At 31.3% G+C, this 72,089-nt stretch overlaps 2 protein-coding genes and 1 long non-coding RNA gene across 5 annotated transcripts in view; all 3 read left to right on the top strand.

Moving 5' to 3' along the window:
- Tsf1 (Transferrin 1) overlaps nucleotides 1-3,262 on the top strand; it is a 16,319-nt gene extending 13,057 nt beyond the window's left edge. The window contains exons 10-12 of the mRNA XM_076394214.1: nucleotides 2,685-2,815; nucleotides 2,875-3,018; nucleotides 3,083-3,262. Of these exons, the coding sequence (XP_076250329.1) occupies nucleotides 2,685-2,815; nucleotides 2,875-3,018; nucleotides 3,083-3,175 (368 nt within the window). The 3' untranslated portion in view covers nucleotides 3,176-3,262. The remainder of the gene's footprint in view (nucleotides 1-2,684; nucleotides 2,816-2,874; nucleotides 3,019-3,082) is intronic.
- A 259-nt stretch (nucleotides 3,263-3,521) lies between these two features.
- On the top strand, nucleotides 3,522-5,138 carry LOC143191548 (uncharacterized). Of its 2 annotated transcripts, none has more exons than XR_013004540.1 (3): nucleotides 3,522-4,625; nucleotides 4,704-4,966; nucleotides 5,059-5,138. It is a non-coding gene; the product is annotated as an uncharacterized LOC143191548 (long non-coding RNA). The 2 variants fall into 2 exon arrangements; XR_013004541.1 differs by having other exon boundaries at nucleotides 4,678-4,966.
- Nucleotides 5,139-15,853: 10,715 nt separating this feature from the next.
- LOC143190108 (somatostatin receptor type 5) lies at nucleotides 15,854-71,217 on the top strand. Of its 2 annotated transcripts, XM_076394210.1 has the most exons (4): nucleotides 15,854-16,099; nucleotides 49,786-50,031; nucleotides 67,641-67,797; nucleotides 70,239-71,217. In XM_076394210.1, exons 2-4 carry the CDS (start codon nucleotides 49,829-49,831, stop codon nucleotides 71,175-71,177), a joined length of 1,299 nt encoding a protein of 432 aa, XP_076250325.1. In that variant the 5' UTR covers nucleotides 15,854-16,099; nucleotides 49,786-49,828; the 3' UTR covers nucleotides 71,178-71,217. The 2 variants fall into 2 exon arrangements, with proteins under 2 accessions (XP_076250325.1, XP_076250326.1); XM_076394211.1 differs by lacking the exon at nucleotides 49,786-50,031 and having other exon boundaries at nucleotides 15,962-16,099.
- Nucleotides 71,218-72,089: the final 872 nt, after the last annotated feature.

Below are 72,089 nucleotides of genomic sequence, written 5' to 3'. Positions count from 1 at the left end.
CAAGCAGATAAAACGTATTTATGCATGATCATACCAGAAATTGCTTATTTTGCTTGCTTATTTTTATATAAATAATAGAATTTTCCAACATATTCCTTGATTTAATCTGATAAAATCAGTGATGAAGTATATACAAAGCGGGGTGATTTTTTAAATCGACAATTGTTTAAGGTTAAAATTAGATCATAATTTTGTAAACAATCTGAAATGAACAAATGTTATGTGTAATCGTTAATTTTTACTAGGTGTTATAATTGTTCAATAACATTCATTCGGCAATCTGAATTATAAACAACATGTTATTCATTTAAGATATTATGCTCTGGAAATGGAAATGTGTAGACGTTTTTTGCATAATATGATAATTTTCTTCTACATCTGCATATTATTTGCTTGTTTAAGATATTGTTATATTTAGAAATATTTTTCGAAAGTTAAATTCGTTTTAGCTTTTAATATATTTCACCTTTAATTTTGGTTGTAATTTGAAAATTTTGTAAGGTATATTTCCCTTAAGTTTTGTATTAGAAATGGTTATCCTTTATTGATTCTTATAAATATTCATGGATTTTCTCAAAAGATGTAGAACATATTTAGGATTAAACCTATGACATTGTCTTAATTCATGTTATACCCACTGAAAATTTTCAGTAAATTTAAAAAATGAGGTAGATAATAGATTCTATATTCATTATATATTCCTGAAATGATTATTGAACTCATCTTTCCTTTAGAATCTAGTATATTTGAATCACTCCTAATCTGATGCTGGCGAGCTCAAAAGGTTTTCTGGTTTGGCACATGTATTTAAAAGAAATAACGTCAAAAGGGTAAATATTAAAGCTTAGTAAATTTTAAATATGAATACGATAAGTGTGTCATCAGATAAAAAAAATCTATCAAATAAATATTTAAAATCACATTAGTCATTGATAACTGAATTATTATTGAATTTGAGTAATTATTGATAGATTTGGAGTTCCAGAAATTTTTTTCAGCTGGGTTATAGAATATGATGGCGGATATTATATAAAAAACGAAGAAAATTAGATTATCGTATTAATTATTTATAAATAAAAGGGGACGTTGAAAATCATGAAAATTTACCTCAGCAATAATGTAATGGAAATTGGAAATATAAAATTTCATGTGGAAATAAACAAGATTATTTATTATCAAAAAAAAAAGGTTTAAGAGCTTATTTCTAGGATAAAGGTAGACTGTTAAATAAAAACATATTAAAATATTCTGGAATAATTATTTTAAAAGTGTTTTAAAATTTTAAAATTGACCCTGATTAAAATCTAAAACGCCGAATTAGAATGAAATGTTTATGTTCATAAGATGGATTAAAAATCCGTCGTTAAAATGTCTGCCGATATTTTAAAATATTTCCGAGGTCTTTGGGAACCGGTCTTGGAAGATTAATATAATTATACTCAATATATAAATTCATTCTTTTGCAAACATATTAAATTGGACTTTTCCGTGGTTTATGGAAATATAAAATATAGTTTAATCAAAGAAATTAATATAATAAAAACTTTGAAAAATTAATTGTTATAAGAATATATTGTAACATAAAATATAATTATAAGAATTACTGACGTTGATGGTTTGTCCATTCCTCAGCTTTTGTGGTAAGCAGTAAATTAAAATTAAAAGACGCCTTTAACTGTCACTGTGCTAACTCGTAGGTGAGCTAATGCATGCTCTTGCTAAGCTCTTTAGACATGCGTCTACTGCTTATAAATCATCTTCTAATGATTTTGATAATTCTTCTATGTCCAATACAAAATTGTCATTATTTTTGAAATTTGAAAAACTAAGTATTTGACTTGTTGTGGCCAATTGGAGCACTATTAGTTTATATAAAAAATGTTAATACCATTAAATTTAATAGTTTTTTGTTTGATTACATTCATATTTAGCATTTTCTTCAATAGATATCATTGATCAAGGTACATGCAAGCATCTGGTATATATATTAATCACCATAATTTTATTCAAAATATATTTCAATTTAATTATTACCTAAACGTTTATGCAAGATAGCAATATTTATTTAGAAAATAATACAAATAGGAATATGGTTTATCTGTAACCTAAATCCTAGTAAGGTCAAAAGGGCAAATTAAAACTAACTTTATATACGAGGATGGATATTTCATGGTAATCGATTTTGTTTATTTTAAATATGGTACTCGAAATCTCTGGATGCTCATTTTACCTATTTACATTTCATAATTTCCATGCTTTTTACTTGTTGTTATAAACTGCTTTTACTACCTATCTTCAAATTCAATTTATTAGTCTCAATTTTCTCTTAAACCCTTGATATTTATTTAATTACTATTATATATAAGTATTTTAAGACAAAGGTATTTTTGATATTGATTACGATTGACTTCCTTAAGACATTCATTTAGAAAGTTATTTTTTGATATATTTGATGTACATCATGATGTAGGATAAATATTTTGAAATGTATCAATTTTTGTGGATATTGACGATAAAACAGCTCACTAATAAATGTTTATAAGAAATAGTTCAGAGGAAAGAAATTGCGATTCACAATAAAGTTACCGCAAAACAATATACACAAAAGGTTCGTCGGTTAGAGATAACTGGTACTTAACCAAAAATTAATAAAGCGAAAACCATAAAATCTGTTTTTTTTTCAGAGGGTAAAAACCCAGAAGCCTGGGCTAAAGACTTGAAATCGTCAGACTATGAACTTCTTTGCCCCAGTGGAGGCAGAGCCCCAGTAACTGATTTTGCAACTTGTCATTTAGCGCATGCCCCACCTCATATGGTACCCAAAATATCCCAATATAATTTCCGAAAATAATATTTTAAATTTGATTTAAATAGGTTGTTACCGCTAATTCCAAAACTGATGCCGATGTCGATGAGATCAAAAACGCTCTTCTGATGCTTAGTGAGGAATACACAGACAGACCTGATTATTTCAAACTGTTTGGATCATTCAATGGCAAGAAAGACTTGCTATTTAAGGTGATTATAATTATTGAGTATATTTTTCTTTTAATTAATTTGTCCATATTATCCTTGGTTTTAGGATTCTGCGACCGGTCTTATTTCGGTATCAGGAATATCCGAAATACAGAAGAAATACTCGCAAGTGCTATCTGTTGTAAACGCTTGTGCTTAAATTTTATTTTACTTATTTTTCCATCAATATAATATATTGTTTTACTGTAAAATTATTTTTAAACAATAAAATATTGTTTTAATCTTAGTTTTTTTTATCATTTCCTTGAAGATTAAATTCGTACCTCTCTTTCTTGCAAACATAAGGTCTGGATAAAATGAAACCATTAGGAAATCGGACTTAAAAATTAAAAATGACTTGATGTCTAAGAATGATAGAAATATCGAAAAATTGAGACTCTTAAGAGTTTTAGATATTGTTAGGGATATAGGAATTGTTAAGGAATATATATTTTAATTTTATTTTCATATTAGCGTTGTGATTGATGAAATGCGTAGATGTAAGTTTGGTTCAGAAAGGCAGATCTTCTATCCTATATTGTATATTCAAAACAGCAGTAAACTCACGTCAAAGCTATTTGACCAGTTCGAACATGTAACCGAATAAGCCTGCAAAAGTCGCCCGTTTGTTAATCGTCTGCAAAATTCTTCAAAATATTATAATTACGGGTTATAAACCGACAAATGGTGTTTTAATGCTTTGTTTTAATAAATTTCAAATCATTGCGGTTTCTATTGAAAATATTTTTAGCGTGTTGCAGCTGCACTGAATATTAGTACGGGCACGGCGACTAAAATATTTCAAAAAATAAAAACATTATAACTTTAAATTCTCCAAAAAGTAACGTTAAAGGAAAAGAAAAGTATTTATGAGAAACGGGTGACGAATCAAGATCAGGTTGATATTAGCTGAATCAGAGATCAAATATACGAAATGTATAAAAACAGTAAGTAGTTTGTGTTGATCAAAACATAACTTAATACAAGTATTTCAGAGAGAATTATTAGTCTGTAAAGTATCCATAAAAGTTGAAAGATATGCAGCTCTTTGAGGGATGTAGAAAATCCCTTCATACACCGTGGAAAAAAGTTAAATGTAAATATAATAAAACAATTATAACCTATCAATTATTGTGGCTGTATAATTAATTATAGTTTTAAGCGATCTTCGATAATATATGCATTAGATGTATTATAATGTTAAAATAAATTATATTAGATAGCGTCGTTATTTTATGAAGATTAGATTAGAATCATAGAATAAAGAAATTTAGTGAAAGTTATGTGGAAAAATCGGGTCCCACGTTTAAGCTTTTCGGAAACCCCGTTACGCAATCAAATGTAAATGAAAAATGCAACAGCTTTATGTGTGTTTCTCTCTCGTTCGGCTTCGGTATTAATAATTCTAACCTAAGCAGTTAACAACCATTTTTAGGTGATATAATTTGTATTGTTTATTTCATTGAAATAATTAAGCAATGTTTATTGAGATTTTTTACCTTTGCTACAAGACAAGGAAAATATGCCCCCAATGGCAATATTACAATCACATACGTGTTTTGAGGCTGAGAGATATATAGGAGATTCTTCTACCCCAACAAGACCCATAAGTAAGTATATAATAAGAAACTTATGGTTATTATTAGAGAATGGAGATTTTAGCTTGAAATATTTATATTCATGTACAGATAACTCAGCCTGTCCAATCAGCTTCGTTTCAGGATGAATGAAAAACTAATGGCTTTATCCTTATTGAAATGCAGGCAGAGGATATAAACTGTTATCGAAGATATTCTGCTTTCCTTCTAGAAGAACATTATATATAAGATGCTGAATAAGGTTCCTTTTTGCTGCTGGAGTAGTAACCTCTAATGTTGGTCGTTAGTTCAGAAACTTGACTGTATACACTGAACTGCAGTTGTCATATTTGATGAAATGTATCCCAATTTAGGTAGGTTGTTAATTTAGTTAATTCTAAAAAATAAAACAACGTAACCATTAATAGTTATATTATCTTATTTTAATGTTTGTTTTAAATATTAGAGAGAAGATAATATCAATGAATTACCTGTTTTGGGTAGTGGAGATATATCTGTGATTACATCAATGTCTTTATGGTCAACGAAAATTAATGTAATTGTAATATATCAATAAAATATATTTAAATATATTAATTTTTTTATTTTCCCAGTAAAATTAAAAGATTTTTTTTATTTCCCGCTATAATTTTTACTATACATTTTAAAATTTCCCGCTCAAGTTTTTAAAATTCCCGCTAAATATTTTTAAATTTCCTGCCGTAACTAACTGTCATACGGCGCATGCGTAAGCGCCCTTACACGGGGATTCCGAGCTTAACTTAGAACCAATTTTAACACAGGAGATGCGCTTCTAAATGTATTTATTCCATGATTAGAGTATTGTTATGTGTCAAAGTCAAAATGTACTAAAACTCAGATTTGATGCGGCAACATTTGGACGTTTTGAGTAGGGGTGTGCAACTCCAATGGTAAGTAGTGGTAAGTTTTGCTTAGTTCAATAATTGGCGGCGCTGACAGCGTGAATTTGATTGGTTAATTTAAAATAGTTATGTAGAAACCTGTAAGTAAAATACTTTGCTTTAATTGGTCTGCCATTTCGCCTGATTATTTTGTGACGTCACATTTATTGGCCAATAGTATTTAAATTAAAATCAAATTTAATTTTAAAATTAATTTATTAAAATAAAATCCTATACAAATATACATAAGTGTAAATAATATAAATATATATAAACAAAAAGCAAAAAAAAACAATTATGAACTCTATTCTAGGCAAGATTAAAATATCTCTAATTCTTCTATAATGCCTTCCCATATTTGTTTAGTGCCATCAATTTTATGGGATCTATTAGAGTTCTAACTTATCTTGATATATTGAAGGTAAACTTTAAATTCTTCCCTGTTGATATTGCCTTAACTTCATTAAACCAAAAATACAATCACACCTCATAATAACTTTTAAAATTTAGTCTTGAAAATATTATGGACAGTTAAAACAATAAAAATATATGTATTTTTTTAGAGATATTTAGACTTTATAGTATTTAATCTGTGGAACTACTTAATGTAGAATGTAGACAAATATTACATGTTGTCTCTTTTTCAGAAGTTTTGTCAAATAGGCTGAAATAAGACAAAAATACAATATTAGACTCTAGTTTTTCTCAGAGCAAAGTTCTCTGGAACTGAAGATATAGACTCAACTATTGATTTAATAACCTGAAGTGGTACTAGATCTCCCGTTAAAAAAGAATATAAGTTACATAACATCTTTTTTACAATTTTCTCCGGGAAAATGATGTGAAAAAATTGAAGCCATGATGTGCCCTTTTAAAGATTTCTCGAACATACTAGGTGAAGGATGCTGTTTCTACCTCCATGACCTCTAATAGATCCAACAAAATCCTTTAAGCAATCTTGATTAAGATTTATTAAACAAATGTAGATAATTGTAAATTTAGACAAAATAGATTTCTTTAAGGTAATAAATTCCCTAAAAGTAGCAATTAAATGTTTAATTGATGGCACCGTAACAAATATTTTCTTAACAAGGCAATCAAATTTAAATATACAATACCTACTATAAAATTATTGAACAGTGATTGTTCTAAAAAGTTAAAGTATTACCAATATTTTAGGGAGATTTTACAATTAAAAGTAGTATTTATTACTACTAATTATCCAGTTATATTAATTATTACCTTCTTGTAAGACTTTTTTATGTAGAGATATCACACTGACAGCATACGAACAACTTGGTAGATTAATTGAATTTTATTACTAGTAACATCTTCATAAGTAGGTTTTGGTTTTCTGTAAACAAACAATATATAAACAGACATGTAGTAGATAGATAATTTTATATGTACCTGATAAAAACAATGTTGGATATGCATTTACCCTAATACCTGCTCGTGAAGGAAGGGTAATTCTAAATTTTTCACTAAAATGTCCGTGTAGTTCAGTTCCAACCTTCGTAGGGTGAAGACGTATTTTCAATACGGTCCAAGCTATAAAAAGATACCTTTCTTTAAAAAAAAAACCCAGTATTTTATTACGGTTATTTAAGTGAGTGTTAAAAACGCATAACAGATGCGGCTATCCGTCTCTCAGTGGACCTAAAGTGTAGTGAATACGTGTTTACGTGACCAGACAAAAGGACTGCATCTCATTTTTATTAGTGTTTTAAAATTATTTCATCTTATTTTACAACAGTCCTTTTGAAATTCATTTATAGTATTTTTGGTCAAAAACTAGTGCTAAAATAACGTAAGTGAAAAATGAAGTGCGTGAAATAAACAATGTATTTATTTTATTTTTTTATCCTCTGGAAGTAAATTAAATAAAATAATAAAAATAAAAAATGGCAAACCATAGCGATTCAGCCAAATCACCTGCACACTTTGATATAAGATTAGAACAAACAGCAATAACGCAAACTCCACCATCAGAATGGACTACAGTCATTAACAAAAAACGACCGAGAAGTCCAGAAGAAGAAATCGCAAGGAAACAAACAAGAATCAGTGACTATTGGTTACAGAAACCGATAGAGACAAAAAACAGTTTTAGCAACCTGTCGGAAGAAATTGAAGAGAACATACAACCAAGCCCTGAAAAAGTTGTTCCCAAACCACCACCAATAACAGTCTATAAGGTAGGAATAATAAAAAACATCCATGACTTATTGAAAACCATTACTACGAACTACACAATTAAAACAGTGAGCTATGAAACAATTAAAATCCAATTGTTCGAAGCGGATCACTTTAAAGTTCTTATAAAAGAATTAGATGAAAGAAACACCCAATACCATACATTCAGGCCAAAATCCGAGAGAACATTTAAATTCGTGTTAAAAGGATTACATCACGGGACAGACTTTAACACCATCAAGGTAGCACTAGCTGAAAAAGGTCACGAGGTCGTAAATATTCACAATATACGACATCACACGACAAAAAAACCTCTGCCTATGTTTTATATAGATATAAAACCTAATGGAAATAATAAGGCGGTGTATGAAATCACCAAATTGGAAAATAATATTATTAAATGCGAACCACCACATATAAAAAGAATTGTACCACAATGCACAAGGTGTCAAGCGCACGGGCACACAAAGACTTACTGTCGCAAATCATATAGATGCGTAAAATGTGCAGGAGAACATAAGACAGGAGATTGTACTCGTAAAGTTCGCGATGAAAAAGTGAAATGTGCTAACTGTAACGGAAATCATCCAGCGAACTACAAGGGTTGCGCAGTTCACAAGCAACTACAGTACAAACTCTATCCTACCTTAAGGGAAAAAAGGCATCAACAAAAACAATCCACCACTACCAATCTACCACTACCAACCAGAACAAGTAAACCAGGCATAACTTATGCCCAAATAGTTGAAAATGGTTCAGCACAAAAACGAGAGACAATATCTCAACCTACTGAAACTAGCAACATCTCAAGATTAGAAAATATGATGGCCAAACTAATGGATCAAATGAGTACGATGCTTGGTCTACTCACAACCGTCGTAAGCAAACTTGCCTAATGCCTGAAACCAATAGCTACAAAATCGCCGTCTGGAATGCCAATGGGCTCCAATAACACGCCAGAGAACTAAAAATGTTCGTAATTGAACAAAATATTGACGTTATGATGGTTTCCGAAACACACTTTACGGACAAAAATTATTTGAAAGTTCCTAAATATAAGCTTTATCATACAAATCACCCTGATGATAAAGCACATGGAGGTACAGCCATAATAATTCGAGATGATATAAAGCATTTCGAAAAAGAAAAATTCCGCAAAGACTACCTGCAAGCCACCAGTATAACCATAGAGGAAGCCCATGGACCATTAACATTTTCTGCGATTTATTGCCCACCCAAACATAACAACAAGGCAGAACAATTTCAAGAATTCTTCAGTACGCTAGGTAATAGATTTATAGCAGGAGGAGATTATAATGAAAAACATTTAATGTGGGGTTCAAGAATAATAACCTCAAAAGGTAGAGAACTGCTCAAAGCCATAAGGATAGATAACTTACAACATATCTCTACTGGTGAACCAACATATTGGCCTTCAGACAGAAATAAAAAACCAGATACAATAGATTTCTGTATTATAAAAAATATTGATCCAAAAAAGTGTCAGGCAGAATCATGTTTCGACCTGTCTTCTGATGATTCACCATAAATAGTAACAATTTCTTCAAAAATTACCATCAAAGATAAACCACCTTCTCTGTGCAATAATAGAACTAACTGGCCCTCAGAGAAAACTTAGACCAAAATATCTCTCTAAACTTACCGTTACAAACTGAAATGGATATAGAAATAGCAGCAATAAATCTTACAAAAAATATACAGGAGGCAGTATATTCCGCGACTCCCAACACATTTCACATTTCCAAGAAAAAATACACATATATCATGTACAATACAGAAAAAGATAGCAGAAAAAAGAAAGTTACGACGAAATTGGCAACAGCAAAGGACTGAAGAGAATAAAAGAAAATTTAATAGGGCCATAAAAGAGCTGAGAGATCTAATCCAAATTGAACAAAACCAAGGCATTCAAGAATACCTAGAAAACTTGACATCAACTGAGGCTACAGACTATTCGTTGTGGAAAGCAACAAAAAAGCTTAGGAGAACCCAGCAGCATAACCCACCTATTAAAACAAGCGAAAATAATTGGGCGAGAAGCAATAAAGAGAAGGCCGACATTTTCTCAAAACACTTAAAAAATGTTTTTAAACCTTTCCAGTCTCAGCTACATAAAGATGACGAAAATAAAATTACTAGCTTTCTAGATTCGCCATTTCAAATGGATTTACCGCACGAGAAATTAACGGTCAAAAAAGTTAAACATACAATAATGAGAGAGACTAATATTAAAAAAGCTCCTGGTTATGACTTAATTACTGGCAAAATTTTAAAAGAACTATCAGAAAAGGCTATAAAACTATTAACATATATATTTAATGTTATGCTACGAATTAATTACTTCCCTAGTATCTGGAAAGTAGCTAAAATATTAATGATACTTAAACCAGGAAAAATACCAGAAGATGTGACCTCCTACCGACCTATAAGTTTATTACCAATAATCTCGAAAGTTTTCGAGAAATTATACATAAAAAAACTAAACTATATAATAGAAAAAAGAAAAATTATTCCAGAACATCAGTTTGGCTTTCGCAATAAGCATGGGACTATAGAACAAGTGCATAGACTTGTAAACCAAATAAACGCTGACCTAAATGCCAAAAGATATTGTTCGGCTGCTTTCCTAGACATATCTCAGGCTTTTGACAAAGTATGGCATACGGGCTTGCAGGTTAAACTAAAGAAACTTCTCCCTCATCCGGAGTATCAGCTACTAAAATCGTATCTCACTGACAGACATTTTATTGTAAATCAAGGCGATGAACATACCGAATGAAATCCCATATATTCAGGAGTTCCGTAAGGTAGTGTACTGGGTCCAGTACTGTATCTTCTGTAAACGGCTGATCTGCCCACCACAAAAATAACTACTGTGGCAACATATGCAGACGATACAGCAATTTTAGCATCCCATGAAGATCCAGTCACAGCATCAATAAACCTACAAACCCACCTGGAGCAAATACAATTATGGTTGAAGACATGGCGCATTAAATCCAATGAATCAAAATCCATGCATATAACGTTTACCCTGCGTAGAAGAACATGTCCACCAGTAAATATCAATCATCGTCAACTCCCCCAAGCAGAGCATGTTAAATATCTTGGTATGCATTTAGATCGACGCCTAACCTGGAAGAAGCACATACTCTCTAAACGGAAACAACTAGGACTAAAATTATATCAAATGTATTGGCTCATTGGGCGCAAATCCAAGTTATCATCAGATAACAAGGTATTGCTGTATGAGTCTATACTCAAGCCCATTTGGACATATCGAATTCAACTATGGGGTACCGCTAGCAAATCTAATATATCCATCATTCAACGGTTCCAAAATAAAGTGTTGCGTGCCATTGTTGATGCTCCGTACTATATTTCAAATAAAGTGATACAACGCGATATTCCTCTAGAACCTATAACGAGTATAATCCAACGTGTTTGTGTGAAGTACTTCGAAAGAGTGTCAGTGCATCCCAATGTACTCGCTAATCAGCTAAATATGCGACGTGATAGTGAAGTGCGTAGACTAAAACGTTTAACACCACCTGATCTGATTACTGGACATATGTAGAGTTTAGAATAAGCATTAGAATAAGACTAATTAATTAAGATAATATTTTATACAGAAGATTGCTTAATGAAGTGATTTTCTACATGCCATGTATAGATAATATAAACAGAAGAAATACTTATTGCCAATAGGGCAGATTGTGGACTCACGAAGAGTAATAAAAAAAAAAAATGTCGGTGACAGACACCATGACGTTGATATATTTGCATTGTTGTTTATCGAGATAACTTACTACTATTTACTTGATCAACCCATTTTTGGAAAGGAGCGAGATCATTCTTTAGGAAATGATGCCTAATTTCCGTAGTTGATTTTTACCCCGGTACACTACATCTTTTACTACACGGACGCTTTTACTCCATAATAATTAATGTAAAACAGAAAATATGCACAACGTAAAATGAAAATTTCTGGATCTAAACAAAAACCAAAACCTACAAACAACAAACTTAAAAATGGACGCCCATAAAAATGCTGACTTCACACAATTTGATCGACCAATCACGTTTCATGTTAGTGGCGGCACCAGGAATTTAAACTAGCCAATCACAATTTGCGATCGCAGCGCTACCGTTGATTGGATTAAACAAAACATTTCCCCAAGGTCGCCTATACCCTGAAATTTCTATTTTTTCTATGGTTTTGACGTCAGAAATTCAGATCATGTGGATTCACTGCTGTTTTCCGGATACTTCTACTATTTGATGAGTTAAAATAATTCTACGAAAATATAAAAAAACGAAAGAACGAATGAATCAAAACGTATCTTTCTCCAAATATATTCCCAAAGAGAGACGAACAAGGTAGGCGAATAGATAAAAATTATATATTAGTTAATAAATAATAGCAAAATAATGAGCTAAATGAAACATTATAGGTTTATAACTCCCAAATAGCTGAAGGGATTATTTAAGTGTTCAGGATATATTGTAGTTGATACTGAATTGTTTAAATATCTTATACATGAACAACATATGTTATAATAAAAAGAAACAAAGGATAAAATATGTTTCTCTCGACATGAGATACGAGTGCGACAATCACTAATCATGAGTCTGTTGAGAATTACTTGCTTTGACCTGCGGGGGATCATATGATGGTGGTAAAGAAGTTTTGCTTGACACACATTTTATTGTCGTTCTAAATAAAATCCCACTCTAATTAGATCAGGTTATTTATTTTATATTTTTAATGGAAAACAGGTACATAATGTATGATAAGCAAGAAAGAGTTCTACTATCTGATATGGCTTCTTTAGACAAATGTCTAAAGTCCGGGGACATAACCGTGGTTTCGTGTGTAGTGCATACTGGCATAGTACAGGTTATCCACCAAAGTGGTCTAGTTGAGTAATAGCGATGACTAGTTGAACGCGACAAAAGAAACAAGTAGCAGCCGTAGTCATTTTTGACATTAATTATGTATTTATAACTTTGTAATATAATTCCGTAATCAAGTCCTTTAATTTTGTTGTATACAACTTTTATGATATTTACACATATACATATTTCTTTTTACTTTTACGCCCATTCTTTTTTTTCGGTTCAATGGTGTTTTCATATGAGGGATTGGTTAAAAATGATTCGATGAAACTTGGTAAATGTATTAGAGGTGATGTTTTGACCACCGAATTAGAAAGAAAATAGTCTGGAACATTTACGTTTCTTTCAGAAATGTCAAATACTTATGCTATTTCTGAGGATATGGCTTGGAGAATAATGGTAGCTTACTTGATAATTCTCACTTGATAGATTATATCTTTCAGGAAGTTATACATAAAATGACATATGTTTCCTTCAGTGCCATGGGAGTGAAGTTGAGAAGCGATCAGGGGTTCATAAACCACGTCGAGGGCCCTATCTATGTCCAGGAATGCTAAAACTGTGTAGTTGCTCTAGTTGAAGGCTTTGGTGGTATTGTTTCCTAGGTTTATCAAGTGTTCTACAGTGGATTTTCCGGGGAATAAGTCACATTGATGTTGGGATATTCGTTCGGGTATAATTCTATATGTCAAGATTTAAGGAGCTGAAGGGTCTATTGATTAGGAAAACATTTCTTCCTTTAATATTGAGCGTTGAGGTTTGATATTCGAAGCCGGACATCAGATAATATCCAAGCATCAAAAGTATATAAGAATCGGTTTTAGGAAAACGCAACAACGAATACCGAAAATTTATATTCTGATTGATGAATCCTAGAACATATCTGAAATTTGATTATTTAAATTAAGGGTGGTTCCAACTGAGGGGTTAAGGTGTTTAAATCTCTTTGTTTTGCTTATTCTCGATTAACCAGCTCCTCAATCATTAATTAGTATATTTTTATAATCACTCCTTCTTTTTCAAATCACTTTTCCTTCTCCTTTTTTTATATGCTATTCTTTTGGTTCTTTATAGAATGTTTAGATTTTTTCCAGTTTCTTCCTGTTTGAGTCTTTCAGTGCTTGCTAAGAATTCAGCCTGCTAATGTTAATAGCAAATATAAAATAAGCCTAAAAAACACAAAAATGCTAATAAAATTTTGTGACATACACAAAAATTAAATTATTTACAAAACAAATCTACATTAATATAACTGTTTGGGTTCGGCATCGACTTTAAAGTAACTAGTCAGTTGGTAGTAGTTCAAATAATATTGTAAATAGATAAATAGGTGAGGTTTAAGCCAAATTGTGTGTATATAGTGTAGTAGTTGTGTGAAATACGTATAGTAGATAGGTTAAATAGGGGTTTGCTTGTTTTTATTTAGTTATTACAACCATTGTTATGTGCATATATTATTTTAAAATGCTTTTTTTGTATTAAAAATTTAAGATTGATTACTTTTTAATTTTTAGTGAGTTCCTTATTTATTTTTTGAAGTCGGTTAAATTTTTTGTTAAAAATATTTTATTGAAATTGGTCTCCTAGACGATAAGTTCATCTAACGATAAGTTGCACAGAACTGCAGCTTCCAATCTCCTGGGTTTTCATGGAGGTGTAGCCACACTTTGTGTTTTCCACGAATATTTTCATTTCTTCATTGACCGTATCGTATGGCTTCTGTGATTGATTGATATTGGGATTGTCATAGGCAAAAATATATTGGTCCCTAAAGATATCATTTTATTAAAATTGAGTTTACATTAATTTTGATAAGAAGAAATGCGCTACTTAAGCCCATCAAACACTTAGTAATTTATGGTAGTGGCAGCTTTGTCATATCCCACGATATGGATATATAATTTTTTGCGAAATCATCGCCTGCATATATTCTAGTAATTTTTTCAATTTAAAAAGGCATTTAGTGAACAAAATTGATAGAATCTATATTTATAAAAATATTTTTCATTATTTTCTACAGTTATTTTTCTGATAATAAGGTGGTACCGTGTAGAAATAATGATGTTAGGTTGGCAACGAGTCAGTCGAGCAATGCTGCATGGTTCTAAATAAATGGTAGTCAGAAGGTGTCACTCAGCATACTCAGTGCGGCAGAATTTCCCATTCAAGTAGCAACACTTGCAACGTGTGACCAAGCGTTGTCAAGTAATAGGATAATTTTGCGTCTAATAACCGTTTTTGTTAGTCTTTTTTACAACAATACGTCGTTTAATTTGTTCGACTGATAGCACTAGTATTTAAAGATATAGGACTACATCCTAGTTGTACTACGTACGTACGTCATGAATATTAAGACTAAGACTTTCTGTACTTGGAATTTTCTTGGTATATTAATTATTTACCGTTAGTTATGATAGGTTAAGAGAATTATGTTCTTTACCTGACATGTAATGAAACCGCGAAAGAGTTTAATAGGCTTCGGCAGCAAAAAACTTTAACTCAAATAATAGAGTATGTAAGTTTGAGCACGTACTAGGCGAGGATAACTGCTGACTGCACGAGAGCAGCTAGAAACCTATTTAGGTTTTTTCATTTAATTTTTATTATCTCATTCATATTTTTAAGTCTTTTAACTATTTTTTTAATTAACACTTTAATATACTTAAATATATACTTTAAATTAAAATTTATTTTTTTCCGCAATTTAATTAATTGATAATGAAAAATCTATTAAATTTAGAACAGATACTGGCCTTCTGAAAATAACCTGTTAACCTATAATACTGGTACTTACATAACATACTGGTGCTATTCATTTATTTATGTATAATTAATTCACAGTTTACAATAGGTATAAACGGATCTTTAATAAAAATATTTGTTCTTTAAAGAATTCCCAATTTTTTTTTTAAGTTTTAATACTTAATATTACTGAATATCAAACTTTTGTAATAATATTAGTTTAGAGTAGCTAGTTTATTCGTATTATATGTTCAAATAAAATAACGTTATGATGTTATTTTAAAGTACTTTAAAGTCTTATATTATGCTTTATAAAGGAATCATCGAAATAATGATTTTTTTGCTATAAATGTAATTCAATCTTGTTTTAATTGTATATTTTTGCTAAAGTTGCAAGAGCGCAACTCTTTCCCCTAACACCAGCAGTTTCCCTTCCATGCTACCAGGTCGACGTTAACTCCGTTCAAATATTCGTGGCTCAGTCATCCAGTGCGAATCTGGTCATGTAGAGGTTTTGTTAGCGCTAGCGGTAGTAGGGAAACAGAAAACTGCGCGCTGAAATCTATCGCTAAACCACGCGAAAGTTTTCGTTTCTTTAGCGACGTTCGTTTGTTCATGATTTGTATCGTTCTGCTTTCGATTTTTTTTTCATTCTGAGCTGATTATGTCATTTTCGAGCGGAACATTTTGAATTGTTTGCAGTATATGGACCGAACCAGTTTAAATGTAAGTAAAAGGCAACGTTCGTACTGTTTAAGCTATAAAGTAATGATTGATTTTTTGGGTTGTACGTTATAGTATTGATAAATCCCAATTCATAAAATAATTTCTATCGATTTGTACTATTTTTGATTAAACTTTTTAATGTTTGGTAAGTTCTGCACATAAGTTATAAAACAATTATTCCTTATTTTCCATAGATCGTAATTAATTTTGATATTAGATATATTAGATATACTTTAATACACAATTTTTAGTTAATTAAATATCTGTTATTGAAGAAAAAATAAATTATTGGATTGTCTTATTGATTTGGCCGAAATACAGGCATGCTGCCATGTTTGTTCGCAGCCAAATCAAAACACCTTATAAAATAAAAAATCTCACGATTTGATATCTTCCTTTTGAAGAAAATTATACTTTGTTGAGAAACCTTAGATTGCCTTTGGTGGTCATATACTCTGAGTAAGCTCGGAGTTATTGTCATTTCAACATCTTTTCTTTAAGTTGATATAATTTCTTAATAATTTGTTATATTCTCGCTAATTGTGTAATTACTGTCTCCGCATAATAATTCTACTATTAAAAAACACTTTTACTTTATTATTAGTTATTTTGTTATATTTTTTTCTGAAAGAAAAATGTGGGAAACGATACGATCGTCTTTTAATCCAAACAAAATATTTTAGCCTTTATTTATTTATCTTTACCTTTATTTTTAAAATATATTAGTAAGTATTTAGTCATATTAGAAGGCTATTCAAGCGCCAAAAATCCGTAACCCGTAAATAGAGTCCGGAACCAAAGATTGCATAACACTGTAATAATAAAATATACTCACTGTCACAAGTTACTGTTTTAAATTAATCATGACCAGAAGTCATTAGGCGAGACTAAAGTCAATTAAAATTATCAGTTAGGATATCAAGGTAATATATATTTGTTTTCAAAATGTTTATTATATGGACCACATAGTATAAAAAATTTCTAAAGGAATTTATCTTATGTAGAAATGCTCCTAAACTTCTTACATATTGAATAGAACCAAACAAACAACAACAATATACAAAGGTTTATTAATTAAAGGTTATTATGTTTTCTAAAATATGATGGAGGCGGAATTTGCAATATATTTAACAGATTAATTTCGATCATCTCATGATATCGAGCATTAACGTTCCCTTATCTCTCCGTTACATGAGGGTTTTAATTGTACATAAACATTAATATTCAGTATTATTTTTTGACAACACGACGACTACTGATATGATAACTGATATGGCTTCTTTAAACAAATGTCTAAAGTCCGGTGACATAACCGGGGTTTCGTGTGTAGTGTATACCGGCATAGTACAGGTTATCCACCAAAGTGGTCCAGTTGAGTAATAGCGATGACTAGTTGAAAGCGACAAAAGAAACAAGTAGCAGCCGTAGTCATTTTTGATATTAATAATGTATTTATAACTTTGTAATATAATTCCGTAATCAAGTCCTTTAATTTTGTTGGATACAACTTTTATGATATTTACACATATACATATTTCTTTTTACTTTTACGCCCATTCTTTTTTTTTCGGTTCAATGGTGTTTTCATGTGAGGGATTGGTCAAAAACGATTCGATGAAACTTGGTAAATGTATTAGAGGTGATGTTTTGACCACCGAATTAGAAAGAAAATAGTCTGGAACATTTACGCTTCTTTCAGAAATGTCAAATACTTATACTATTTCTGAGGATATGGCTTGGAGAATAATGGTAGCTTACTTGATAATTCTCACTTGATTGATTATATCTTTCAGGAAGTTATACATAAAATGACATATGTTTCCTTCAGTGCCATGGGAGTGAAGTTGAGAAGCGATCAGGGATTCATAAACCACGTCGAGGGCCCTATCTATGTCCAGGAATGATAAAACTGTGTAGTTGCTCTAGTTGAAGGCTTTGGTGGTATTGTTTCCTAGGTTTATCAAGTGTTCTACAGTGGATCTTCCGGGGAATAAGTCACATTGATGTTGGGATATTCGTTCGGGTATAATTCTATATGTCAAGATTTAAGGAGCTGAAGGGTCTATTGATTAGGAAAACATTTCTTCCTTTAATATTGAGCGTTGAGGTTTGATATTCGAAACCGGACGTCAGATAATATCCAAGCACCAAAAGTATATAAGAATCGGTTTTAGGAAAACGCAACAACGAATACCAAAAATTTATATTCTGATTGATGAATCCTAGAACATATCTGAAATTTGATTATTTAAATTAAGGGTGGTCCCAGGTGAGGGGTTAAGGTGTTTAAATCTCTTTGTTTTGCTTATTCTCGATTAACCAGCTCCTCAATCATTAATTAGTATATTTTTATTATCACTCTTTCCAAGCATACCTATTTTATATGCTATTCTTTTGGTTCTTTATAGAATGTTTATATTTTTTCCAGTTTCTTCCTGTTTGAGTCGTCCAGTGCTTGCTAAGAGTTCAGCCTGCTAATGTTAATTGCAAATATAAAATAAGTCCAAAAAACACAAAAATGATAATAAAATTTTGTGACATACAAAAAAATTAAATTATTTACAAAACAAATCTACATTAATATAACTGTTTGGGTTCGGCATCGACTTTAAAGTAACTAGTCAGTTGGTAGTAGTTCAAATAATATTGTAAATAGATAAATAGGTGAGGTTTAAGCCAAATTGTGTGTATATAGTGTAGTAGTTGTGTGAAATAAGTGTAGTAGATAGGTTAAATAAGGGTTTTGCTTGTTTTTATTTGGTTATTACAACGATTGTTATATGCATATATTATTTTAAAATGCTTTTTTGTGTTAAAAATTTAAGATTGATTACTTTTTAATTTTTAGTGAGTTCCTTATTTATTTTTTGAAGTCGGTTAAATTTTTTGTTAAAAATATTTTATTGAAATTGGTCTCCTAGACGATAAGTTCATCTAACGATAAGTTGCACAGAACTGCAGCTTCCAATCTCCTGGGTTTTCATGGAGGTGTAGCCACACTTTGTGTTTTCCACGAATATTTTCATTTCTCCATTGACCGTATCGTATGGCTTCTGTGATTGATTGATATTGGGATTGTCATAGGCAAAAATATATTGGTCCCTAAATATATCATTTTATTAAAATTGAGTTTACATTAATTTTGATATGAAGAAATGCGCTACTTAAGCCTATCAAACACTTAGTAATTTATGGTAGTGGTAGCTTTGTCATATCCCACGATATGGCCATGTTACCATAAAGGTGGGAAAATGATATAGAAAATGACGGAAAATAGGTTTTTTGGGTTGTACGTTATAGTATTGATAAATCTCAATTCATAAAATAATTTCTATCGATTTGTATTATTTTTGATTAAACTTTTTAATGTTTGGTAAGTTCTGCACATAAGTTATAAAACAATTATTCCTTATTTTCCATAGATCGTAATTAATTTTGATATTAGATATATTAGATATACTTTAATACACAATTTTTAGTTAATTAAATATCTGTTATTGAAGAAAAAATAAATTATTGGATTGTCTTATTGATTTGGCCGAAATACAGGCATGCTGCCATGTTTGTTCGCAGCCAAATCAAAACACCTTATAAAATAAATAATCTCACGATTTGATATCTTCCTTTTGAAGAAAATTATACTTTGTTGAGAAACCTTAGATTGCCTTTGGTGGTCGTATACTTTGAGTAAGCTCGGAGTTATTGTCATTTCAACATCTTTTCTTTAAGTTGATATAATTTCTTAATAATTTGTTATATTCTCGCTAATTGTGTAATTACTGTCTCCGCATAATAATTCTACTATTAAAAAACACTTTTACTTTATTATTAGTTATTTTGTTATATTTTTTTCTGAAAGAAAAATGTGGGAAACGATACGATCGTCTTTTAATCCAAACAAAATATTTTAGCCTTTATTTATTTATCTTTACCTTTATTTTTAAAATATATTAGTAAGTATTTAGTCATATTAGAAGGCTATTCAAGCGCCAAAAATCCGTAACCCGTAAATAGAGTCCGGAACCAAAGATTGCATAACACTGTAATAATAAAATATACTCACTGTCACAAGTTACTGTTTTAAATTAATCATGACCAGAAGTCATTAGGCGAGACTAAAGTCAATTAAAATTATCAGTTAGGATATCAAGGTAATATATATTTGTTTTCAAAATGTTTATTATATGGACCACATAGTATAAAAAATTTCTAAAGGAATTTATCTTATGTAGAAATGCTCCTAAACTTCTTACATATTGAATAGAACCAAACAAACAACAACAATATACAAAGGTTTATTAATTAAAGGTTATTATGTTTTCTAAAATATGATGGAGGCGGAATTTGCAATATATTTAACAGATTAATTTCGATCATCTCATGATATCGAGCATTAACGTTCCCTTATCTCTCCGTTACATGAGGGTTTTAATTGTACATAAACATTAATATTCAGTATTATTTTTTGACAACTCGACGACGACGATGTTTGTTAATGAAAGTAAGTATAGATATCAAATACCTATAGTTAGGAAAATATAAATTAGTTCAAAATACACAATACAAATAAAATCTATTAAAAACTATTTTATAACTATTATGCTTATCAATTAATTAGCTAAAATACATATTGACAAAAAATAAACAAGGTGCATTTTCATATATTTTACTGTATTAATTGATAAAAACCTTTATCGAAATTTAAAATAATTTATTATATTGGGTATGTGATGAATTCAAATTACGTACTATTTAATTTCTGTGTTATTTCTTCCATATAATCTATATAGAATCATTTAGCCCTTCATATTTTCCACAAAAAATATATGCAATAAAAAACAATATTAGTCTTTTGGACGAGGGAATAACTTATTCACCAATATTATTAAATCAAAATTAATTGTCTTTCCTTATTTTTTTTCATATGGGCATGAAGCGATGGGGCTTTACCACAGCATTTCTTAATAAGTAGCAATCTGAGCTGTGCCAGTGTGAGTCTACATAATGGCATACATGATACCGTCGTGTTAGAAATGAAGTAATTCGTTTAAGATTTGACAATGAGTCTACAAGTGAAAAACAATAGAGACATAGATTAAAGTGGTTTGGACATGTCTGTCGAAGGAAATCTGAACGAATATATCACAGAATTCCGCATACACAGACTCACAGGCAAACAGCACCGCGAAAGATAAGGACCAAAATCTTTGGGAGAAAATTGTACTGACTGGGAAGTAGACACTCCTCCTAAGATTCGGCTAATGTTAATGCCTCACATAGCACACGATACAGCTTGTTTAATTGCATTTTCACGTTGACTCACCGTTGTTGAAGAATCCATCAATAGACCAAATAATTTGATTACATTTTTAGTTTTTTTTTTAATTTATTGGAGTAATATACGGTCTGTTATTGTGTCTCCCTTTTATCACGGGAGCTATGGCAGTTTTGCAAAATAATGACTAGCCAATTAGCGCAAATTTTTCTAACCTGGTACTCATAACAAACGATGGCAAAGTTTAAGACTACAAATCTTATGACGAAGTTCAATAAACTACTGGAAACCTATAAAATAAGAACGTTTATTGCCTACGTTTTTTTTGCGTTATAACAAGGTAAATAGCTGAGTGTGCCAATGCAATCATTTCTGGGTAATAAACGATCGTTGCAGAATAACCATTTTTTTCTGATTATTTCGCTTTTATAACTACCATAGAATTGTCTAGTTATATATAGTTATGGTTTAACAATACACTGCGGCTAGTTGTATTATGTTTAGAATACTTATCTGTTGTCTAATTTAATTTATATTATGTTGATTTGATATTGATGATACAAATAAATTTAATGGTGTTGTCAAATGGTTGACGAATTTTTTAACATAACATATGTTATCAAATCATAACGGTTTGTTTTTCATATTGAATCATCAAATTTGCATGACACAAGCAACATAAAAATTCGTACAATATCTACAAGGAGATTACAGTTGCTAATGCCAATCTAGGTATCCATCAGAAAAAGAGGACTACCCGGAAATCTTTCAAAAGACAGCAAACCATATTGAAGGAGACTTTAATATCAATATATTGTGGTGGGCAAGTCTGAACATCACAAACTTGTATACTATGCAACTAAACAAACTAAATATGGAGGTCAGTCTACTGATGAACCAACGTAGTAGTCAACAGAGACCAATAAAATATTAGACCTAGACTATTAGACTTCTTTATACTGAAAAACATTACATCCAGTTATATTAATATTGAAGATAATTATGATCTGTCTTCAGATCACCCCTTTATTATGATGATTAAGGAGCCAATAATAAATATATTCCATTTACTAAGAAATGAATGAACATATTGCAATAGATATGAAATAAAGTACTGACAGGCATGTACAAATGAAAACATTAAAATAAATCCATATTACAAATAATGAAATATTTTTTAATTTTTTGAGAAATTAACTTAATAAATACTCGACTATTCATACATCGTATTACCCATGTAATTAAAAAAAAGTTTGAAAAAAGGAAATTTATTCAGTTATATTACTATTAGTGTTAGTAGGGAATATCGAATACAAATCAGCAAATAAATTACCTAGTCTATTCTGGCTCATTATATAAGTGTAGATATTCTATAAGTGTACCATAAGGCGTACTTTGTACCAAAAATATCTTAAAATATCAATCACATTTCTAAATGTGAAGGGGTAACAATAATAAGACTTGCCGATTATAACTTGCTACATACATTTGAAATAGCTTTAAACTGATTACCAGGAATTACCAATAATATTATTGAGTGGACTAATAAATGGCGAATATAGTTCATTCTCCAGTGGGAGTATACCCACAAAACGTTAATTAAGTTTGAAATCTTTACTTATAATACAATATAAGGAAATTACACAATATTAATTATCAATAATTTGTAGATAATGAATTGTAACGTGTGTCATGTAATTTTTAAATGAAAAAAGTATAGTTAGTGGAGAGATAAGAAGTATAGTTATTTTATTTGTTTTAGCACAGTTTGTTTATTATTTATATTATTGTAACTGTTTCATGGAGAATTTAATAAATTATATTTGAAGTAGTAAGGTAAGTGATATCCAAAGAATTAGCGCCGATGACACCTCAGTTCATTACTAGATATTGCTGTAGGCATTCAAAAAAATATATTGGTTTATGTAAAGATCATTTTAAAGAGTAACTGTCGACTTAAAACGAAGACTAACGAATTTGTCCTGTTTTTATAAACAATTGAACGAAATCGGAAGGAAGTTTTATTTTGTGAAGTTCATTAATCGTCAGCGTTCCTTTCCTATATTTCTAAAATTAAAACAAATCCACTTTTTGTACGCTTAAATAATTATATATAAATTGGTGAAAAGCACAGGTTTTCAGTACTGATTTCACAACTTCAAACATTGTGGAAATATTCTATAGTATGCTTCTTAATTAGTCTAAATAGTTCTTATTTTAGTAAGTTTGCAAAATATTATTCAATATTATTATACTATATTATTCAATATATTGTACTTGATATCCCATAAAATCAATGAGATTTAATAATTAATATATTGTATTTTCCAATGAAAATACGTTATATTATATTTAGCTGTGAAACAGTAACTAATGTTATATTTCTCGTTATATGTCTATCTGATCGATGCCATATACACGCAGATGCTTTTTCTGTCATAAATGATCTCAAACACAAAACAGAGTGGAATTAGAAGTTTATCTCCCATATATAACCTGTGAACAAGTTTAGCATTAATTTGCCACCAGAAGGCGCGACCGACTATTTGAATAGCGGGAAATTTAAAATATTTTATTAATAAAAATGTAATATAAGCTTAAAAATACATTTTATTTAAATATATGTAATCATTTATATTACTATTATATTAAAGGAAAATTCTTGGAATTTTCTATGTTTAATGACAATATATTGTACTAACAATAAATTAAAACGTAATATAACAGATTTAACACAAAACTTATACTTTTAAATGTACAAAATTTAATAAACTATAGAATATGGAATATTTTATTTTATCTTAAAAATAACTCTGCCAAATATAGAGTACAGTACAATATATATGTTGAAGACTTATTGATTTTGAAATGTTTTTTTTTAAATATTTTCTTTGCCAAATATGTCTTGTAAGTATATTGTAAGTAATTGTACATCATCCATTTAAGATATGATATATTTAGATATTACGATAAAAAATGCTCTATATTTGCCTTTTGCTATTCTGTTCACTTTTCTCATCCACCAAAATAAACAACACCTAACTATTATATTTCTAATTATGTCTCGTTCAGAATGCTCAAAGCCGTTGATCGTTTTGAAAAATACAGGCGTTTGATGATTTAAGATATTGGACAGACTGCTTGTTAAGTTTTGTGCATAATCTGGGAATTCAATAAAACAGTCAAGACCATTCAGTCATGACCAAAACAGTCAAGATCATTTACCAACAAGAATGCTGGGTATTCTATTTGAAATGGTACTACATCCTGGGATGCAACACTTGAAATGTCTTAAGATTTAAATAAATCATTTTATCTAAAAAAGAACCATAAAATACAGTTAACAAAATAAGAATATTTAACACATAAGTTCATAAATTTTTTAAGTTTGCTTTGTTAGCAATGAAAGAGACGCTATATAGACCAAAATTCTCTGTATATAAATCTAATTTTTTCTATAGAAAGTATAGGATTACCAAAAAAGTCCAAAATATCCAGTAAATTCTTGATTATTTCCACCAAATATAAGCACGCACACCACGCCTTCTTATTTTTTAAAATAGGCTTCTGAAAGCAGAAAGTGTCAAATTTCAGCTTTGCTACCAAATTTATACCTCGAGCCACCTGGCGCCAAATTAAATAAGTAAAACACTGTATCGCATGCGCACATTCTAAATTCTCAACATTTTGTGATTTACATTGAAATTTACAACACGAACAGTATCCAAATATATTTATAGAAAACGTATTTGAGTGTTTACGTTTGGCCATTAAATATTGTTTTTGTTACTATTCAGCAGGACCAGACTCGAATAACGATTATATTAATTTGATAATAAAGAAAACTGGTTCTATTTGCATAGCATATCGGATTCCTAGATATCTTTTTAATTCCTAGAAAATGTATAGACTATTACATTTAATATTTAAAATAACAATTTATATAACTAAAATTCTTGAACTGTAGCATTAAGTCAAGTCTGTAACAATAAGGGGTCATAATAATGTACTTATATTGTTATGTTGTTTTGTTAGTTATATTTTCTTTAGCTCATAAATGCTATCAAAAATGCTCAACTAAAAGAAAAATTAAAGAATTGAATAGAAAATTCAGTTGTTGGAACATAATTAACTATAAATTAATAATGTACAACATACCTTGATATTTGAATTTGAATCTAGAAATAATAAGACTTTTGAAATTGATTGGTTTATTTTATCTTTTCAATGTAATCCTTCTGGGGTATAATGCAGTTATAGCTTGATTTTTAGACTGGACTGTAAGACTTTCTTCGAAATAATTTTAATCGGAATCTATTATACTAATTCAATATACTCAATTTAGAAGACGATGAGCATGAAGTATTCAATTAAATATAAAGAGAAGCCTAACAAAGTCAGCTAAATATAATGGCTCTAAAAATATAATTGATTTATTGATAAAAAATTGAAGAAACAATGGTGCTACATAAACTAAGAAACAAATGGAATAAACATTTCTTTCCATTCCAGTACTAAATCTGAATTCAATGAGGAGCGATAGTGGTGGATATGGCTTGTAAAAGTATTAATTTTGAAAAAAAAAAACAGGAAGATATAAAACTGACCACATTTTTATCAATAAAGCTTACGTTTATAAATTGCAAAAAAACAAAATAAGTGCGTTTAATGGAAGAGTATATGTTAATTCTTAAAATGTCGACTTGGTTGGTGCAGTGGTCAAGGCGACAGGACTGTTTTTCCGCTGTCTTTATAGTGTCATGTTCGAGTTCTGCTGGGGAGTGGTTGTAAATTTATGTTTGTGTTTGTTTATAATTGAGATGGTGTTTTCTGGAATGATCTTTAAGTTGGCCACTCGCCAGACTGTAGGCTTAATGTCGAGGACGGTTCAGTCCTGGTTCGGAGTCCATGTTTAGCAGTAGGTTCAGTCCAAGTAAATTCTATAAATGTACAGGTGGCTTAAATAAAAATAAGACAAAAAACCATTGAAAATGTACTCAAGATCGCAGGTATAAATAATTTAAACAAGATTTTAGATATTTGAAAATATGTCTGTCAGTCATTATGGAAATCAGCATTTCTTCCGCTTTCTCTATAAGGATAAGCTTGTAGAAAAATCAATTTAACAGTAAAAATTTCTGGTTCAATCCTCACTCTTTACAGATCTAACATATAACCACATCATAAAAACTTCCTTAGTGTTCAAAAATAACAATAAATTAAATGGACTTTTTATATTTTTTGACCAGATAATAAGTGTTTCTGGTAAAATTAATTTAATTTAACATTAATAGTCAATAATTTTCATTAATATTATGGAATTAAATACATGTAATTTAGTTACTTTGTAAATTTTACGGATTTAAAATCTATTGAGTCATAAAAAAGTAAATTTAAATAAAAAACCTTAGGAAAGCAAATTTGTAGACCGTAACGATTTCAATTTCTTAAAAAGTTAGAAAAGGGAGCAGAAAATTAAACGGTCTACGGTTTGCGTTATGTCCCTTTAATGTCTACTATTTCAGTTTTTCTTTTTGTCACATAAATCTTCAGATAATTAATGGGTTAATTAAAGTGGGACTTCTTTCAAGGCAATATTTTTTGTGGTTATTAAGTTACAAAATTAGTAGCAGAATTATTTTTTACATTGGAAAAAACATTGTTATTTATTTTAATTGTAAATATATAAGTTTTGGTTTGTGAAAGATAAACATGCTTTTAATTTTAATATATAATTATAGTTCTAGAAGGAAATGAATATTATTGTTAATATAATATAGGCCGAAGTATTATCTAGAGAGTTGATTTAAACTTAACCTAGAGCTAGAGGTGTTTGAACCATTTTCATTATAACCTATCAGATAATTTTTGGCTACACTTTACTCATGCTTTAAAACTACGATGTGTCTGTATTATTTCGAATAGACGAGGCGATGATTGAATCAAACAGTCATAAGCCATACTATGTTCCAAAGGCATTATGCAAATTTATAGAATATGTTTACAAATATCTAGACCCTTTCGAATGTCGCTGCTGTAATGTATTAAATGTGTTTTCGTTATAGATCCGGCGTACAAATAACCAAAGACTTGCAATACAGAAAGGAAATCATTTTGAGTTTATATATAAATGTAAATATCAGTTTTTTAAAGTACTTCTAATCAAATTAAACCAATCACTGATAACATTTTAATATTTAAATGGAACAATAAATATCAGTCCACAAAACTGGTTAGCTGGCCCTTCAACTGGAAACTTCAACAATTTATTTTATTTGAACTTCTACTCTATCCCATTTAAATTTAGTGTTAGTTAGGTGACTGATTTGTGCTGTAACATAATTATCTGCAGTATACTGCCATTTTTTTATCTAGAAGTACATAATCCTATACAAGTTTGATTTCTCCAAGCTAAAGCGAAATATGGATCCAAATATCGTATAATATAAATTTTGTAGTATAGAATTTTGATAGTTGATGAGATAAAATTATATCGCAGCTTTTGTAATAAAACATTGGAGTGGTGCCATCATGTATTTTCGTGATTTTTATAAATATCAATAAAATTTATATATTTTTATTCGTAACATTAATATATGCCTAGTGCTCGAGAACATTGGCTACTTCGCAATCAATAGGCTGCTCTTGGTATCACAAAATGTCGAATATTATTCGTTAAATCTTCCAAGGCTCCTCAAAATGAGGTCCAGTATCTACAGTCGAAAGCAGAATGAAAGTCAATAAAATCGAAAATCACGATTGGACCTAAATCCCACCTGCTCCTCTCATTTTGTTTCGATAGATCTTTAAAACTTCACTTGTATGACCTTCGTGACAATTAATTGGAGATTTATTGCATGATAGTTTTTACAGTGTTTACTATCGCATTTTCTGTATAGTATATTTTCAATTGTCTTTACAGCGGTCGTAAAACACGTTAACTATTTTATTGTCATTCACAGTTCGTAGATTGTTAACCGATCATCAAGAAATTGATGGTGGGTCATGATTGTAGCGCTGCATGAACCATTCTCTCCTTTGTTCAAGACTCTCATCGTGTGACACTATGAAGGATCCATCTCTATTTAATTTTGAGTATTTCTCGAGATCGATTGGATTTGCTTGTTTTTGATATTCTACCATCTGTAAACGTTCGTTGAATATCCAGTGCTGTGTTTTGTATCGAGCTGGGACATACTTTACTGGCACACTTAACAATTGTTTCAGCTTTTTGCTTTTCTGTTGTATCAATAGCTGTATCGTTTAGGTCTAGTGCTTGGAATGTGTTTGTAAGTGAACTTGAAACTTGTGATATTTTGGGTTCTGCAAGTAAGTCCCTAGTTGTAATTGATTGTATGCGATTTTTTATACTTTGCCGGCTGGAATAATAGTTGGAATGGAAAAGATAGTTGTCAGATACACAATCAAGAGGTCGCATCGTTAAGGATCGAATAAATCCGGTAGTTAATCAAAATATAATCCAACCCGTAATAAGCATAAGCGTAATGGCACAGTTCAATCTCGTCATGCGGAGCCTTTTCCTTGATGACTGAAATTTCGGTATATTATTATTTTTTACTCATTTTAGGTATTTTCATCAAGACCTTGGTTTCCAAATACAAGCTCACCAGCTGCCCCGGATGCGGTAGCATTTGTTTTCCTTTCAGAAAACTTTTTTATTCTCATCAATGGGTAAATTGCCTAGTTTTCTTGATTTGTCAGTTTTGATCATTTAAATTTTGTATTCTCTCAAATTTACTAATCATTGCTAAACATACGCTTGTTTTAATATATTAATATATTGATATTATCATTGCAGATTGTGATTAATATTATAAACATAAATATAAACATTGATATATGTTTGCGAAATATAACCCTGTCAAATACGATGGCGATTAAAATGTGAATTTGTAACAGAATAAGTCTATACTTTTAAGTAATAATTTAGTTCTTTATTTTTAACATATTGAAAATAATATTTTTGTTGAAATTCTAACATTGAAGTAAATTACCTCTACTACTTATCACCATATGATTTATAGTTCTCCTTTGGTCTGAGAAAAATATATGGATTACTTCCTATATGAGACCAGATATTATTTTTATTATTTCAAGTTCAGTTAATTTAGTTGTAAATGTAATATATTATAAATAAACAATATCTTCACCTTCCTTCTTACCTTCACTAAATCTTCCTGAAAATATATATCAATAAATTTAAAATATTAATACATATATTATAATATATGAATAACACTTTATTATTGGTTATTTATTAGTTAGTTTAATTTAATTTTTTCAACATTTTTTTTCAACTCAAGTTGTTTGTTCAACATATAAGTTAGAAATAATGTAGAAACTGTTATAAAAAACTTTAAATAATATCTTAAACATTAGATGCTCGCATGTATTTTCATCATTTTTTAATTTTTTGAGAAAAATTGGTACTACATATATTAATCTAAATATTTATCATTATTTTCTTGTCAACCTTTTAGCAACATATGTCGCCACAGTATCGAAATGATGATGTTATATCAACATCACACAGCCGCGATCTAAACATCGATCCTTTTTTACACTTCTTCAGCATGTCGAAACCGTGTGCCACTCAAGCCATGGTGCAAGAAGGTTTTCTATCTGGTGAGTCAGTTGGATGTGGCCAAAAGTTCCCTTAGATATCAAAGAGTCATAAGAACTTACTATTTACGATATATTGTGGGGCGTTGATACGTAAGAGCATGACTTTATGTCTGTTAACCGATCTTAATAAGCTTAATTAACATTGGTAGATATCTGCAGTAAAAGCTTAAATTGATTTCAGCAGCTCATAACGTACTACATGTTGATGATGCTACTATATCCACAGCAAAACGTTATCAATATGAATACCGCTTCAGTGTTGACGTGGATGGCTCTCTTGGAGTAATCCATGACTTTTTGCGCTTAGGATTGTCGTAGTAAATCTTTTTTATCGCAAGTTACAACACGCAACCGAAAATGCATTTTTTGCAATAAAATCTGTATGTTCATTGATTCAACTGTTTGAAATAACAATTCCAATCATTCCACGGAGTAGTCATTTTTACCCCTTTTCTATTTTTTTGCCATTATAGAATTAGAAAACTTGTTTGTTCAATAAGTCTTGCAATTTTTGCTTTTTTTTGTTTTTGAACTTAAGAAAGTTCAATATCGTTCTTTAATATTAACATCCAAATTGACACTTTGAAATAGTTAAATAGTTAAACTATCCTTATAAGTTAAATATGAAAAACTGTTGTTTTTTGTAGATACATTTGAAAATAATAATAATTTAATAGCTGTTCATCCATATTTGCCTGTTCATCAATAGATATCGCTGATCAAAATACATGCAAATACCTAATATAATATGTTACATTACTTATTTTGTTCCATAAGTTAATCAAAGTAAAATAAAAGTTTGTTCTTTTACTATGTGCTTTGAGTTTATATATTTTCATATATTATATAATGTCATTAAATAACTTAAATCACATTACTAATTTTACCGGGCTAGTAATAAAGTCATTCCAGGCCTGGCTGTTAGTTACCAAACAAACAATAAAAACCAATAACCTAGAAGAATTCTTGGCCTCTTGTGTGTGCATTTTCTTAAACAACTAATTTATAGCCTGATAGTTTATCTATGCAATGTAATTTATCTGGATGTATTTTGACGAATCCATTTCATTATTCGCATTGCTGAACGCCGAAGGAATGCCCATCGAAAATCCTCATAAGCAACACTTCAGAGCTAACAAGATATGATTTTGCACTGTTTTGTCGGTCGCTTACTTCGAGTGGCAATGGTAAACAAAATAATCAAAGGCGAGGAGAGATAGCAAAGTATTTTCCGAACGGAGGTGTATAAACATTTCTTTATGTAATTGTTTGGATGATTGCGTTTATCGGCGAATAAAATGTAAATTTTGTTAATTAAGGTAATTATAACATAAGACCTGAACTAATAGTGGTGAAATTGTAATTCAATTAAATGCATGCACAATATCATAAATGATTCAATTGAGTTATTTGTTCATTGAGATTTCATCATAATTGTTATTTTAGCCTGTAATATATTTTAATGCATTTACATATTTATCCATACACCTTGACTATAATGATGAATATTTTCAGATATACAAGTGGTGAAGTTTCACATACAAAACAAACATCCACCGCAACTTTTTTTATACTACTGTTCATGTCACATCGACACTCATGTCAATATGCAATATTCAAATGTCCCAGTAAGATCTTTAACGACAACTTTCATCTTTTCCAGCTGGAAGAATTCCCCGGAAGTAAAAATGATGTTAATTATTGTAATCTCCTTGCCAACAATTACAAGTTAGCAATACAATAATTCTTAAGTTTTATTCGGTATAATCTCCAGTTGCTTTTATATTTGACATGCAAATGACACAAAATATGTATACATTTGTAATTTTTAAAATCCGTTAACACTTCTTGATCTGCAGATGAGTAATTTCAATTAACTTCATTAGTAAAATAACTGTTGGAGCAAGTATTTCATGAGGTAGTCTTCCTATATTAAAAATGCTCCCTTTCGGCCTTTCGGATATTCGAAATATTGAGCAGCACTTCACACATTACATTATAAGCTCCAAATAACACAGAAGCTCAAATTTAATGTACATAAATCTCAAATTGAAAAAAAAACATCTTTAGCGACAACGCGTAATTTTGAATGAATGGTTATGTTAACAAGTATAATTGGTTTATATAGAACAAAGCCAACTTTCACTGGGATCTTCAGGTAAAAATTAATCTACAAAAACTTATTTATTTGGTGCGGATTTGCGGCGGCTTAGACAACCAGCCATACTGTATAACGCACAAAGCTCAAAAATAAAACCGACAACACTGAAGGGTATTTCTGCTTCTTATACTTTACACTGGCCGTTTGTCAACTGGTGTAGTTGGCACTATCGCATTTGGCCAGGTATAAATTCAAAATACAACCCTTGGAAAGCCTCTTTCTCATTTTCCCGCCGTTAGAAGAAGTACTCTTGTGTCGTGTCGGACCAGTTATTGTAAATAAAGAATAACACGTGGTCCTTGTTTCTACTAAGTCATTGTGTGGTGTTCATCGCATCAAAAACCCACAAATTGGTGACACCGACGTGATTAAAAAACAAGGTAGGAGCAATTTCTTCAAATATTTTCGGTTTTCTGAGTACTATGTTAGTCCACGTGATTACCGACGCGATGCCAACCACTTATATTATTACACAAGAAAAGCCACAACAACCCAAGAAGAGAACATGGAGAAAGAAGAAGCAACATCCACACCGAAATGGCAGAACGAGAACATTTGGAGATCCAAGCGTTAACGAAAATAACGCTGTATCCATTCAAAAAGTATAATCCTGTAAGGCACTTCAATATCCTCGAGAACACGTTCGCGATACATCGCATCACTTCCGATATTACAAAATACCGCCATGTGCAATCAAATTTGGACCCTGATTTGGTGCACCTCGTGGGACAACACATTTTGGACAACCTGCAGGAGACCGGGAAATACGAGGCCCTGAAGGATAGATTGATCAGCCTCCATTCGAACTTCGAAAACGTCCGAATTAAGAAAATGTTATGCGGGCTGCCCATAGGTGACATGAAGCCGTCGGTTTACCTACAACGAATAAGCAGTCTAGGCGGGAAACAATTCTCAGATGTAAAACTCAAACCTATATTTCAATTACCCGAACGAGTGAAGACAATTTTGGCGCTAAACGATGGGACCAGTCTGAACGCGCTTGCTGCAATGGCGGACCGCATAATGGAATCGTTGGCACTGTGTACATCCCAAGTACGAGTGACGTTGACAACGATGCCAACACCGCAAGCGTATTCACAACCGGATAACAACAGGCAACAAATAAATGAACTCAAGAGAATGATAAACGAACTACGGCAGGGACTGAACGAAATAAACGAGGAAACGCGGATCAAGCGATATGTTTCTACCATGAAAGATTTGGTTCTGAAGCGTATCATCGTTGCACACTCCCATGCAGCTGGAAACCACCGCGGAAGTAGTCGGAAAACTAAACAATCCGGCACGTGTAGAGGCAGCCGCTGGGGTTTCCAGTACAAAACATGTACAATAGATACCGGTGCTGACATTTCGGTGCTCCCCAAATCGTATTCGAATACACCGATAAAATATATGGAGAGAAACGCATGACGTTGGTTTTAAATTTAAGAAGGCCATTCAATTGGATGTTCGTTATAGCTGACGTGGCCCAACCGATCGTGGGAAGCGATTTTCTTCACGAATTCGACTTATTACCCGATCTGCGAAACGAGCGACTCATCGACCATACGACCAGTCACACCTCCATCGGACAAATCTCGCAAGACGCACAGACGCCGACCATAAAAATCGTGAACAACACGTGGAAGAAAAGCGACCAGTGAAGATCCGAGAACCGAAGCATAACGTCAAGCATCACATAATAACACGTGGGCCCTCATGCACCCTTAAGGCACGACGATTGTCACCCGGAAGATACAAAGTGGCCAAAACGGAAATCGAAGATGGGATTGTCAGTCCATCCAAAAGCTCATATCACAGCGTAATCCTGCTACGAAAAAGGATAGCAGCTGGAGAATATGTGGCGATTACAGAAACTTAAATAACATAACGGTTCCGGATAAGTACTCGGTCCCTAATATTCAAGATTTCGCACACAAACTACACGGCTGTACAGTTTCCTCGACCATGGATCTTCAAAGAGCCTATATCAACATTCCAATGGCCAAAGAGGACCATGAGAAGATTGCGATAATCAGGCCATTCGGTCTTCGCCCGAATTCAACGTGATGCCATTCGGACTAACAAATGCAGAACTGTCTTTCCAACGATTTATGGACAACATACTTCAGGGACTTAATTTTGCGTTTTATTATAGAGACGACATACTTGTGACATCCAAGACCGAAGAAGAACATCGAGACCACCTGAACCAGCTGTTGGATAGGTTTAAGCTCTACAGTTTGACGCTGAACACAGAAAAATGCGTCATAGGTAACGCCAACTAGTAACGCCAGTGGTAACAAACCATTGAAGGATAGAGTCAAGTTAATCCAAGATTTCCCGAAGCCCCAAACAATCACAGAGCCCCGACATTTCCTGGGCATGATCAATTATTACAGAAGTTTCATCCCACATGCAGCAAAACCGCAAGCATCACTTCATGCGCTCACGGTAGGCGCTAAAAAGAAAGACAAAAGGCCCGTAAAATTGACCCCGCAAACAGAAGCCGCATTTGCAGAATGCAAACAACAACTCACCATGGCAACCTTACTGGCACACCCAATGGAACAAACTAAACTTTTCTTTATCACCGACGCATCTGATTCAGTGATGGGCACCGCACTAGAACAAATATCAAATGGTAGCAGACAACCATTTGGTTTTTTTTTCTAGGAAGTTCTCGCAGACACAAGCCAGAGACAGCACCTATGACAGAGAACTATTCGCGATAAACGACTCCATCAAGTTCTTTAAACACATGATCGAAGGCAAGGAAACGGTGATATTCACATATCACAAAGCGTTAACTTCCGCTTTCGACCAAAATCTAGACAAGGCATCACCACGGTAGCAGGTTTATTTAGATTAGATCGGACAAATCACAACAGACATCCGACACATCGCGGCGCTCAAGATTATGTCGCCGACATATTGTCCCGTATCAACGACATCACCATGCCTGTCATAATTTCCACTACAGATATTGCACGTGAACAAGAACAAGATGCCGAATTACACAAACTATTGCGAGAGCCGATGTCGCTGACGTTAAAATTATTCCAATTGGACAATACAGAAACAACAATATGTTGCGACATGTCGAATGCCATCATTAGACGATATATTCTGCAAACTCTCCGGAAGAAAATATTCGGCGTCGTTCATAACACCGCACACAGAAGTATCCGCGCAACCCTGAATAGTATTGCCGACAAATTTATATGGCCCGGTATGAACAAACAAATCAAGCACTGGTTTAGTACTTGTCTACCGTGCCAGCGATCGAAGATTGGCAGACACGTACGCAGAGAACCTTTTCATTCTCTCCACGTTAACATCGACATTGTAGGACCGATGCCGACATCTCAAGGTTATCGATACTGTCTTACAATGATCGACAGACTAACACGCTGGCCTGAAGCAGTACCGATTAAGAACATATCAGCAAACACCATAGTCGATGCATTCTTTGGAACATGGGTGGTTAGATTTGGAACGCCAAAGAAGATAACCACAGATCGCGGATCGCGGTTCGATTCTCAATTGTCCAATGCACTCACCAAAATGATAGGAAGCCAAACCATCAGGACAATAAGCTACCATCCGGTGGGACTAATCGAACATTCAAATCAGCTATAAAAGCACGTGAAACAAACCATTGGGTCAAGGTACTTCCTGTGATAATGTTGGGACTGTGAAAGAGTTTCAAAGAGGACATACAAACGTCAGCAGCTGAAATGACGTACGGGACAACGCTACGATTACCCGGTGAATATTTTACCGAAAAGGAACCACATCAAGATCCCAGAATTTTCCATGAGCATCTTCGGGCCACTATGCGAAAAATCAGACCTCAAGGCGCAGCACACCACATCAAGCCACGAAACTTCACACACAAGGCGCTCCACGAATACACTCACCATTTTGTTCGAGTCGACCATGTCAAGAAACCATTAGAACAACCATATGAAGGTTCGTATAAGATAATAAACCGAATTAATGAATACTGTTACAGGATAAACATCAACGGCAAAGACACAGATATCAGCTAAACCGACTGAAACCTGCAATCATAGAAAGTGAAGAAAGGAACATCAGGGAATCGGAATCATACATTAAAACATATCCAGGACCCAAAACCAAGCGCGTCGCATTCGCTCCCAATCTAGGTCGCTAGGGGGGATGTGATGTGGCGGTTTAGACAACCAGCCATACTGTACAACGCGCAAAGCCCAAAAATAAAACCCACAACAGCGAAGGGTATTTCTTCTTCTTATACTTTACACTGGCCGTTTGTCAACTGGTGTAGTTGGGACTATCGCATTCGGCCAGGTATAAATTCAAAATACAACCCTTGGAAAGCCTCTTTCTCAGGGACCCGTTTTTGTAAATAAAGAATACCACGTGGTCCTTGTTTCTAAGTTATTGTGTGGGTTTCATCGCATCAAAAACCGACAGATTATAGGCTGGTGTGTAGGTAGAACGATGACGTGTAGGTGGACCTAAATCTAGATATGTCAGAAGTGGTAAACATATTTATATATCATTAACATATTGACTATCGGCAACAATTAAGACACCCTTAGTTCAAAGTGGTTATTTTGATGCTAACAGTTATGAACAATAAAAATACAATACCAGAACAATAAAAAGTTAAAGAATGCACTATTGCAAATTTTATCGGACATATATTTGTCTATGAAAATTGCAATACAGCTAGTGACACTTAATGAATTAAGAAAACAGTTCCACATCGTCAAAATATTAAAAAGAAAAAAAAATTATGTTACGAGTTTGCTAAAAATTCCAAATCGGATCATTATTGGATATTCTTTGCTTACTGCACAAAAAAGGTTTTTAATGGTGGATTGCAATTGTTGCATTATTATTTGTCGATATCATATCATAAAAAATTACAAGTGTATGCTCGCCACTTTATGAGATGAATTAGGAATAGACTGCTCAAACGATCTTTACCGTAATTTAATAGTATATCTGTTTAGATATGTGTAGCTTAGCATCGCTGAAGATGAGGAAAATAGGTTCCTACTGACATTATTTAATCGTATTAAATTTAATCAAAAAGAAGGTAAAAATGTATCAAAAAGAATGGAACATCGATTTATGCAACAATTTTTATACATTTTATTAAGATAAAATTGTTTTAATTTACTATTATATTTCATCGGAACGATTTGTTGAATCAACGATACAGGTAATAATACCTATCTAATTCTATTTCAATACAAACTTCAACACTCAATATATCTCATAGTTGGACTAAATATGCGATTTTTTCCAAAAAACCAAGGCCGTATCAGTAATTCTAGATAACACCTCCCTCCTGAAGAATCGGAAGAAGAAGAGGCATATGTGGTCTTCTGAATTATACTTTTTTAAGTAAAACTTCATGGTATAGCATTCATGGAAATGTTTCTCAAGTTTTGGTATCCCAGAATTCTAATATCCATGGTTAAACAACCGAACTAATGTCCGGAACGATTTATAATAGAAAATCAGCATGTCCTTTTTCTTGACAAGTAACTTGATTTTGATTTATTGACTTAATTTAAAAGATCCCTCGTTTAGATTTAAAAGCTTTCTTATTTCTAAAAACTATCTAAAAAATAGCGAAATACTATGGATGTTAAAAGGAGCATTTTTATTTTACATAAAAACTATTTATTTTTAATTTAGGTTTTTATAAGGGAAACAATTATTTTAACGGAAAAAATTCATTCTTGAATCTATGCTCAATCTTGATACTGAAAACTGTCAATCCAATCCTATTTTAATATAAACGAAACTGGAGTATTTAAGATAACATTCAATAGCCGGCTTAGTTGGCGCAGTGGTAAAGATGACAGTCGGTCCATCATCTAGTCGGGTAAATTTATTTCTGTGATAAGTTTGTCCTAAGCAAGAGTAACCAGGCTGGGTAAGACCGGATGTCTTCTGGGATGATTTTTAAGTTTGTCATTCGCCAGTCGGTAGGCTTAAAACCCAGGACCGTGGTCCGGAGCTCATGCTAATCTCTAGATCCAGTCCAGATAAACCCTCGTTGGTAAAAACGATAATTAAAAAAACTTCATTCAATACATTTATTAAATCCTTAATTTTTTTCCTATAATGTTGTTGAATAAATAGTTAATTTCTGAAGGAGCTAACACTAAAGTTAATTTTTTTTAAACTCTTGGTATTAAAAACTATACTCGGATGAAACATGAAGAAAAACTGTTGTAGATAATCGCCAAATTTTTTAATTTAATTTAATTAATAATAATATACTCATAAGGAGTTATTTTTTATTTTATTCATTTTTAATTCACTTTCATTCTAATTAAATTATATGTTAGTATAATTATATATTAATATATATTAATATCGAAGTAATTTATTATTATTTTTGAAACGCCCTTTCTTCAATTACCGTTATTTATGGTTTGTCTAATTATGTCCCTTCCATTAAGAAGCCGGACTAGACCTAGTAGGCACCCTATAGGCATTAAGCGTATGTGTATGTTGTCTTAATAGTGAATAACTAGAAACGTATACATACTGTTTATTTAGGTTCTTTAGATTTGGCCTGAAAATTACCGTTTAAATTCATTACACTCCTATGTTTGTGTTACTATATTCAACTGGTTAGATGTTTTAAATACCTCAATAATTGCTTCTCTGGATTGATTAGCTGATCCTGAATATTATTCATTTTTAACCGGGTAAGTTATGATCTGATGGGGCGAAGAAGAGGGAGGGGTATCCTTAAATTGCAAAGGTACTATAATCAGAAATTTGTGTATAATGTTACTGTTGAACTGACATGAAGAAAAATCGAAAGAAGTTCAGTGTAAAAACCGTTCATTTTGCTTTTTAAGCACAATATCATATTGAATTGTAGAAAAATTGTAGAGAAATTGTAGAAACGTTAGCGCCAACTATTTCCATGGTGTAACGGTTAGAACGTCAATCTCTTAAGCGGAGGTCGCGAGTTACTGCCCAATGGGGGCAGTAACTTCTTTTGTTCTAGTTTGGTTGGAACATTTCTCAAATCACGTCTACTAGGTAACGAACTTCGTCGCCTGAAGTTTTCCTTATTTTCAATCATTATTTCTTTATTCATATTTTTCCTCATACGGGCTGCACTTTTACATGGCTATCCATTATAATATTCAATAAAGTAACTGCGAATTTATTGAGTAAATATCTAACACTAAAACGAGAAAAATAAAATATTTTTATTAACAAAATTGAACTGAGCTCAAAAAATAAATAAGGAACTCACTAAAAAGTAAAAAATAATCAAAATTAGTTTTTTAACGCAAAAAAAACGTTTTAAAATAAAAACATACGTAATAATCGTTAACTAATAAATATAACTAAACTATAACAATAAAAATAAACAAAAACTGATTTGGCCTATTTAATACACGTATTTTATATTTTACTATATACATACACAATTTACCTTAATACCTACATAAACCTATTTATCTATTTACAGTATTATTTTAACTAGTACCAATTGATCAGTTTGAGGTCGGTGTCGGGCCCAAACAATGCAAAAATAATATTATATTATATATATAATTAACATGTATACACAATTCAATTACGAACAAAAGAAATATACTTTCTTGGTAGCCGTTAGTGGTACCGATAGTGGTTTTTGCATTATTTGGTTTATTTTTGTTTTTACCCAAGAGAGGCTGTATAAAATTGATGCTTACCTCTATTTGTTGGTCTGAAACATTGTATCATTAAATGCAGATTGGTTATTGTACACACCAGGTTTAACGTCAGGATATTACACAGGAATGCACAGGCTATTATATTTTATTTACTAATTTCACGAATTATTTACAACTTCAGGAATAAATAATACCGAATAGGAAGTTTTATAAATAAGATAATATGTATGTAGGAGAAATGAAATATAATATGAAATCTATAATTCCGTTCATGTATTAACTCGGCCTTTATTCGAATTAATTAAATTAGGTGTCGCTGAAGGATATCAACGACAAATAAAAGATAGATTGGCTATGATTGTGTTCAATAATTTTATTTATTCTGATTATGTATCGATAAATTATTATTGGTCTCGGACTGTAACTTTAGTTTGCTTTCTGCTTTTTTTGTCGATAACGCCTGCTTCCTGGGAAATATTTTCCTATCTTTTAGATGAGACAGGCAGTTATTAAGGTGTTTACAGAATTCATATATATTTATATATATAAATAAATATATGTATTTATATATATTCATATGCAATGCAAGATGAGCTCAATTCATAACTATAACAATCGAGGTTATTTTCAAAAATATATATACATGTATTTTTATATATTAAATTTTTCTGACACTCTATCGACAAGTCGAAATCCGGCAATATTGGCCAATATTCCGGGTTTGTGCATGGTTCTATTTATGATTCAAAGGGGCAAAGACTTAATTACGACGTAAACGATATGTTTTAAATTTACATCGGTTTGAGATTATCAGATTTGAATTAACGCCTAATAAGCTTTGGCTGAATAAAATGTTTTAATATTTATATTTTTGTTACTGTAATTATTAATTAACTTAATATTTTAACAACATTTGTTCTATATACAATGTAGTAATTTCAAAGGCTCTTCCGCAATATTTAATATAAATATGTTAATTTTGCGGCAGACTGCACCTATTATTTTATTATTAAAAATTTTATTAGTTTCATAAGTATTCTTGTTTCGAAGAAATCATATTATAGAATCCTATTTAATAATAATCCCATTCTGAATTATTAATTTAATTCTGTTACATGATTGCAAATAGTTACCACTGACATTTTTACAAAATATTTTCAATTAGGAGATTTCAAATTATATGTGTATAGTTCAAATTTCCATTATAATTAAAAATAAATTATATGACATTTTAATTTTCATCATTACCAGGAATAAAACATAATATCATACATCAGCATATATCATATATATACACTGTTGAAGTGTATTGAAAGAATTAGTTGTCAAAAGGTATGTATCGACATCTAACTGTATTTCAGTCAAGAGTCTATCTCGCCATTTAAAAGTATTCAACAAAATGCAAGCTTCTAACGTTTTTAACGTTCGCTAAATAGGCTTTCCCCTTGCCAATTGTTTGTCCTTTTAATTATTGCTTATAGCATAATATAAAAATTTACAAATATACATAATTATAATACACAAATTTACATATAATTTACATTAATATATATATATATATATATATATATATATATATATATATATATATAAATAAATAAATAATAACAACAACATAAATATAAATAATAGAGAAGCTTAACAGTTATAACAAGTAATTATGGTATAACAAGTAATGAAATTATTTCAATTATTTTTAAACCACATAAACTATATTTCATTAATATATTATAACAATAACTATACATTGTAAAAGCTCTGTAAAAAAATACTTTAACATATTTAGGCTAATGTACTTTAAGCAGTTGAATAGCCAAGAGTTAATACATTCTTAATCCTTAATTATCCTATAATTAAATCAAAATAATACGTAACGGTTTTTATTGAAATTGAGCGGTTCTAAATTATTAATCTATTTGACTAAAAACTTTATTTTACATGTAACTTTTTTTCTCACATGTAACATGTAACATTTTCTCCCAAATAAATATCCTCTAAAATTTGTTTACTACTTTTATGTAACAGTTTTATATATATATATATATATATATATATATATATATATATATAACGTTTACATACTGAATTATGTTTCGTTTCTGTTTTGTTTTCAGTTTGCATTTACCATACCATAGAATAGAATCTTATATTCACAAATTATAACTATGGAAATTATTATTATTAAGCTTTCAATTTCGATGACACCCATGTAAATTATTTCTCTTTTATGTATTACTAAATTAAAAAGATCACTATTAAAAATATATAATAATAGTTAAAGACAATATAAAATAAAATTATATCTAATGAGTTCTATTATGACTAAAAACTGAGCCGAATTATTCTCGCGCGATATTGGCGCATATATTCCCAGCTCATCTTGTATGGTGCCTATATATTTTTGGTTGGTCCCATTATGGTCAACTCTCGAACCTAAATCTGTATATAAATGTTAAACTCTTAACAAAGTGAGCTCCGGCAAAATTGTTGCCATTTCGGGTTTAAGTAAGGACCGTATAAGTAAGGAGTAATCACTAAATCACTAAAAAAAAACAGGGATTAGAACCCGAGTTCCGATTTTGGATCTCACCTTGGAAATCGGACCTCCGGCTGTATATAGTTTATCAAAAACGGATCTCATCTTGTATTACATATATATTATATTATTCATGTATATTTTATGGATCTTATTTTTGTTATATATTTTGTTAACTTTGTTATATTGTTATTTTCTATGTTATATGATATGTTATATTATGATACCGCTGATTTTACATGTTATTGTAGTTAGTGTATTATGTTCTTGATATGGAAAAGACCTTGGGATTCGAAAAATACCCTCATTGTTGCTGTTCTGGGCAACAGAAAACAAATCAAAATCGTTGGCCAATTCGATTAAATTTGCCCCATTGGGCATCTCCCACCGGAGAATATTATACATAAGGCTATTATACATAGCATTCCACAAGGTAGGGCTGATTATTGAATCCTTTGGAATGCCGCTACTGAAAATGATTGATCTGTTGGAAAATTAGGAAAATATTACCCTGGTCAAGCTTTCGTCCACTTTAATTCTCCTGAGATCATCTAAGATAACCTGTTAAGATGCACTTGAATGAATTCTTAACATCCAACGTAATCATTACCCACAACTGCCTGCTGGCATGTCATTAGTTTTCTAGTTCTAGTCTCTACTACCAATATTGTAAAATATAAAAATTTAGTACTACTATCACAGGCGAGTATCATAAGTGGGTAGTGAAGAATTAACCAGCCACTACTACCTTTCCAGCGAAATGTTCAGCTTGTGCGGGTATCCAAGAATACTTTTCACCGCTATCTGTTATCATTTCCTTACATATCAGAGTCCAACTCAGCATAGTTTTTCAACATTTCAGTTGTCACTTTCAACAGTTTTTTTTCTCTCAAAAAGATTTCTCAGAAACTTTAATTTATGGTTAGTTTTCTTTTTGCTTTAATATACTTTCTATGCCACTTGAGGCAGTCCCGGCCTAGCTCTGAAATCTCCTCGATCCACCGTTCAGGCCTTTTTACTGATGGCATGACCTTCACATATGATTGAGAGTTTTACTGTTTGTATAGCATTTTGAGTTAGTCAACCTACTACTTCTCTTCCTCTTTCGTCTGATATAGTCATATACCATTGCGGTGATTTTACTGTGATATCCCCTGTTCCTTAACAACCAATTGTATACTGCGAATCTACTTACATGGACACAGAAAAAACCCGGGCGATATCACACAATTTATCATTATCAATGCCATTAGACTCTCATTGTGGAGTTTGCTACCCAAAATCTAAAAGACCACAGTTCCTTCTCCCTCTCCTGCATTGTACTTTGACTAGCCTACCCTAATAATGCCGATTTTAGTAAGTTTTTTAGCATTCGTATTATCAAGAATCAAGGTGGCCTTTGTTTTCTGCCGTACGCTGATCTCAATACTGTCATATTAACTGTTACTAGACTGGTAGCGACGGCTCTTGCAACAGCCTCCTTTACTTCACCGTCTGTTGCTAATTCGTCAATGTTTTTGTTATTAAGATTTTATTATTTGAAACTTGTTGCTGTACAAATGTGCTCAATTGCCATATCTTTGGATTTTCTCGTCATCTCAATTTCCCATGAATAATTACTTTTAATACTTATTAAATGATTTTATTAGTTAAAGCGTGAACTTAAATTACTGAAAATAAATATGATAATCCTTAATTAACTATTAATGTAACACATACTTGTTCGAGATAAGATAACATAGACGGGTGAAAATATTCAAGCTTTTAGTCGTTTTGTTCTTTCATGGCATGCTTTTATCTGTTGTTTATTTGTATTACATAATGCATTGTTGATAGTAGGCTTAAAATGAATGAATGAGTGTTGATGGATATATATATATATATATATATATATAAATATATATATTTATATATATTCATATGCAATGCAAGATGAGCTCAATTCATAACTATAACAATCGAGGTTATTTTCAAAAATATATATACATGTATTTTTATATATTAAATTTTTCTGACACTCTATCGACAAGTCGAAATCCGGCAATATTGGCCAATATTCCGGGTTTGTGCATGGTTCTATTTATGATTCAAAGGGGCAAAGACTTAATTACGACGTAAACGATATGTTTTAAATTTACATCGGTTTGAGATTATCAGATTTGAATTAACGCCTAATAAGCTTTGGCTGAATAAAATGTTTTAATATTTATATTTTTGTTACTGTAATTATTAATTAACTTAATATTTTAACAACATTTGTTCTATATACAATGTAGTAATAGTAGGCTTAAAATGAATGAATGAGTGTTGATGGATATATATATATATATATATATATATATATATATATATATATATATATATATATATATTTTTTTATTTATAAATATTTTTTTCATTAATTTTAAGATAGATCTCGTATTATATAATTATATTTATACAATATTATATTAATATTAGCGTTTATACCTATTGCAGATAAAAATATTAATGACTAAATGTTTCATTTAGTTATGTAGTCATTTTTGTGTTACCAAATGCCATTAACATATTTTCTATACTATCTTTGTTAATATGTAAATTTTGAGTCATCAATTGATTTTCCTTTCCAATGAAATTCATGATAATCATCTTTTACATACCTATTAGGTGTTTAATACTATAATCCCACTGTTCAAATATATTGTTTGGACGTGATAGTGCAAAGTGTTAGTAAGAATCCTTGATGAAGTAGTAACATTGTTATTGTTTCCTGAAATGTATTTATGACTTGTAAAATTAATCATACGTTTTTTATACTTTGACTCTCTACAGAACAAAAATAATTTCACGCAATAATGTCGTGGATTTGCTCGAATGTAGTAAACAATTTATGTTTAATTTCATAATTGATATTAATTTTGGAACATTTTCAGTCGTTTAGGGCTTTTTTTGTCAGATATATCGAAATAAAAACTTCTCAATAAAACGCCAAATTAATAGCCTACACGTTGTTATTGATTGATATAGAAACTTAAACAGAAAAAGTTAAACAGATAACATAAAATGTTTGCAAATTTCTGCAAATCGTATTATAATGGCATTTAATTCGACAGTCTAAGAAGTAATGTGTTACCTATACTTGTGTGTCATCAACAGACAGTCAACTACATATTACGACAATAAATATCTCAAAATTAATTCATATTATTATTCTATATTGCAACGGTTCTAGATGTGGCTTCAATGCAATCTGTGAATAAAAAATATGTGTTTTATTCCTTGACCTACTCTATATATGTTATAAACAAAAAATATTTTAGAAATAAGCGTGCTACTGCTGTTACTTTTACTTAAAATATTTATAAATATATGGTTTAATCAATAATAAATAACAATTTTTCGGCTCGATAGTTTATTCTGACAGATTTATTATGGTGAAAATGAAGCAAAATTGATACAGATAATTTTTTAAATGGTTTTTAGCTTGTTTATTACTTTATATTACACATAAATAGTTATAAATACCTTAATAACTTGCTGGGTGCTAATTGAAAAGTACGATTGCACTGAAAATACATTATGGATATAAAATTGCAACTTGCATCAAGTCATTGATTATTGAGATTTAATTTGTTAGTGACAAATATATTTTTTATAAAGAATAAATATAAAGAAAGATTGCATCAAAAAAGAAGGTAAATAGTGGATGGTTACTTTAATATGTTAGTTTACTAAAGCCTCTATAATATTATTAAACATTTTATATCATAATTTGTAGATAAAATTTTATGACATAGAATTAAAGCCTTTATTATATATTATTAACAATCAAGACTGACTCACAACAAGTTTCAAATTTTACGGTTGAAAAAAAAATTGTATTGTGAAACCTATTTATTTTAAAGGATAAATGGCGATTTAACCAACGGCAGATACTCAATTATCGTCTCAATCCTAATTTAATATAAATATAATCCTTAAATTATGAATACTTTATTCATCATATCTCACAGTCAAACATATATGTACCACTTTGTTCCAAGTATGTGGGGTCGTATAAGTCGAATTGAAATAATCGAACAACAATTTCATTAACTAAAATGATTTTTTCAATTATTTCAATAAAATTGAATCCAAAATCAATATGACCGAAAAAATATCACCTATATAATATTGAAATGTATTCAGAGAACATCACTGTTTGGTGGGGATATTTCGACCTTTCTATTCCGAAAATGAAAGTCCTCGAAATTGATCATATTATTGTGGCAGATAGTAACTTCACCAGGAGCATGTAATCTGTCATTTCAGTGATCAGAACAACTTTAATTTCAGTGATTTGAATTTTTATTCAGTGATTTCAATGCTGCCTCTCAAACGCTATGTCCGGATATGTTATTCAACACATAGAACTTCTATTATATTTACTTTAGGATTTAATTGAAAATTAAAATAAGAAATACTGTATTTTCTATTCAATTCCTAAGCGTAAATTTCAGGACATAAAATAAAATATGTTTAACATTAATACTGAATCGACTTCAAAATATAGTTAAGGAACTCACTAAAAAGTAAAAAGTAATCAAACTAACATCTTTATCACAATAAAACTGTTTAAAATAAAATATGTACATAAGAATCGTTATAATAACTAAATAAGTCTCACTTTACCAATTAGGGGTTTATCTGGAATGGACCTATAGTTTAATGTGGGGTCCGAACCACGGTTCTTGGCTTTAAGCCTACCGACTGGCGAGTGACCAACTTAGAAATTTTCCAGAAGACATCCGATCTTACCCAGCCTGGCTACTGGCGTGACTGGGATCATGTTCCCTTGTTGTATTTTGCAGTCTTGCCTAGGACAATCACAAATATTAAACAATCATAAACATAAATGTACGACCATGCCCCAGCAGGATTCGACACCGCGACTATCGCAACAGTAGGTGGACCGTACAGTCGCCTTTACCACTGTGCCACCTAGCCAGCGTAATTTCATTTTGTTTATATCACACAAAATTATATTATTATTTTTGTATTGTTTGGGTTCAGCACCGACTTCAAACTGATCAGCTGGTAGTAATTTGTTTTTTTTTGTGTTAAACCTTTAAGTTTGATTATTTTTTACTTTTTAGTTCCTTATTTATTTTTTGCAGTAGGTTCAATTTTTTTGTTAAAAATATTTTATTTTTCTCGTTTTAGTGTTAAATATTTACTCAATAAATTACGCAGTTATTTTATCAAGTATTACGATGGGCAGGCCAAGTAAAATGAAACCCGTATGAGGAAAAATAGGATTAAAGAAACAATGATTGGAATAAGGAACGCTTCAAGCCCCGCTGTCCTTTACTTAGCTTAGGTGATTTAATAAATTTTCCAACCAAACCAGAACATCAACAATAAATAATCTCTTGTTTTTAATTTATATTGATTGTTGAATTGACGTTGTTGCTGAAAATAAATGCAGCTAGATTATAAAGCTTGGACAAAGAAAAAGATTTTAAGTACTTAGTACATATAGGATTTTATCGTGTAAGCGAATTATGAGTCTGTGTTAAATTTGCACATTATGCGTTATTTAATTAAGGTTTTTTTTCACGCTAATAAGCATTGTGCTCATTTCAGGTAATTTTAGTATGGTATATAACTAAAATTACGTATAGTTTGGTCATCGTTTAATCTAACTAAGATATATAACAACTGTAATATTACGTATACTGTAGGTATTTTTAAAAAAATTGAAGAAATTTATAAATATATTTAAGACTTTAAGGGAGTCATGTTGGAAAGAAAAATAATTATTAGCATATATTTGATCAGTTAAGTTTGATAAATGAAGATATTAAAACTAAATATTTTAAATAATATAAACAAATAGAATCCTAAAAGCAATCAAATTGATTTCATTTATTTATTCTTATAGTCTATTTTTTTCGGCATCGATATAAAATCAAAATGACCAAATTGATTATCTTCGTGATTTATTAACATTTTATAAAACTGGTAACGTAACGACTACTTACAACGATTTTATCAATATATATTATGATATATCAATATATATCAATATATTTTATCCACTGCACCTTTTACAAATTTAACCGATAGTAATAAAAAAAGTAAATAGCCCAACATTCGTATTCAAGCAACTATATCCATTCAAATAATGTAATTTAAATCAAATTCAATGCAACAAGTATCTGTAATAATAAAATAATATTACTTCTTTTAATAAAACAATTAGTTCAAATCTATAAAGAATTTTAAATGTTTCTATCAAAAGCATATATATATACGATGGCTCTAAATCTCACAGCGGGCTTGGCAGTGCATTTGTGGCGGATAGCCAGGAATTCCGGGTGAGGCTCCCTGAACAGGGTTCAATATTGACCGCTGAGCTCTTCGCGTTATTCAAAGCTTTGTGCTACATCAGAATGCAATCCTTCAAAGAATGGCCAATCCTTACCGATTCTCGCAATGCTTTTGAATTTTTCCTGGAACAGAAGTTCAACCAGCTTCTTCAACTATTTGTTTCTTATTTCACCAAGAATGGGGTACAACGTCGTTGGGTTCAGGAGGCCAACCACAACAGGTTCTTTGAGATTACAGCTGATTCTTCTCTTTTCACGTTACTTCCCTATGTCACCATGCCTTAGCTCTAAATCGACTGATATTGGATCACTGCCGCTTCTCGCATGGTCACTCGATGACTTCGAGCCCGCCTGCTCACTGTGAGTTTCGTCACCATGCTATTATTTCAGTCTACCACATAATCCACGATTGTCCACCCAGAGTTCGGATTTCTCGGATTTCTATGAGAAATCAATTTTCTCGATAGAATCTAGCCTATGTTAAGATAAGTGTTACTGACCAAATAACTATTACTACTTCGGTATGGGTGCTAATGTGTATTGTCTGGATGGAGCTTCGTTATGATTGTGTTTGTAGTCTTTTATTTAAACCAATTTTTAAATTGTATATACACTATATAGTTTTAGACTCCCCCTGTTTTTGTTATTAATTTATTATTTTATATGTATACACTTTATGTCTATCCACATCCCTTTTATATTAACACCGTACTGTTGTATAGTCGGAAAATGACAGCATCCGTCAAAGCGACAAAACATGTTTCTATATAATAATTAAAATAAATAGGAGAAACATTGTGCAACGCTAGTTACCTCTTTATTCACCTTTTTAATAATTATAAAGTTGGTTTCGTCGAACTCGATTTTTGTAGGAATATATTATCAGGAAATAGTAGTATATGTATTATATGTAAAAAAATCCGTATAAAAATTACCGCATAACCTTCGCCGTTTTTTCGTAACTCTACGAATTAATTTCACCATATTAATTTCAACACCATTAATATTTGTTTTGTTACAGTTGGTCTAGATGTAGCTACCGAAAAAAGCTTTCCCAAGAAACCATGGGTGTTAGATCGATGTTAAACTCGTCATATATCTACGGTATTGACAATGAAAGTGGATGGGGAGGAAGATATTATTTCACCTATTTCTCTGAGTTTGACAGCAGTGGAGGCTATTATTATGTGATAGAAGTGACCATATTCCTATTGACTTTCATCGTATCTATTGCAGCAAATGTATCAATCATTATATGCGTAGCTAGGTAAGTACATAAAAAATATCTTTCTGAACTTAAAAGGAAGGAAAAGGAAAATATATATATTATAAATTAATTTCCGAGACCGTGTCAGCTAAACCCTGGTGCACATACCTGAACAAGTGATAATCAAAACTCTTGACAGCTCTTGCAATGCGTTGCCATGCAAGCGGATGACTATTACTCGCTTGTTGAACATATACACATACGTACAGCAGTACTATAAGTATGGTTTCCTGGTCTGCGCCTGTTCGTCAGTTAGACAGCTAACGTAACATTGCATGCCTCTGGACAAGCGAGTTTTAAAATCATTGATGTGATGTTTCTAAGACAACTAGCTGTCGAAAATAACTCGCCAAAACCCTACGAAGTAGACATCATAGAAAACTGTTCTGTCTTGTTTGGTAACCACTAAAATCTCAATATTGAGAAGGTTCAAAATTGTAATTTCGATCAATTCGTGTGACTACCACACATTCTCCTTCCTCTTGGATTTCCTCTTTGCATCTAAATATCTAGAAACAGATATTTAATCAACTACTAAGCTGCCTGAAAGTTATTTCGCTACATTAATCGCTATATTTAAATCGTTGAAATCAACTAAAATTAGCAATTTAGATATGACGGGCCAGCTTTCAAAATTGTTTGATGGGCTGCGACAGCATATTTCTTTAAATCAAACAATAAAAGTAAATGAATATCGAAAATGAAATTTTGAATATTTGAGGACTAGCGTCTGAATCAAAATCATTAACTTAACAAATGTAAACATACTTCGCGTTTTCAGTAATAGATATCGCCGATCAAAGAACATGCCAGGAGTTAATACCAATTTAATAAATTTCATCTTTGCATTTTTAAATATTTAGAATATCCTATAAAATAGAAAAAAATAAGTAATACAAAATCTACGTATGAAAATATTATTAGAAGTGGCTTTTAAGTTTACTATAAAAAGATTAGACGTATAAATAAACAAAGAAGATACTAGGTTGCGCAATATGTTCCTGGAGCACTAATGTATTTTTTGTTCAGTAACTTTTTCTAAACGTAAAAAAAATACAATCAAAATGTCATGAATGAATACCATAACATTTGCTAACAATGGAACAAAATCATATTTACATGCTGTGGCCTATACAATTATTAATGTATTTATTATTGATTTGTGTATCGTTTCAATACTATGATAAAATGTAGGTCTTTGAACAATTAAACTTTCTTTCCATGCTATTTGGATTATTTTTGTTGGTAATCCTTTATCAAATCGAATGTACATGGGTGTATTTGTGAATCCTTATTGTTGAACGAAATAATAGCAAACATGTTTTTAATAAATAATTGAATCACTAATACATATTCTTCAAAACAAAGACAAATAAGCCCTTATTTTTATAGTATTTACACCATATAAACTAGCAATAACATAGTTAATGGTCCCAATGCTCTTTAGTGTATTCTCATCTAAAATATACATTCAAAAACAATAAACATATCAGTTTTTTTTTGATAAAAGGATTTCTTTATCTAATTTTTTAAATAAAACTGTATTATTCTTTACTTTTTTATTCCTCTTGGACCTTATATAATAGTAGTTGTCATATTTGATTATTATATTTTCTTCATGTGGGATAGATTTAGTTATTTCAAGTAGTTATTTTATGTAACATTCTGGAATGTAATCATTTTTATTTTGCCTTCTAAGGCTGTTGTTAATATACTGTTTTCTACTTTGTTTTGAGTCCCACATGTGAACTAACAACTCATCAACAAAGGAGGAAATAAAATTATATGAATCTATTAAATAATTGTTAATATAATATTCTTTACAGGATTTATTGTAACTGTCGATTTTAACTATTATATTCGGTTAGTGCTTTGTCGTAAAATACATTTACTAAATGAAACCTGAAATAGATTAGGAATTAATACCAATAAAATTTACAGAAATATCTTAAGTTTTACAATTATCTCTAGTAGGATGATATACTATGTCTCCAGAACAATATCGATTACTAGTTCTTAAGCAAGAACAATTTTTATTAGTTTTATTACTTAACCACACATTGAATTAATTGAAATGCCTGAAATATAAAATGCGTTTATAATATGAACCTGGAAAAGTTGCTTGCGAAAATCTAAATATCTTGTAAACAAAAATGACATTCTTCTGTTATTCTTGTTATTTCTAATTTTGTTAATCTATATTAGGATGAAATTTTCGCATACGTCGTTTTTTCTTTCATACCTAAATATACCTTGTGATAAAGCGGATATATTAATTTGTTGTTCCCACTGCTTTTTTTATGGTTGGTCTATTAGGGCCATATCACGATTAAAATTAGTGTAAAGTTAGCAACTCATTATCCAAATTAAATAACAAAAATCTGCCGTATAGTGATGATATTGAAGTTAAGTTAATTTAGTTTGTTGTGATAGAAGTAGCTTTAGTATATCCAGCACAATTTTCAGTTAGCTGATAAGCTTAAAGAGAAGTGTTAATAACTTAGTTTGTTTATAACAAAGAACTTAATTACAAAAAATATATGAAAGGTTTGAATAGAGATTATAAAGGCAATAAAAACCGAATTAAAAATGTTCATCCATTAATTAACTGTTTAAATTTTGAAAATTTTTTTTGGAATTTTTAAGGTTTTGCCAAATTACTGACTAAGGCTGGGCAAATAGTATTGCTATATAATTTTAGTTGTTGTTTGTTTACAATAAATATCCACTAACTATTTATACTATTACTATAGGTATTTGCACTTTCGTCTATTGTATAATTCAAAAGATTTTTTTCTAAACATATTCCTACCACTAAGACTGTGGACTAAAAATGATTCTAAGAAATACTGTGGGTTTAGTTATGTAAGGTAATGAATAAACTTACTGCATTGTTTTAATAACACTATGAATGCCGTTAATCAAGTTACATTCGTAGTGAATTAAAATATAATATAATAAAAAAAGATAAATAGATAATAATATAAATAGAATACATAAAGCTTTATAAAATAATCCTAAATAGTTGTTGTAATCATTCTAAATATTTCCTATTAATTATTATATACTTTGAAATACAAGTCACCCCTGTCAGTCATTTTAAACGTTGTACTAATTTGAAAGGACCTTTAACCCACAAAGGGTTTCAAAGCAGGTTAGATACAATAGAATATAGGGCATTGGGAAAATCAATCAATTTTAAATAATCTTACATAGCTGTTAGATTCACAGTGTTTTAACCGTTTTAACAGTTATCCAGTATATATATTCAAAATATTAATGAACTAACAAATTGGTGATAATTATTATAGGTTATAAATATGTCTCTAATATATATTAATGATTAATAATAATTATATAAAAACCTCATAAAAAACAGAAAAAAATTGACATAAACCAGTTGACTTGAGTTAAAAATTCGAGCTGTTTTCCTTATTTTTCCTGAAGGGAATTACACTTATTGATACTCTCCATAGAACAAAATTTGTCAAATAATATGGAAAAGGTATTTCACAACTGGTTAGAGAAAAGATGATTAATAAAGTGTAGCATATTGCGAGCTGCTAAATATGAATGAAACTGTTAGTGCAGATTTCGTTAACGTATTAAGTAGAAAAAAAAACATTAGACTGAAAAACGTAAAGTTATCCTCTTGAATGACAACGCCCGACCACATACTCGAATACACTGTAATCAGCGTAATCACCAAACATAGCATATTCTGAAAATATAGCATAGCTTGGCTGGCACATGGTTTCGAAATGCTCAGAAGTGCGGAAAAGGATCGATGATTCGATTGCTGCCAACCCAACATCGTTTTTTTTTCGACACAGTATCGCCTAGTTGTAAGCAAAATGGGAAATAATTGTAGAACATGATGGCAAAACATTTGAATAATACATACTGTGCAAATGAAGCCCAATATTTTTTTAAATTAATTACATATTAGATTAGATATGCTTAGTACAATTTTAATTTACAAATTCGTGTGGTTTGGTTCGCTTCAATCTTCTGATTTTCTGCGTGTTGTCTTGCTGTATTGCATCCACGTTGCCATGATTTAGTAACATTATTTCATGTTTTAAGGCAAAATCTTCGTAAGTCCATTTCATTTCGAGGACAACATGTAAGTTCTTCCTAGGTTGAGTAGCAACAAGCATTGGTAATTAATTGTAGAACTTTGTTTTGGGTTGCGTTGGATTACTGTTGTTGATTTGATGAGTTAGTGCAACCCCATATTTACATTCCATAGGTAAAAATTGGCTATATAGTTGACTGATTAACCAAACTCTGTAATTTTATGTTGTAAGTATGCAGTTGTAAGCTGTAAGTTGAGAATCTCTTCCGGTTAATTAATACAACTGCTTGATCTGCTCTACTTTTTGTCTAACATAATGTCTCCAAGTTAACCTACCATTGAGATATATGCCGAGGTATTTGGCTGATTCTGTTTGAGGAATCGGAAATCCGTCAAGTGATATAATTAGGTTTTTGTCATTTCGCCGCAACGTAAAATTAACGTTGGCATATTTGGAGACACTAAGCTGTATTTTCGAGACTCTAGTCCATTGGTAGATCTTGTAGACTGATAAATATGTCCTCGGCACATGTTCCAAGTACTGTTTCTTTTGTTGTTTGAATATCAACAGCATAGAGCAGATACAAGAGTGGTCCCAAGACACTACCCTGGGGAACTCAAGCCGAAATAGTGTTGAGTGTCCCTTTATACGAGACTCCATGTCCACTGCACGATTCCAGCAGTCGACAGTAATCCAGAGACGTCCAGGGATGTTGCAGAGCAGAATTTATTTTCTTCGAATTATTTTTTAGCAACCGCTGTTATTCTGTGCACTTGGTCGATTGTCGAGTAGTGATTTCGAAATCCAAACTGAATATCTGATATTTCTATTGGTTTAATACGTTTTAACAGCGATTTCTCAAATAATTTTGATATCGCAGGCAGCAGCGAAGTAAGATCCAAGTTGTGCTGCCAGTTTATCAGGTTTTTTAATCATAATTATTCGGTTGCTCAATAGAGTGAAATGCCGATCAAAATTCATGCAAGAATAGATGCAGAGAATAGAATCACGCGCCCTCGATTAGAAGTGCATAGTTTTGAAGATAGCGTCAACGTTCTGCATCAGTTTGGTGTTTTTAGTTTTTTCACGAACTTGTTTTGTAGTGAAATTTGGCATGGTGTTTGAATTGACGTCCAAGGCAATATATATATATATATATATATATATATATATATATATATATATATATATATATATATATATATATGAGAGTGATTGCCTTTATTATAATATTTATGCACATATATTTCAATATTATATGTTATAAATGTTATAAATAAATGAGTTTCCGAACCTTCCAAAAATGAATGAACGGCATCGCTGCAAAAATGCGGTATTCATAGAGAAACAGTTTTAGTATTAATAGAGGCAGTGCATTGAACTTACATCAACTAAGGCGGGGATGGGGTCGTCTGGCAGGGTTAGCGCAGCGTATTGAGGGCGGTGGTGGTAAAGGCGATTCGAACGATATCCGGTAGATCGCTTGACAAAAGGAAAAAGGAAATTCCGGCAATAATTTAAAGACAATTTAAAACGACGACCAAAATATTACTATTGACTGACTAATTTTCAATAAATATGTGAAGTGTGATAATTCTGATTGAATTTTTATTTAAATTTAAATGATAAGGTAACTTTATTTACTGATTAGACTGTCTTTAAAATATTATGATATCATTCATCTTTTTTTTAATACTTTGTAGAAGGTTTTTACGAAAATTTCAGATAGCTAAACCAATATTTGACAGTCGCGTGTTTGACAGTTCGTTGAAGTTGATTGATTTCCAGCTATGATTGATTACAGCAGTTACTAATTCCAGTTCAGCTTGCATTTGCGATGTCGGTACATACAGGGACAGTAGTTAAATGTTAGTAGTTTTTTACAGGGTTAGTTATACGTTACCCATGCTCGTGTCGGAAAACCATCAACATTCTTAATTTAGGCAGCAGAAAACAAAATGTTGTGTATCAAAAATCATTATAGTAAATATTATGTTTTATAAATGTTTTTTGAAATTATTGATTCTAGATGAAATTGAATATGCATAGCTCAGGCAAGTCACATCTGTCGGATCAGCTAGTATATTATAAAATACAATTCAATCCTTCATTTAAAATATATATTTAAATATTCCCTTCTGATCTCTTTAAGAACGGCGGCCTGCAGGGCTTCGTACTTAGTTCAATCCTCTTCAATACAACATTTAATTCTATTTTTGATCTGTCATGCCCCAGCATACCCATAAAACTATTTGTAGATGACATCTATACCTATAGCAGTAGGCGCGAACTTAAAACTGTCCCCGACTCCCTAAAACACCTATCTAATTTCTGAAACTGTAACCCAAAAACTGGTTTCATAATCGCACCATGCATAGTGCAAAGTTATAAACAGTTCACTTCTGTAGAAAGCGCAACCGCTCCAGGACCTATCCAATATTCGGGAAAAACAAATATCTTCCCTTAGTTATATCAACTTCTTAGAAGTCACACCAATACCTCTCATGAAGACAACAACAAAAAACAAATTATTTCTCTTATATATATCTCGCGCTCCATCAAAACGTCATCCCACATCTGTATAAATGCATCATTAGGCCGAAATTCAACTATGAGTGTTTCCTACACAACAGTGTTTTTTCGAAACCATCCAAAATAGTGCCCTTAGGGCCCAAATGCTCTGGGAACTTACTGCAATTAGCCCAATTCCCAGTCTCCATATCTTGCCTCAGTTGAATCCCTTGCCAAAAGACGCGCAAAATTAACCATAGACATTATTTCCTCTTCATTTAACACTTCACACCACCAAAACAACTCACCCATACCCTCATCATATTGAAAAATCTTTTACCGCCAAATATTATCACCATACTCATCTCAATATAAATTCCTCGTTGCAAAATATGCCTTTTATGGCCCTCCATCCTTTCCATAAACCAATCTTTTCTTGCATACATTCAACACGATTTCCCCCTAAGATTTTTGGAAAATAAAATTTAATGACCTCCGATCAGCTTACATCACTAAACAAATATTTTGCACCGATTGATCAAACAGCGATGAGAGTGTTGATGCGGCCGTTTTAGATTATATGTGCTGATTATATGTGCTAGATTATATGTGCATCTAACCGAGTTACGCTAGAACATTGCTAATTCACCCATGCACATATGCTACCATACTTAGTGCCCTCGTGGTTCTCCATGTTCACTTTTTGGAAACTCCTTAGATTTATTAAAATCCGTAATCTACAACATGCTATTTGATCACAAATTTTGCTATCCAAATTCACCTGACCTATATATCCGACATAAATTATATTTTATACTCATGTTGTGATCATAACCATGTACAACTACCGTCGTAGTCGCCAAATGATACATACATAGGCAAAAACAAGGTATATATATATATATATATATATATATATATATATATATATACATATATGTAAATTTAAAAAAAAAATATTTGGTGATTGTCATTGGCTTTACAAACAAAACTATTAAGATCCATCCCCTTGCCCTTTGCGTTCTGGCGAATTGTGTAAACGAAAAAGCCAAGAGAAGCAATTTTGGTCTTAAGGGAGGGCCAGACGATGACCTGATTATTCTTTCTCAAAACCTTTCGCTATTTTCCCGATAGCCCCCACCACTGCTACCCCATAGCGTTATTATTTTAGCTGAAAGGTGAACGATCTGCTAACCTAAATCCGATCGCCTCATATATATATATATATATATATATATATATATATATATATATATATATATATATATATACACATATATGTAAATTTAAAAAAAAATTATTTGGTGATTGTCATTGGCTTTAAAAACAAAATTATTAAGATCCATCCCCTTGCCCTTTGCGTTCTGGCGAATTGTGTAAACGAAAAAGCCAAGAGAAGCAATTTTGGTCTTAAGGGAGGGCCAGACGATGACCTGATTATTCTTTCTCAAAACCTTCCGCTATTTTCCCGATAGACCCCACCACTGCTACCCCATAGCGTTATTATTTTAGCTGAAAGGCGAACGATCTGCTAACCTAAATCCGATCGCCTCATACGGCCCGCTGCTGCATAATTGTCGAACCTCCGACGTCTGTTACATTCAGGCTTCGTCAGAGATTAAAGGGGAAGGGGCTGTTTATTGTTTTTCCAAAGGAAATCGGATTATTAAGATAGGAAATAATAAGCATAGTTAGAGTCATACAGTTCTAATAAAAATGTTATAAATTTGATATTATATACTAAAAAATGGATGTGGTAAAATAATATATAATAAAAAATAGTTATATATCATCCCTATAAATTAATTTTACGGAAATTAATATTCAGGATTTACAACAGTGTTACTCAGAATGAAATCGCATCGGGTAAATTTGTAATAAGCTTCATGTTGAAGTATCACTGATAGGTTTTCAGTATGTACCATTTCGGAGAAGTGTGAACAAGAAAATGTTTTCATTGCGTTAAAAATGTGGAAATTTGCACCAAAACTGATTTCGACATTTTAAAAATGTTTATTTTGACACCGAAGACAAATACAGTTCTGGAGAGCCAAAAAAATTGTAGATGACGATTTAAGGTAGCGTTGGGAACTTTCGACCGAAATTGACTATCGACTGTTTAATTATTGACTACTTTTTACTATCGATTGTTTTAGTCGCTATTTTTATTTCGACTGATTTTAATACTTCTTACTAGTGACTGTCTTCAATCGCTATTTTCGGTCCGACAGATTTTATTACTATTTACTATCGACTGTTTCAGTCGTGCACTTTTAGTTACTATTTTCAGTTCTACTAGTTTCATTCTACTGATTTTTAACATTCTGGCTGTCGTCCTAGTCGCGACCTTTACAAAAATGTGCCGAATATAGAATAAATTTTCTGATAAGAAAAATCTTTAATATTCAACAATTTATTTTCTTCGCTATTAAAAAATACAAGAAAATATGATGGTCGCAATACTTTTTGGTTGAGATTTATTTTATCAGCAGGTAAAACAGTAAAATCTTTTTGCAATATCTTTTTATTATTTTATAAATTCTCAGAAGGGTGATGCATTCAGCGAAACGTTCTTTGATTTGAGAATATAGTACAGTACAAATACAGTACTACAACTCGAAATTCAATACAAAAATACTGACGAAGAATGTATTACATCTGAAGATATTTTGATAATAAACTAACTACAATGAAACAAATAATTATACCAGGTACTGCAACAACTTTACAAATTAATTAAAATTAATTAGCAGTGTTTGGAAATGTCACTTATTGGGCGTTTAGAAAACCCATTACATTTTTGGCAAACTCATAAAATAATATTAATTGAATTATATCAGTTACATTAAAAATATTCTGCTCTACCCGCAACATCTATCCCCTGGGAACGGCGTTTTTCAAAATCTGGACAAATAACTCGCAATCGAAGAAATCGCATCACGGGAGAGGACATGTATATTATATTTTTGAATAGTTATTAAAACATATTTCCGTTCAATAATAAATGAAACATTTATTTTATATAAATAGGCTCCGGTAGTTATTGTGCCATAATTTCTAGTTATGTCATTGGATTAATTTTTTTCTATAATTAGGCACTGTTTTAATTTTTATTTAGTATTTATGATTATTGTACATCATCTAGATTTTAGGTTTTGTTTAAGTTGTATTGTATTATATATATTGATTATAGTCTGTTATTTAAAAATAGTAATTAACATATTAAAATGAGATAAAATATTTGTGGATTATTATTCCCTTCCTTTTTACAAATCGACAGAACATTTAATATAAAAGTAATCCAACTTCCTTTAAAATTAAATTATTCATTGCATGGTAATTATTTCTCACCTTTTATTTTTTAAAGTCAGTACCTGAAGGAATATATACATCTTCCTCTCGCTTTACTACCGTTGGAAAAAAAAGTAAATTTAAAATAAACTGCTCGAAGCAATTATCTCCGTTCTTTCCTCTCTCACAATTTATTCGTAGATCTTCGTCTGATATGACGAATGGAAACAAGTCGAACACTGCATTTGACTGAAAATAGTAATTTTTAATAATGATTTTTTAATAGTTTTTTAATAGTAATTATGAAATAGTAATTAAAAATTTAATTACTATTTTCAATCGCTAGTTTTTATAACTATCGACTGTTTCGACTCTTTTGCGACTATCGACTGTTTCGACTATTTTTGCTAATTTAAAGGTATTATTCGGTGACACCATCAATAGCGATCGCTATAGGCTACAGTTGATGCGATTAAGCAGAGCACTGCGCGAAAAACAGTCGGCATACGAGCAAAGACACAATAATGTTATTCTTCAACATGACAATATTTGACCACCTGTTGCAAAACTGTAGAAAATATATTTTAAAACATAAAATGGGAAATGCTGCCCCGCCATATTCTCCAGACATTGTTCCTCCTGATTACTACTTGTTCTCGAATGATTCGTGACCTGTCTGAGCTGTCATTCTTATGAAGATACCAAAAAATGGATCGATTCGTACATAACTTTAAAAGATACATTGTTATTTAGAGGTCCTTAAATTATCTCAAAGTTGTAGTGGATATCGATGGACGATACTTTAAATAACATACATTGTACCGACTTTTCACAACAAAGCTTCAAATTCAAAAAAATCGTTTAAAACTAATTTAATTATACGTTAATAAATAAAATTCCTAACTAAAAATGAATCAGCTCTATATTTTATGTTATGTCTTTATGTAGTAGTTATTATGATTTAATTCGGTGTGTTCATCGCCTTGATTTACAATAAAATGTCTATCAGTGAGATACGATTTTAGTAGCTGATAATCCGGATGAGGAAGAAGTTTTTATTATTTTAACCTGCAAGCCCGTATGCCATACTTTGTCAAAAGCATGAGATATATGTAGAAAAGCAGCCGAACAATATCTTTTGGCATTTATCTCAGTGCTTATTTTATTGACAAGTCTATGCACTTGTTCTATAGTCCCATGATTATTACGGAAACCAAACTGATGTTCTAGAATATTTTTTCTTTTTTCTATTATATAGTTTAGCTTCTTTATGTATAGTTTCTCGAAAACTTTCGAGATTATCGGCAATAAACTTATAGGCCAGTCACATCTTCTGGTATTTTTCCTGGTTTAACAATCCTTAATATTTCAGCTACTTTCCAGATGCCAGGGAAGTAATTCGTAGCGTAACATTAAATATTAGTGTAATAATTGTATACCCTTTTCTGATTGTTCTTTTAAAATTTTACTAGTAATTAAGTCATAACCAGGAGCTTTTTTAATATTAATCTCTCTCATTATTGTCTGTTTATATTATTATTGGCAGTTATTGAAATGGGGAATCTAGAAAGCTAGATATTTTATTTTCGTCATTTTTATGTTGCTGGGACTAGAAAGGTTTAAAAACATTTTTTAGGTGTTTTGAGTAAATGTCGGCCTTCTCTTTATTACTTCTAGCCCAATTAATTTCGTTTATTTTAATAGGTGGGTTATGCTGCTGGGTCTCTTAAGCTTTTTTGTTGCTTTCCACAACGAATAGTAGGTAGCCTCAGTTGGTGTCAAATTCTCTAGGTATTCTTGAATGTCTTGGTTTCGTTCATTTTGGATTAGTTCTTTCAGCTCTTTTATTGCCCTATTAAATTTTCTTTTATTCTCTTAAGTCCTTTGCTGTTGCCAATTTCATCGTAACTTTCTTTTTTCTGCTATCTTTTTCTGTATTGTACATGGTATATATGTATTTTATCTTGGAAATGTTTCACTGTTAGGAGTCGCGGAATATATAGCCTCCTGTATATTTTTTGTAATGTATATTGCTGCTATTTCTATATCCATTTCAGTTTGTAACGGTAGGTTTAGAGAGATCTTTCGGTCTAATTTTCTCTAAATAACGACCAGTTAGTTCTATTATTGCACAGAGAAGGGGTTTTATCTTTGATGGTAGATAGATTATTGTGAAGAAAGTGTTACTATTATTGGTGAATTATCAGAGGACATGATTCTGCATGACACTTTTTTGTATCAATATTTTTTGTAATACAGAAATCTATAGTATCTGGTTTTCTATTTCTGTCTGAAGGCCAATATGTTGGTTCACCAGAGATATGTTGTAAATTACTTGTATTGCTTTTAGCAGTTCTCTATCTTTTGAGGTTATTATTCTTGAATTATTGAAATACCCCACATTAAATATTTTGCATTGTAATCTTCCCCGGCTATAAATCTATTACCTAGCGTACGAAAGAATTCTTGAAAGTGTTCTGTCTTGTTGTTATGTTTGGTGGGCAATAAATCGCAGACATTGTTAATGATCCATGGACTTCCTCTATGGTAATACTGGTGGCTTGCATGTAGTCTTTCCGGAATTTTTCTTTTTCGAAATGCTTTATATCATCTCAAATGATTATGGCTGTACCTCCATGTGCTTTATCATCAGGGTGATTTTTATGATAAAATTTATATTTGGGAATTTTCAAATAATGTGTGGCGACCGCCACGACCCTTTAGGCCACCACCAATTCACCATCAACAACTACAAAGGTTGGCAACGCCGGTGGATTGGTACCATGCAGTTCTGGAGTATAAAAGGCCATCACGACGACGTCTCGCTCTCTTTTCTTATCACCGTCCCCCTGTAACAGTACCACTTCCACAGCGCTACCGTACTTCCTTCACCTTAACCTAATATCCTGTCAATTCTCCCATCGACCACATGTATTAATCGTAAGTTAAAATAAACAACTTTGATTCAACCAGTGTTTTTAGTTCCCGTGCAAATTCCTTCCAAAAATAGTAGTGAGTGTTCTGACAAATAATCGCAGCGGCAGCCACACATTTCGACCGATCGACCCACCCGACGAACATTCCTACAAATGTTTGTCCGTAAAATGTGTTTCGGAAACCATCATAATGTCAATATTTTGTTCAGTTACACATTTTTAGTTCCCTGGCGTGTTGTTGGAGCCCACTGGCATTCCAAACGGCAATTTTGTAGCTAATGGTTTCAGGCATTAAGCAAGTTTGCTGACGACAGTCGTGAGTGGACCAAGCATCGTACTCATTTGATCCATTAGTTTCGTCATCATGTTTTCTAATCTAGAGATGTTTTGCTAGTTTCAGTAGGTTATGATGTGCTTTCTCGTTTTTGTGTTGAATCATTTTCAACCATTTGGGCGTAAATTGTGTCTGGTTGGCTTCATCTGGCTGGTAAATTGGTAGGTGTGGATTATTTTTGTTGCTGTTGATGCCTTTATTCTCTTAAAGCAGGATAGAGTTTCTGCTGTAGTTGTTTGTGAACTGTGCAACCCTTGTAGTTCGCTGGATTTCCATAAGAATTAGCACATTTCACTTAATCATCGCGAACTTTACGAGTACAATCTCCTGTTTTGTGTTCTCCAGCACATTTTACGCATCTAAATGATTTTCGACAGTAAGTTTTTGTGTGTCCGTACGCTTGACACCTCGTGGATTGTGGTATAATTCTTTTTGTATGTGACGGTTCGGCTGGACTAGTTAAATTCAAAATCAAATTCAATAGGTGCAGCAATATATTTCATTTTTGATGCTTTAATTTATTTTATATTATAACTATAACTATATATAAAATATGTTTCGGTGAAAGATCCATTTATTTTATTAAATAGTTTCCTTCAAGGAATATATAGTGGATAAAATATGTCTCGAATGTATCTATTCACTTTCAATTAACAAGTTTTATGTGTGATATAATAAAAATAAGTCTGGTTTTAAATTAAATTAAAATTAAAATCAAGTTTTCTTAGAGATGTATTACCCGTTCGTGAAATCAGTTTCTATTAAAACATATCCTTAGCCACGGAAAGGTGTAATTTGAATTGTGACATTCCTACTAAAACTAAATGATCATGCTATACCGATTATTGTAAATTTGGAGTCAGAAAAAACGTTAGAATAATCATGTAAAGATTCTTTAACTTGTGGAAGGCTCTTGTTCTGATGATGTGGAGATATTGCTTCAAGAGCTTCACATGTTCCTTACGTAAATTTGGCGATTGGAGAGATTACCATCAGCATAGAAAAAAAACCTGAAAGGGTGCGACAGTAAATAAGGAAGAATTACAAATAAGTAAAATTCTACGAGGGTCACTACTTCTATTTCGAGAATTAGTAACACTGTTGTCATGTGAGTCCATCTGACGATTCCATCGTAAATTTTGATATTTTTGACAATATACGTACTCAGAACATTTTGTCGCACAGACGCTATTTATTTATTTTACAAGTAGTTGAAAGTTTCGTCTCGGCAAGAAATGGAACTGAATAGTGAACGTTTTCGTAAGGTGATTTTTTACGATTTTCGACGTGAACTATTACGACAAGAGTGCATCAGTCAACTTAATTTGACTTTTGGCGATGAAGCTCCATCAAAAACCACCGTGTATAGTTGGTATAGTGAATTCAATCGTACTTCGCTGTCCGACGAGTTTCGTGAAGGTCGCCCAAAAGAGGCTGTTGTGCCAGAAAACATCGATGCTGTGTGCGAAATGATTAAGCAAGATTGTCATGTCACCTATTGTGAGATTGAGGCATCCCTAAGCATTAGTTGCACCAGCATATATGCGATTTTACATGAATATTTAGCTGTGCGATAGTTATGCTCCCGTTGGATCCCACACAATTTAACAATCGGTCAAAAACAAATGCTTAAGAAATTCAATAGCGGAGCTGCGAAAGACGTTTATAAAATCGTGACAGGTGACGAATCATGGATATATTCGTATGAGCCCGAAAGTAAGCACTAGTCGATTGTATGGGTGTTCCAAGATGAACCAAATCGAACAAAAATTGTTTGCGCACAAAGCACTTCAAAGAAAATGGTGGCCTGTTTCTTCGGGAAATCTGGTCATATTGCAACAGTGCCTCTATAGGATCGTAGAACAGTAAATTTTGATTGGTACATATTCGTTTGCCAGAAGTCTTCGGCGAAATAAGGAAAACAAACAAGAGACGCCGGATTGTTCTTCATCATGACAATGCGAGCTCTCAAACAACATACTATTTGAGGACTCAAAACATCAAATTGATGGGTCATCGCCGTACAGCCCTAATTTGGCACCCAATGACTTCTTTTTGTTCCCATCTGTGAAGAATAAACTGCGTGGTCAACAATTTTCATCGCCCAAAGAAGCTATTGAAGCGTTCGAAAATCATGTTTTGAAGATATCTCATTCGGAATGGAATAAATGCTTTGAAAATTGGTTTAAGCCTATGCAAAAGTGTATCGATCATCGTGGCAAGTACTTTAAAAAATAATAAAAATATATTCGCAGTTTAACTATTTGTTTTTTCCTATTCCCGAAATATAAATAAAATATATATGTGACCCTCCTATATAAGTCTCTATATGTCTCTCTTATCAATTATTGGAAAATTATGTATGAGGATGTGTATGTAAGTGCGACTGCGAATTGACTTATTAAATTTATTTAATATCAGAATCGAAAACAGAAAAACGCTGATAGAGAAGTTGAAACTAGTATTCTTCATGATATAGTTTGCCCAGTAGGTATTAAGCAGATAATTAATGAAGAAAAGATCTAAGTACCGACAATTAACGGATCACCTGCTATCGTGAATCTCAAAGTGATCCTGTTTGAACAAGTACAGCACTTTAATTACCTTTATGTGGAAGAAATGCAGTGCCATCAAGACTACAATCCGTCTCTTTCGAACTATTATGTTGCGAATTGATGCTTAAGGCAAATTCTGCAACTGTAATATTGCAATTTCTCTCCGAGATCATATTAGAAACGAGATCAGATAAAAAGCGATCAGAGCACAACTGAGGAAGAAATTCAGAGACGCAAATTGCATTGGTTTGGTGATGTCTGTCGAATGAAAGGCGAACGAATTCCCCACAGAATTATGTGGTGAAATTTCGACCTTTCGAGTGGAAGACACAGAGAACATTACCGAAGCCATAGATCAAGTTTATGAAGAACGATCTAAAAATAGGAGACTGACATTGTCCAACTGTAGCACAATTTAGTATTCGAAGTTCTGCGGCACTAATAGCCGTGTATTGGTTGAGAGGTAGAGATAATCTCATCGATCGCCGGCTATGGATTGATGATGGTGATTGGAGTTTTTTGTTTAAATGTAAATTAATTTTTAATGAGTCATTCATTCATTCATTCATTCATGTTACTTACCGATTTTAGTACTTTAGAAGTTTTCATGTCGATACATCTGGAAAATATCTTGATTGAGGGAAAAATTCCAAAATAAGAAACAAAGAATTCATTAGTTCATTTAATGCAGGAATAGGTCGATGCATTTGAGTGAAATATTAAATGAAATTATCTTTTTACGAATAGAAATTAGTTAGAATATTTTTGAAGCTTCACGAGGTTTGGTCGTAGATTGCAAAATCAATAAAGTTTGGCGAACTAGGACTTTTTGCGAAATTAATACTCGAACATGATTCTCGTAAATGACTTGTTAAGTTTTCGAAGCGAAATTTAAATATCGGGAAGAGGAAAAATAATAGCTAGAATTTTAACGTATTCTTTTCATAATATAACAATAAATAAAAGTCTCCAAAATTAAGTCTTTATATTTTTATTAACTATTATTATAATTTACTACAAAGCAATCAATATTTTCAGTGCGAAAGTTGTTGGTCCGTAAATAACCACATCTACCGATACAAAGGTATTTGCAATATCTATTTTAGGTTGCGAGGGATTTGAACTGTGGCATTATTGAATAAAAAACAAGTGGGTCACAGAGAAAAATACCAGGAAATTTATTTTTATAAATATGAAGTATCGACATAATAGTTACTAACATATAGGAGTGTTAACTATAGGAAAATATATCTATATAAAATCTTCTTTACTCCTGTCACTTCCAAGTGTTTATTTATTTACAACTTTTCATCAAAAAGTTCTACGATATCTGTAAAAACAAAAGAAAATAAGATGAAAAGTTAAAATAAAAGTTGTAATTATTATATATATATATATATATATATATATATATATATATATATATATATATATATATATATATATATATATATATATCTGTTTTATCTGGTATAGACCTACAGTTTAACGTGGGCTCCCAACCACGGTCCTCGGCATTAAGCCTACCGATTGGCAAGTGGCCAACTTAGAAATCATCTCAGAAAACATCCGGTCTTACCCAGCCTGGTTACTGGCGTGACTGCGGTCATTTTCCTTGTCAGATCTTGCACTCTCGCCTATGACAATCATAAATATTAAACAATAACAAACATACAATTACGACCGTCCTGTCGCCTTTACTACTGCTCCGACTAAGCCGACTTGTAATTTTAAGTAGAATGATATATCCATAAATATAAAAAAAAATATTTGATGTAACAACCGCAAATTATTTAAATAAACCATTGTGGATTATTCTGTACTTGATTCTCTGTTATTAATTTTATTTAAATATATAATTTAAATTATAATATAAATATGTAATCATTTTGTTGTTTTTTAGATATCCAGAGATGAGGACAGTAACCAATTGTTTTGTGCTTAACTTGGCAGTAGGAGATATTATTTTCGCACTTACTATTCCTGTAGTTGCGTGGACAAGACTGACTCAATCGTGGAGATTGGGAGATTTAGCTTGTAGGATAGTTCCTTATATTCAGGTAATTAAGCTTGCAATTTAGATTTCAGTGTTATCTGGCATTTCTGTAATCATTTTTAATGTAATAATGTTAGGAGAAAAAATACTGTGGCCGAAATAGAGTATGACCTTTGAAATACTTTTTTAATATATTTTTGAGATGTTACAAGTTAAAGTTAGAGAAGGCTAAATATTTCAAGTAAGTTGAAGATGTTTTGTAAGCTGGTTTATTTTGATAATATATGTTTTTACCAGTTTGAAAGTAATGCACAAAAAAAATTGAATTTGTCTCCCAAAACTGGGTGTACGTAGTTTTTAGCATCTTGCTGTTATTTACAGATATGACGGTAGAATAAAGTCTTACCTATATGGTATACGATGGATGGATAAAAATTCTCTCAATCCTTCAAGTAGTATCTAAATCTGTTTTATTACATTATTAGAGAACAATAACTCCACTTGGAACTCACTGCATCTAGTTAAATGCCTAGATCTTTTAAGTAAATCGCTCACCATCCATAGACGATCTTCCAAAATCATATTTTGTACTTTTGCGGTCATTTTTAATGTTGGTGAAGTTTGTAAGATTTGCACGCCGACTTTTACCAATTCGGTGTGAATTTTCATAGCCATAGTCAAGATATTAATTTGTTTCCGTCGTTAAAAATACAGATAGGAAACAAATTATGAAACTTTAAAGGAAAACTCCTGTTTTTAATTCGAGACTGGTATATAAAGGTATTATTTAAAGTTCTGTAGATAATATACGATAAACGATATATAGAAACAATTCTTAATGTTTATTGTGGTTTATTTATTAACAAAGATAAAGTTACATAAAGAGCAACATATAATGTTAAAGATGTTGTTTTGATAATTATAGGTTTTTAGATGACAAAAGGAGTTATATATTAACATAAGCTAGGTTCTGTATTAAATTCGTCTGACTTATATCATATAATATGACCCAATGACCTTCTATTCTTTTATTACCCACTTATTGCGGCTTTCCTCATTTACACATTTCAACTGTCTGTGAATTAAACCTCCTGGCGTGCTCACCGGTAGGTGTTTTCTCAGTTCTGATAACGTATTTTGGCGGTCAGTTCATCCATATTTCCAATAAAATAAATTTGAAAGAAGTGGAGATCTGCGTCTGGTAGTAAAAAAATATATAATACTTTGAAATTGGGCATGAAAATGTCCTGTACAATATGCGTTGCATCAAATAACATCCATGAATTGCAATGTCGTTGGAAACAACTATTATATTTTTGAATTTTACTTTTCTATCGGCACAACATAACTTATTAGATTTACCACTGTATTTCACATTCAATTGCAATATTGACATACGATTGTCATTTTACCAATTGTAAATGATTTGCTAACATCATATCCAATTAGATCATAAATCTCATAAATATAAAAAGTGTTAAAGTAGTGTTAAAGTCAAATCAGATTTTTTTATGTGAGAAAATGAAATTGTGTTTTTTACTAATTACTTATTTTATCTATTTTACTAATAATTATTCCATATTTTCTTGCCATATAAACATCCTCTGGCCTTCCACAAATATTACAAAACCCAAATTATTTAAATTGGTAAAGTCATTTTCGAGTTTTAGTAAAACTAACAAACATGAATTCATTTTTAATTATTGTATATATTTATTTTAAACATGATAATAGCATCTTCTGTTATTTTAGTTTCCACCTTTTTGTTTACAGAATTTTCAAACCATTTTCGCCTGCACATTTAACGCTACTCATCTAACGCGTTTTTGTTCAAAATTGGTTTTATTCATCAACGTCATCTCCATCAAGAGCCACACAATTATTCTAGCGTCGTTTTAATATTTCAATGCCACTTTTGTAAAACGATTTATCTTTTTTCTCAAAAAAGACCTATTAACAGTTGCTGTCCACTCAGATGACGATCGTTTTGATTCCGGAGTAAGGAGATGGATCCATGTTTCATCAATTGTCGCATATCCATGCAAAAATTCTTGTTTTACTGTTGATTCTGGTCCTTATAACACTTTTTATATCCCATCCCATTTTGTATGGGTATTTTGTCCCATCAAGAAGCAGTGTAAAATTAAATACGAAATTGTAAATGTTTTGAAAATAACAAAAGTTTCAAGTATAAGCAACAAGTGTCACTCTTAGCACAATAACTCACAAACTTATGAGTAGGATTTCATCAGATTTTAGCAGTTTTCTTCTGAAGGCTAGCACTAACTGAAAAAGCGATAAATGCTACAAAAATATTGCCATCTATGTGTTAAGGCCCGAACTTTTCAGTCTTGTGTTAAATATATACTTCTCCCGGCATCATTTAGTGCTTGTAAATTATAATACCTGGCTATAATTTTTCTGTCTTCATTGTAATTAAGAATATTGTAATATAATTGTATATATTTATTAATATATTTTTATTAACTGATTTGTTTCTTTCAGTTTGTTGCTGGGATAGTTCTCCTCTGGACTTTAGCCCTTATTAGCATCGATCGACATCGTTGCATAGTGATACCACCCTATAGATCAAAAATGACTTTAATACAAGCCACAACTGCATCAGTAGTGATTTGGTTAGCAATAGCTATAGTATTCATTCCAGTTTCTATTTGGTTCCGAGAAATTCACTCCGACGGACTAACTATTTGTTCTTTGGTATTTCCAAGATCGGAGAGATTCAGTTTTTCCATTATATTTATAGTCACCGTAGTTGTATTTGCTTGTCTTTTGCCAATGGGCTTGTTAGTATATCATTATCAGCAGATATTCCGCAAAATACTATCAACAAAAAATGCCTGGTCAACATCCTGCGTTGTGATCAGCGCAGTTGAAGTTAAAGGTTGCAATCGAAGTCAAACTCGACGTCAGAGCGAACTGAGCTTATCGGATATATTCGTACCGTGGCCTCGTAAGTTCTCCACACAAATGAGTGCATCAAACGCCAGTAGACATGGTTCTCTATCCACGCAAGAAGAGATCAGACTTAACAAACACATCAAAGTGGTGAGGATTTTATTTCTGAATGTCGTACTTGTTCTTGCCATGTGGCTACCTATTACCATTGTTATGATACTGATTCATATTGATGGTAGAAGGGAACTCCACGATAAGAATTATTTTTTACGTTCCTATCATTTCGTAGCAGCATTGATTATAGCCCTGTTAAACACTGTGGTGAATCCTCTTTTATACGGAGTTCTCTCAGATAATTTTCGAGCGTGTCTAATGAAAATCTGGTGTGGTCGTAAAGCGTCCTTGCTTGATCCGGCAACGCCATCTAGCGGCAGACAGAATGGAAAATTGAAAAGACCCAGCGCATCCTTGAGCGAGAAAAGCGAGAAAAGTGAAAACGAAAGAAAACCAGTCAATTGTATTGTATAAAACCGAATCAATATATTATTAAATAATTTTAGGCAAAGTATATTAGTTGTTTTATTTTTAAAGATGAATGTATAATCTAGTATTCTAATTTAATTTTCATTCCAAGTACTTGTACAATGTTATTTTTTAATTATATAAATATTCTAAACCCAAATAATCAACTATTAATCATCTGTTGACTCTATATCTAAGTTAATATATCCTAACAGTAATCAGAATATGAATTTTTATTGATGAGGAAATATCTTTCAAATGGCAATTTTTATCGGTAAAACGTAGTATAATATCTTAACTTGATTTATTCAAAATTAATGTAAAACAATAGCTCTGGCTTTTTTTAATTGTTGTACATTCACAAACACATCCATTGCAGACTTCGGTTGTTTTATATTTCTATTTATCTCTCTCTCTCTTCGTTTCTTTTAAAATATTCCTAATCATTCTTACCACTTTTCTGTTTTCCCTACCTATTTCAGATATATCGTATCGCCTGTTTCATCATCATATCGCCATTTACTCTCGTTCTCATAATTTATATTTTAAAAACATACTATCGATGTTATCGACCTCATTACAGTAAACGCAAATGTTAAACCGATGAAAGTGAAATTAAATTGAAATCTACTGACAGAAAATAAGTAGGTTGATCTATTTTTTTCCTTATTTTTTATTTGGATCTGCTGATATGCTTGCAACTCAGTTGAGATTACATATGCCAAAAGTTATAACCAGTCTTCTATGGATACAACATTGATTCCAATCCCAATAATACATTATATGAAGAAGGAGATTCAATGGCGATTTATTGACGTTTTTCCGTGCAAACCTTACATGTTCCTTCATATTGATTTCAATATCATTCCAAGTACTTGTAAACCCAAATAATCATTTATAAATTATTTTACATATAAA

This window comes from Rhynchophorus ferrugineus, unplaced genomic scaffold (genome assembly GCF_030347505.1).
Source record: "Rhynchophorus ferrugineus isolate W39M unplaced genomic scaffold, kcgeb_rfMv2 rfM2, whole genome shotgun sequence".
Classification (NCBI taxonomy): domain Eukaryota; kingdom Metazoa; phylum Arthropoda; class Insecta; order Coleoptera; family Curculionidae; genus Rhynchophorus; species Rhynchophorus ferrugineus.
This window is presented reverse-complemented; position numbering and strand designations above follow the sequence as displayed.

Coding starts and splice junctions, on each gene's coding strand:
- LOC143190108 (XM_076394210.1), top strand. CDS start 49,829: ATGGGTGTTAGATCGATGTTAAACTCGTCATATATCTACGGTATTGAC. Junction 50,032..67,640: donor ATCATTATATGCGTAGCTAG/GTAAGTACATAA, acceptor GTTGTTTTTTAG/ATATCCAGAGATGAGGACAG. Junction 67,798..70,238: donor GGATAGTTCCTTATATTCAG/GTAATTAAGCTT, acceptor TGTTTCTTTCAG/TTTGTTGCTGGGATAGTTCT.